Genomic DNA, 72,089 nt, shown 5'->3' with positions numbered 1-72,089 from the left:
TCTAATCAAATGGCTACCCAGACTGTTTGCATTGCACCCCCCCTCGTTTACACCACTGCTACTCCCTGTTGTTATCATCTATGCATAGTCACTTTAATAACTCCACCATCATGTACATATTACCTTAACTAACCAGTGCATTGACTCTGTACCGGTACCCACCTATGTATTATCTCGCTATTGTTATTTTTCTGCTGCTCTTTAATTACTTGTTACTTTTATTTCTTATTCTTACTCGTATATATATTTTTAAACTGCATTGTTGGTTAGGGGCTCGTAAGTGGGCATTAAACTGTAAGGTCTACTACACCTGTTGTATTCGGCTCATGTGACTAATAAAATTGTATTTTATTTGATACCAAGTATTCAATTTTTATTAGGATTTATTAGGATCCCCATTCCTCTTCCCGGGGTCCAAACATGGTTAAAACAGTGTTGTTTTATCTGTTTTTTTTAAATGAGATTTTACTGCTTTTGCTTGAGTTACTTGATGTGGAATAAAGTTCTATGTAGTCAATGGCTCTATTTAATACTGTTTGTTTCCCCGTAGTCTGTTCTGGATTTGGGGTCTGTGAAGAGACCTCTGGTGGCATGTCTTGTGGGGTATGGACAGTTTGGTGCTTTCAATAAGTCATGCATGTTATTTTAAGGGCCAGCAGGTGTACATTTAAGGGCCTCCATGTACATTTAAGGGCTAGCCGTGCTGCTCCATTCTGGGCCTACTGCAATTTGTCTATGTTGTTCTTTGTGACACTTGATCATATAACTGGACAGTAGTCAAGGTGTGATAAACCTAAAGCCTGTAGGACTTGTTAAGTTGATTGTGATGTCAAGAAATCGGAGCAGCGCTTTATCACAGACAGACCTCTTCCTATCTTAGCTACCATCGCATCAATATGTTTGACCATGTCCGTTTACATTCTAGGGTTACACCAAGCAGTTTAGTCTCCACAACTTGCTCAATTGCCACATTATTCATTGTAAGTTTTAGGGTTTAGCAAATGATTTGCCCCAAATATAATTATTTTAGTGTTTTATATAGGACTAGCTTATCACTTGCCATCCATTCTAAAACTGACTGCAGCTCTTTGTTAAGAGTAGAAGTGATTTCATTTGCTGTGGGAGCTGACATATATAATGTTGAGTTGTCAGCATACATAGACACACAGACCTTTCTCAGTGCTAGTGGTAGGTCACTAGTAAAGAATAACAGCATAACACATTTTAGCAGCAGACTATGATCGATAAAGTCTAACAAAGCAGCTCCCACAATCTTCTTATTATCAATTTCTTTCAGCCAGTCATCAGTCATTTGTGTTAGTGCCGTACATATTGAGTGCCCTTCCCTATAAGTGCGCTGAAAGTCATCCACAGCCCTGTACTGTGTATAATATTCCAGACAGTGCTTTCACAGCTCCAGACTGGTTACACTTCCATGGTACAGGCCAGAGAAAAGGAGAAGAGCTGTGAGACATCACACCTTCACACCTCTCTCTCCTCTCTCCAGACTCCTGTCTAAAATTAGGTCATCAGAAACTCATTACCCTCCACAGCCGCCCCATGATACCTACCAGCCCAGTGGAACTATCCCTCAATTTATAGAACTCTTTATGGGAGAGTACCATGACACAAGCAGGGGGAATCTGCACTAGTGACTCATCACTCACATTTTGCATGTCCAATAGATTGATTGATTTTGATAATGATTATTCACATATAGGGATTACCTCTCAATTTTATTGTACACATAATACAGTAGAAGAGAATTAACATGAATGTCAAGTGTCTTTGCATGGTTATGTTATTGTTAATACTGTGTGCTCATATCATGCATTTATTGGGCTCCTGTTTATATCACCACAGGGGGCTTTTGAAACATACTGAATTGTAAATCCTATATTCAGTAGAAAACGGAAATGTTATTGCAATATGAAGTTTTATGGTCATGTATTTATGGAGTAATCAGGTCTGGTTTGTACGGTGGCCTGTAAGGATGAGGTGGTGGTGGTGTGTGAAAATATTCATACAACTCTAATCTGAACTGTTTGTGCTGTCTGGATATCTGAAGGTAGAGAAAGAGAGCAACACAATAGAGATTTGTGTGGATGTGTACTTAATGTTTTATTTGGTGACTCTTCGTCATATGATTATCATTGCTATTGTTAACTGTAATGACGTTGTTCAATTTGTTGTAGATGTTCTTAATGCCATCATTTTCTTGCCGACGTACTTAACTGGTCCCTCACTTTTTATACCAATAAAGGTTTTAGAACAGATTTGAATTGAACTGAATGCAGTTGAATTGAATTGATTAGAATGGACAGAGGGAGAGATAAGGACAGACTGTACCATGCTCATTCCTATTCTGTTCAAAGGAACAATGATGAACAGACAAATCCACGCAGGTGCAGGAAAAACACTAACAGGGAGGAGGAGTGTGAGAGTGAGATAGAGAGAGATGGAGTTATCTGCTGTGCACGTATCAGGAGTCACCTGCATTTCTGTCTTTATGAATATAGAGAAATGAGTCAAATGAAGCCAGTTAAAGAAGTAGGCATGAGACATGTTCAGAAAACTAGAAGAGAAGATAAAGAAAGACAGGGTGGACAGAGTGAGAGAGGAGGGGGAAACAGAGCAGGAACATGGAACAGGAGCAGGAACACACGTTGTGTGTGTGTACGGGCTCACCCACCCGTCCCTCACCCAGGCTATGACACAGACAAACTGGGCGGAATGGGATGATATTTAGTGTGGAGGAGGCACAAGGGAACTTGTTGATGCACTGTATTTGTGCATATGTGATAGTGATAAAAGAGCTGCTTCCTGTGCTTGGCCCTCCTATGTTGAACACAATAAATGGCTCTCTATCCACCGGATGTGTACCAAACTCCCTAAAAGTGGCAGTAATAAAGCCTCTCTTGAAAAAGCCAAACCTTGACCTCTTCCATTCCTCTCAAAATGTTTCGAAAAAGCTGTAGCTCAGCAACTCACTGCCTTCCTGAAGACAAACAATGTATACGGAATGCTTCAGTCTGGTTTTAGACCCCATCATAGCACGGAGACTGCACTTGTGAAGGTGGTAAATTACCTTTTAATGGCATCAGACCGAGGCTCTGCATCTGTCCTCGTGCTCCTAGTCCTTAGTGATACTTTTGATACCATCGATCACCACATTCTTTTGGAGAGATTGGAAACCCAAATTGGTCTACACGGACAAGTTCTGGCCTGGTTTAGATCTTATCTGTCGGAAAGATATCAGATTGTCTCTGTGAATGGTTTGTCCTCTGACAAATCAACTCTAAATTTCAGTGTTCCTCAAGGTTCCGTTTTAGGACCACTATTGTTTTCATTATATATTTTACCTCTTGGGGATGTAATTTGATAACATAGTGTTAACTTTCACTGCTATGCGGATGACACACAGCTGTCATGCCCTCTCTAGAAGCCTGTGTTTCAGACATAAGGAAGTGGATGGCTGCAAACGTTCTACTTTTAAACTCGGACAAAACAGAGATGCTTGTTTTAGGTCCCAAGAAACAAAGAGATCTTCTGTTGAATCTGACAATTAATCTTGATGGTTGTACAGTCATCTCAAATAAAACTGTGAAGGACCACGGCGTTACTGTGGACCCTTATCTCTCTTTTGACGAACATATCAAGACTGTTTCAAGGACAGCTTTTTTCCATCTACGTAACATTGCAAAAATCAGAAACTTTCAGTCCAAAAATGATGCAGAAAAATTACTCCATGCTTTTGTTACTTCTAGGTTAGACTACTGAAATGCTCTACTTTCCGGCTCCCCGGATAAAGCACTAAATAAACTTCAGTCAGTGCTAAATACGGCTGCTAGAATCCTGACTGGAACCCAACATTTTGATCATATTACTCCAGTGCTAGCTTCCCTACACTGGCTTCCTGTTAAGGCAAGGGCTGATTTCAAGGTTTTACTGCTAACCTACAAAGCATTACATGGGCTTGCTCCTACCTATCTTTCCGATTTGGTCCTGCCGTACATACCGACACGTACGCTACGGTCACAAGACACAGGCCTCCTTAATGTCCCTAGAATTTCTAAGCAAACAGCTGGAGGCAGGGCTCTCTCCTATTGAGCTCCAGTTTTATGGAATGGTCTGCCTACCCATGTGAGAGACACAGACTTGGTCTCAACCTTTAAATCTTTACTGAAGACTCATCTCTTCAGTGGGTCATATGATTGAGTGTAGTCTGGCCCAGGAGTATGAAGGTGAACGGAAAGGCTCTGGAGCAACGAACCACCCTTGCTGTCTCTACCTGGCTCTCTCCACTAGGATTCTCTGCCTCTAACCCTATTACAGGGGCTGAGTCACTGGCTTACTGGTGCTCTTTCATGCCGTCCCTAGGAGGGGTGCATCACTTGAGTGGGTTGAGTCACTGACGTGATCTTCCTGTCTGGGTTGGCGCCCCCCCCCCTTGGGTTGTGCCGTGGCGGAGATCTTTGTGGGCTATACTTGGCCTTGTCTCAGGATGGTAAATTGGTGGTTGAAGACATCCCTCTAGTGGTGTGGGGGCTGTGCTTTGGCAAAGTGGGTGGGGTTATATCCTTCCTGTTTGGCCCTGTCCGAGGGTATCATCGGATGGGGGCACAGTGTCTCAGCCTCCAGTATTTCTGCTGCAGTAGTTTATGTGTCGGGGGCTAGGGTCAGTTTGTTATATCTGGAGTACTTCTCCTGTCTTATCCGGTGCCCTGTATGAATTTAAGTATGCTCTCTCTAATTCTCTCTTTCTCTCTTTCTTTCTCTCTCTCGGAGGACCTGAGCCCTAGGACCATGACTCAGGACTACGTGGCATGATGACTCCTTGCTGTCCCCAGTCCACCTGGCCGTGCTACTGCTCCAGTTTCAACTGTTCTTCCTGTGGCTATGGAAACATGACCTGTTCACCGGACGTGCTACCTGTCCCAGACCTGCTGTTTTCAACTCTTTAGAGACAGCAGGAGCGGTAGAGATACTCTTATTAATGACCGGCTATGAAAAGCCAAGTGCTGACTTGCTGCACCCTCGACAACTACTGTAATTACTATTATTTGACCATGCTGGTCATTTATGAACATTTGAACATCTTGGCCATGTTCTATTATAATCTCCACCTGGCATAGCCAGAAGAGGACTGGCCGCCCCTCATAGTCTGGTTCCTCTCTAGGTTTCTTCCTATGTTTTGGCCTTTCTAGGGAGTTTTTCCTACACCTACATTGCTTGCTGTTTGGGGATTTAGGCTGGGTTTCTGTACAGCACTCTGAGATATGAGCAGATGTAAGAAGGGCTATATAAATACATTTTATTTGATTTGGTTTGATCTGATTATGATATTTCATGTGTGATGGTGATGATATTTAATGTCTGATGGTGATGATCATGATATTTTTGTGTCATGGGGGGGAGGTTCTAGCGTATGAATATGTAATGATATTTTTGAGTGTGTGGGGTTTTGGAAAGTGACGATTATACTATTTCTGTCCACTCTACACTCCCACACCCAACTGGTCTCACTCATACTATCATAATTCTCCCTGTCAAGAGTTTGTTTGTGTTACACTTACAGTGTGGAACATGGATGGTGTAACTTAAAGGGCTTGCCTAAAAGAGTGGCAGGTAGCCTAGCGGTTGGCCCAGAAACCGGTAAGGTTGCTGGTTTGAATACTCAAACTGACCTGATGAAACATCTGTCGATGTGCCCTTGAGCAAGGCATTCAACCCTAATTTGGTGCAGGGGCGCTGTACTACTAGGGCTGACCCTGTAAAAAAATGTAATAATACTTTGTGATTTTTTAAATTTTTACTCTGAAATGTTTCTGTGTGGCGTGTGTCATCCCTGAATTAGACACTGTTCCTGGATCCAAAAACATTAAATTCTGCTAATTACACCCTAGACAGCACCATTCATGTATAGCATGAAACAGATGAGTGTGGAGAGGAGGGGAGGGGAGGGGATGGGAGGGGAGGGGAGGGGAGAGGAGAGGAGAGGAGAGAGGAGAGGAGAGGAGAGGAGAGGAGAGGAGAGGAGAGGAGAGGAGAGGAGAGGAGCAGCAGAGCAGAAGAGGAGAGAGGGTGACTCATGAATCTTAATTAGCCACTAACCAGCAGTGTGTTAGTGTTTGTGAGGAGAGGAGAAGCTGTCACTATGTATCAGCACAGAGCGCTCCCTCTGTGGTAAGGTAAACACCACACACACATACACACAAACATACACATACACATTCACCCAGAGCTGAAAGCCCAATTAGCTCCTTGAAAGAGGGAGAGGGAAAGAGAGATAGAGAGAGAGGGGGGAGAAAGAGAGAGAGAGAGAGAGAGAAAGAGAGAGAGAGAGAGAGAGAGAGAGAGAGAGAGAGAGAGAGAGAGAGAGAGAGAGAGAATGATGAGAGAGAGAGTGAATGAGACCCAGCTCCAGTCTTTCTACTTTGTGTTCCCTGGTTGCCTACTGTGTATGTTTGTGTGTACTGTATAACTGAGTATATGTGAGTATATACTTTTGTTGTATCAATAGCTGTGTTTGTGTGTGCTCTATCTCAGTTTCCCATAAAGGGAACCTATATTTTCCACACACATCTATCCAATGTTTGTCCTCCAAATGGCTGTTTGTGTCTCTGTGGTTTATCCAGTGTTAACCATTCCAGTTTCACCTGATGTACTGGACTATTACAGATATTTGGGTTAGTTTGTCTCCAAGGTAACAACCCTGGCTGTTTGTTTTGCTGGCGTTGGCGGTCTGTGGCATTTGGGGATAACGTTAATGCCTCAGGGACTACATGACCTTAACGGGGGGCGGGGGTGTCCCTGTGTGATATGGACTGACCCATCACCATCACCTCACCTTAGCATCAGCCCGACACACACACACACAGACACACACACACCAAGGGAACACACACACCAAGGGAACACACCCACATCCCAATGGAACACACCCACATCCCAATGGAACACACACACATCCCAAGGGAACACACACACACCAAGGGAACACACACACCAAGGGAACACACACACCAAGGGAACACACCCACATCCCAATGGAACACTCGCACACCAAGGGAACACACACACATCCCAAGGGAACACACACACACTAAGGGAACACTCACACACCAAGGGAACACACACATCAAGGGAACACTCACACCCCAAAGGAACACACACACAAAAACACACAAGAAACAAAAGACATGACGCACATAGAGCCACGTCTAACCAAGCTTTGCAGTCCTATCTGGAAAGATTCAACATGCCTCATGCCTTGAAATACAGCACCAGCATCTTTTCTATCCCTTCTACTTTCTCTTCCTCCCATCCCTTCCCCACTCCCTTTCTCCATGCTTTCTTAATTTCCTCACCCACCCCTCATCCTTTCCACCCCCCTCCTCTGTTCCCCTACTCCCTTTCTCTGTCTGTTCTCCTTACCTGTCTTCCCATCACCTATCCCCATCACGGATGAGCTGAGATCTGTCCCCATCTCTTCTCCTCACCACCCTGTCACCCTCCGCTCCTTGCCCCCTCACCCCCTGATTGCCTCCCCACTCGCTGTTACACTTGTAGAAATGACCTGACAGATCCAATCTGAGGTTATTACCCTGCTAGACACATCCAGCTGACTCACCACACACACACACACACACACACACACACACACACACACACACACACACACACACACACACACACACACACACACACACACACACACACACACACACACACACACACACACACAGCCCTAGCATGTTCCCACATACCATGCACCCCATTACAGGACACAAATGAAAATGACAGATGTATTTTCTCCTGCCACTTGTAGAAGTATATGATACATCCCCTATTTTCCACACAAATGCACCGGTACAGGGAGATGAATCACTCCTCAATGTCCTGTAGTATTTGATGAAAATGGTAGTTCCACATTTTCACTGCTACCTGTTATCAGAATTGTCTACCTGTTATCTATAAAAATTAAAACACACACAGAGACAAGAGTCAGACTTTTTGTGTGTGTATGTTAGTGCGTGCCTCAAAATTATTTATATTGTGCTACTGCTTGCTTCTCCATCCTTTTCAACCCTCCTTTATCCTCCTCCTCCCTCTTCCTCCTTCCCCCTTCTCCCCCATGCCAAGGGCATTGCCCTCCTTCCTGGTGTTAGCATTCCCCTCTTATCCCCATAATCTTCAGTGTTTGAGCTGACAAGTGTGTGCTTGTGTGTGTGTGTCTGTGTGTGTGTGTTTGTGTGCAAGCCTTTGTGTCTAACACCCCTCAGAGTGTTTAGTATTCTCTCCGACATGCGTCCTTGCGTCCCTGTTCTGCTCTTTGGGAGGAGAATACCAACGCTTGACAGAGGAGAGGAAAGGAGAGGGGGAAGAGGAGAAGTAGGGAGAAGGGGGGAAGGGGAGGAACATGTAAAAAATATAATTATTTCCACTTTTCCAGAGAGACTGTTATTTTCCCTGGTGTCCAATAGGCCCCCCTTCATCCACAGTGTTTAACTGATAACCAGGTCTCCAGCTTGAACTGTGTGACTCACTAAATAGCTGTTGGGCTGTTTGGTTTGGTAGGACTGTGCCATTTGGGAAATGGACTGGAGCAGGGCTTACTATAATGGGAAGAGTGTGGATATGGGATACGGTTCATAGACTAGATATTGAGTTGGGTTTATAGGGATTTGATATGGGAATTAATTCTCAGAACACCATGGGATATGGATTGGTGAATATTCATAAGTAAAGGGTTTTGCAGAAACAATATGAATTTGTGGTTTGTATTTAGAGTACATTCACCTCAGGCATCTCGTTGTGCCTTTGTGTGTGTGTGTGTGTGTGTGTGTGTGTGTGTGTGTGTGTGTGTGTGTGTGTGTGTGTGTGTGTGTGTGTGTGTGTGTGTGTGTGTGTGTGTGTGTGTGTGTGTGTGTGTGTGTGTGTGTGTGTGTGTGTGTGTGCGTGCGAGCGAGCGTGCGTGCGTGCATGCAGGTAAATGTGTTTGCATGTGAGTGCGAGAGCATGAGTGTGTGTGCTGTATGTGGCTGTACCACGGGCTACTCTAGTGTGAAATCGTGTGGTGGTTCCGTCATTCCGCCACATTTCGCCACACATCACCCATCTCCCATTCCTGACAAGTTTCTTAACTGCTCTAAAATGCAAGCGCCTCGGGGTGGGTGGCGTGGCGTGTGTGTGTGTGAATGCATATGTGCTTGTGTGTATGCGTGGCTGCAACAAGATCTCACGGTCTCATTTCAGCATTCAACGGTTGTGGAAGGGGGGTGACGCATTGCTTCTTGAAATTCAAATATCTTGAAAACGTGACTGCTGACATGCAAAACATTTTGGAATTGTATCTACAGTGGACTAATGAGGAAAATACCAAAATAGGTTTGGGATAGTGTTAAGGCAGAAAAATATTGACCATTAAGTTTAGCCATTTATTCCGACTGGTTAATGTAAGAGTGGAAGGGGAGCATAAACATAACCACATGTAACATATGAATTTGCATTAGTATGTGCATTAAAAGTCCCAATGCAAAGTTGCACCTCAAGTTTCTATTTTTCTAGTTCTTCCATAAAACTGTTCAGAATTTGAAAGAATGCCGAAGTCATGTCGGATTTGTCTTCCCCTGTGTGTGATGTAATATGGAGTACCCGGCAAGCCAGCCAATTCTCTATAATGTAAACTACAACAGAAATAACTTCCAATATAGAGTACCAGTCAAAAGTTAGGAACACCTACTCATTCAAGGGTTTTTCATTATTATTACTATTTTCTACATTGTAGAATAGTGAAGACATCAAAACTATGAAATAACACACATGAAATCATGTAAATTCAGCAAAAAAGAAACGTCCCTTTTTCAGGACCCTGTCTTTCAAAGACAGTTTGTAAATATCCAAATATTTGTTGTAAAGGGTTTAAACACGGTTTCCCATGCTTGTTCAATGAACCATAAACAATTAATGAACATGCACCTGTGGAACGGTCGTTAAGACACTAACAGCTTACAGACAGTAGGCAATTAAGGTTACAGTTATGAAAAGTTAGGACATTAAAGAGGCCTTTTTACTGACTCTGAAAAACACCAAAAGAAAGATGCCCAGGGTCCCTGTTCATCTGTGTGAACGTGCCTTAGGCATGCTGCAAGTAGGCATGAGGACTGCAGATGTGGCCAGGGCAAGAAATTGCAATGTCCATACTGTGAGACACCTAAGACAGCGCTATAGGGAGACAGGACGGACAGCTGATCGTCCTCGCAGTGGCAGACCACGCGTAACAACACCTGCACAGGATCGGTACATCCGAACATCACACCTGCGGGACCGGTACAAGATGGCAACAACAACTGCCTGAGTTACACCAGGAATGGACAATCCCTCCATCAATGCTCTGAATGTCCGCAATTGGCTGAGAGAGGCTGGACTGAGGGCTTTTAGGCCTGTTGTAAGGCAGGTCCTCACCAGACATCACCGGCAACAACGTTGCCTCACTGACGAGTCACGGTTTTGTCTAATGATGGTCGGATTTGCGTTTATGGTTGACGGAATGAGCGTTACACCGAGGCCTGTACTCTGGAGCGGGATTGATTTGGAGGTGGAGGGTCCGTCATGGTCTGGGGCAGTGTGTCACAGCATCGTCAGACTGAGCTTGTTGTCATTGCAGGCAATCTCAACGCTGTGCGTTACAGGGAAGACATCCTCCTCCCTCATATGGTACCCTTCCTGCAGGCTCACCCTGACATGACCCTCCAGCATGACAATGCCTCCAGCCATACTGCTCATTCTGTGCTTGATTTCCTGCAAGACAGGAATATCAGTGTTCTGCCATGGCCAGCGAAGAGCCCGGATCTCAATCCCATTGAGCACATCTGTGACCTGTTGGATCGGAGGGTGAGGGCTAGGGCCATTCCCCCCAGAAATGTCCAGGAACTCGCAGGTGCCTTGGTAGAAGAATGGGTAAACTCACAGCAAGAACTGGCAAATCTGATGCAGTCCATGAGGAGAAGATGTACTGCAGTACTTAATGCAGCTGGTGGCCACACCAGATACTGACTGTTACTTTTGATTTTGACCCCCCTTTGTTCATGGACACATTATTCCATTTCTGTTAGTCACATGTCTGAGGAAACTTGTTCAGTTTATGTCTCAGTTGTTGAATCTTGTTATGCTCATACAAATATTTACACATTTTACGTTTAGTGAAAATAAACACATTTGACAGTGAGAGGACGTTTCAATTTTTGCTGAGTTTAGTAACCACAAAAGTGTGAAACAAATCAAAACATATTTAATGTTTTAGATTCTTCAAAGTAGCCACCCTTTCCCTTGATGACAGCTTTGCACACTCTTGGCATTCTGTCAACCAGCTTCACCTTGATTGCTTTACCAACAGTCTTGAAGGAGTTCCCACATATGCTGAGCACTTGTTAGCTGAGCACTTGTCACATATGCTGAGCACTTGTTTCCTTCACCCTGCGGTCCAACTCATCCCAAATCATCTCAATTGGGCTCAGTTGGGTGATTGTGGAGGCCAGGTCATCTGATGCAGCACTCCCTTACTCTCCTTATTGGTCAAATAGCCCTTATACAGCCTGGAGTTGTGTTGGGTCATTGTCCTGTTGAAAAATAAATGATAGTCCCACTAAGTGCTTTCCAGATGGGATGGCGTATCGCTGCACAGACAGTGTCACCAGCAATGCACCCTACATGATCACACCTCCTCTTCCATGCTTCACTGTGGGAACTATCAGACATCAGTATGTTACCCAGATGCAGACAATTAGAAATAACAAATGTTTATTTATGAAACAGGGGCAGGAACATGACAGGTCAAGGGCAGGCAGAGGTCAGTAATCCAAGGCAGAGTCCGTAAGGTATAGAACGGCAGGCTCACGGTCAGGGCAGGCAGGCGTCAGTAATCCAGGGCAGTGTCAAGAGGTACAGAACGGCAGGCAGGGTCAGGGTCCGGGCAGGCAGAATAGTCAAAACTGGGAGAATTAGAAAACAAGAACTAACAAGAAACAGAAGTATGGGAAAAAACGTTGGGAAGCTTGATGAGAAAAGACAAACTGGCAACAGACCAACTGAGAACACAGGTATAAATGCACTGGGGATAATGGGGAAGATGGGCGACACCGGGAGGAGGGTGGAGACAAGAACAAAGACAGGTGAAACAGATCAGGGTATGACAGGGAACCACACATGCAGAGATCATCCGTTCACCTACTCTGTGTCTCACAAAGACACTGCGGTTGGAACCAAAAATCTCACATTTGGACTCATCAGACCAAAGGACAGATTTCCTAATGTTCATTGCTCGTGTTTCTAGGCCCAAGCAAGTCTCTTCTTATTATTGGTGTGCTTTAGTAGTAGTTTCATTGCAGCAATTTGACCATGAAGGCCTGATTCACGCAGTCTCCTCTGAACTGTTCATGTTGAGATGGGTCTGGTCCTTGAACTCTGTGAAGCATTTATTTGGTCTGCAATTTCTGAGGCTGGTAACTCTAATGACCTTATCCTCTGCAGCAGAGGTAACTGGGTCTTCCTTTCCTGTGGTGGTCCTCATGAGATCCAGTTTCATCATAGCTGTCACGCCCTGACGTTAGAGAGCCATTTTATTTCTCTATTTGGTTAGGTCAGGGTGTGATTTGAGTGGGCATTCTATGTTTTCTATTTATTTGTTTTTGGCAAGTGTGGGGTTCCCAATCAGAGGCAGCTGTCTATCGTTGTCTCTGATTGGGAATCATACTTAGGCAGCCTTTTCCCACCTAATGTTGTGGATAATTATTTATTTTCGGTGTGTGTTTGTGTGCGCCACGGTTGCGTCTCGTTCGGTTTCTGTTTCCCTGTGTTTTTGTGAAGGTTTCACTACGATTAATAAATGTGGAATTACATGCACTCTGCGCCTTGGCTCATTTATGACAGGGAGTTTGAAGACAATGAACCTGACAATAGTGCTTGATGGTTTTGCGACTGCACTTGAAGAAACTTTTAACATTTTTGAAATTTTCCCAATCAGTTGTGTTGTGACAAATTAGGGATGGTAAACAGAAGATGGCCCTATGTGGTAAAATACCCAAGTCCATATTATGGCAAGAATAGCTGAAATAAGGAAAGAGAAACGACAGTCATCATTACTTTAAGAAGGAAAGAAATTCCACAAATGAGCTTTTAACAAGGCACACCTGTTAATTGAAATGCGTTGCAGGTTACAACCTCGTGAAGCTGGTTGAGAGAATGCCAAGAGTGTGCAAAGCTGTCATCAAGGCAAAGGGTGGTTACTTTGAAGAATCTCAAATATAAAACATATTTTCATTTGATTAAGACTTCTTTGGTATTTCATAGTTTTGATGTCTTCACCATTATTCTACAATGTAGAAAATAGTCAAATAAAGAAAAACCCTTGACTGAGTAGGTGTGTCCAAACTTTTGACTGGTACCGTATAGCAAATTAATCCAAATCATTTGCATTTATGACTATTGGTTTCAATTTAATTTTCAGCCAACTTGCAAGCAAATACTTTATGAATGTATAGTTACAAATCATCTTGCAAGGTTGCTAGCCAACTAGTCTGCTAACATTAGCCCTACCAGCACAGCATGAGTCTGTCATTTACTATCAACACCTAGCTTACAGCTACATTAAAGTACATTAAAGTTTTGGAAATACATAAAGCCATCTGATGTGTAATCTACTTGACACATTAAAGTTACTTTCCTTACAGATCACAGTCAGATAATTTCCACTCAATTCATATGCATATGTTTTTATTTAACCTGCCCTTCCCTTATCTACACTGAAATAATATAATTTCAGTAATCTTCTATTATCATTCTTTTTTTTCCAGCTCGCATTGCTCATTAGTACACCCTTATGCTTGAATATACTGTATAGGTATCTATTGTAGGTCCTGGGATACAACAATGAATAATGTGGAACAAATACATACCATCAATGGATATCTTACAACATACAATGAACAACGTGTGAAACAACTGTGAAAACCAACTTGGCAATATTTAAGATTTTAATACATTACCGTTGATATTTTTTGGTAAAGTTGTATCATTAATTTATTTTCACAGATTTTTTTTGTAACCTCACATGGCAATCATAGACTAAAATACTGAATTCTGGTGTGTGGAAAATAGAGTAGGTGGTTACTGAGTGGGTGGGATGTTCTGCCTGTCACTTGTTCTCAATAGGCAGCCAGTCTTAGAAGGGGGTCTTGAAGAGGGAGACCAGGCACTGCTGCTCTCTTTGTTCTGAGTCTTTGCAGTGCTAATGTTTTTAGTTCATCTGTGTATCTCACATAATTATGTGCCCAGTATGATAGAGCAAGAAAACGTTCTTAGCAGATAATGACAACAACAGTAGCTGTAGATGATGTAATGAAAAGTTGGAGGGTGGTTGGTAATGGAGGACATCAGGTGGATCCACATCTGGATGTTGGGAAGAACCCCTAGGTCCTGGAGAACAGGAGCAGAGTTATAAATGTTATTTGGGATCGGTGTCCCATCCACAGGATGATTGAGCTAATGTAGGCTAATGCTATTAGCATAAGGTTATAAGTAACAAGAACATTTCCCAGGACATAGACATATCTGATGTTGCCAGAAAGCATACATTCTTGTTTATCTGACTGCACTGTCCCACTTACAGTAGCTATTACAGTGAAATAATACCATGCTATTGTTTGAGGAGAGTGCACAGTTTTGAACATGAAAAGTTATTAATAAACAAATTAGGAACATTTGGGCAGTCTTGATACAACATTTTGAACAGATATACAATGGTTCACTGGATCAGTCTAAAACTTTGCACATACAGTGGCCAAAATCTAAATTGCACATTGGCTGGAATAATACATTATGGCCTTTCTCCTGCATTCCAAAGATGATGGTACAAAAAAATAGAAATAGAAAATAGAAAATAGAATAATATCCTTGCTTCAGGGCCTGAGCTACAGGCAGTTAGATTTGGGTATGTCGGGTGGATCCTTAAGAGGTAAAAGGAAACAGGGTAGGAGGCAGAGATGTAAACAAGCAAACACGCAGGTTACACTATACTGGGAGAACATTTGATGGATTAGTACAGTGTTATAAATGGGAGATATGTACTTTTTAACACTTTAGGATGGTATAGCCTACCTCAAGCTGGTTCCCCCTCTGACTCAGACCACAGACCACAGGACCTCTTGGGGGTTTGGACAGTCGATTGTCCTAAAGTAATTTGAAGAGGAAAATTGAAGATGTACATATTTACAAGCTCAGCATAACTACCAATTCTTGCTTTCTCAAATGTTAACCAAAGCTCAACATACACTTGAGTGAGGACCCAAAAGCGGTTTAACAAAAACAGAGTCTTTTAATGTAAACACAGGGAAGACATAGATCCTCTTCAGATGTAGATAATGGAAAAATAGACAACCCGCAGAGAGGGCGACAAATGAAACAAAAAGTCCTTCTGATAATTACAAAAGAGCCCCCTTCTTAGCAGCAGAGGAGAATAGCTGGGTTAGCGGCGACAGGCTGCAGGTTTCTCTGGGTAGGCGCGGGTCGTAGAGGAACAGTGGTACCTGATCTCACGTAGCATCACATGAACTGGACACAGTACAAACGATAAGACAGTTAGCTGAGTACAGGATGCACTTGCCAGGCAGATTCCGACTGGACGGGACGGGACAAGGATGAAGCAAACGAGACGATAGTTTGTTTCTGGCATGAGAAACTCAAACGAGAATCTGACAGAGAAAGAAGCAGGAACAGAGAGAGAAATAGAGACCTAATCAGAGGGAAAAGGGAACAGGTGGGAAAAGGGTGAACGAGGTAGTTAGAGGAGATGAGGAACAGCTGGAGGAGGAGAGAAAGAGAAGGTAACCTAATACGACCAGCAGAGGGAGACAGAGTGAAGAGAAAGAACAGGAACAAGACATAATATGACAAGACATGACAGTACCCCCACTCACCGAGCGCCCCCTGGCGCACTCGAGGAGGAAACCTGGCGGCAACGGAGGAAATCGTCGATCAGCGAACGGTCCAGCACGTCCCGAGAGGGAACCCAACTCCTTTCCTCAGGACCGTACCCCTCCCAATCCACTAGGAACTGATGACCACGGCCCCGAGGACGCATGTCCAAAATCTTACGGACCCTGTAGATAGGTGCGCCCTCGACAAGGATGGGGGGACGAGCGGGGCGCGAAGAACGGGCTTAACACAGGAGACATGGAAGACCGGGTGGATGCGACGAAGATATCGCGGGAGAAGAAGTCGCACTGCGACATGATTAATGATCTGAGAAATACGGAACGGACCAATGAACCGCGGGGTCAACTTGCGAGAAGCTGTCTTAAGGGGAAGGTTTTGAGTGGAGAGCCATACTCTCTGACCGCGACAATATCTAGGACTCTTAGTTCTACGCTTATTAGCGGCTCTCACAGTCTGCGCCCTATAACGGCAAAGTGCAGACCTGACCCCCTTCCAGGTGCGCTCACATTTACATTTACATTTAAGTCATTTAGCAGACGCTCTTATCCAGAGCGACTTACAACGTTGGACAAAAGCCTGAGCGGAGGGGACGCAGGACTCGGCGAGCTGAGACGAGAACAGCGGAGGTTGGTACCCGAGGCTACTCTGAAAAGGAGATAGACCGGTCGCAGACGAAGGAAGCGAGTTGTGGGCGTATTCTGCCCAGGGGAGCTGTTCTGACCAAGACGCAGGGTTACAAAAAGAAAGACTGCGTAAGATGCGACCAACAGTCTGATTGGCCCGTTCGGCTTGACCGTTAGACTGAGGGTGGAAGCCGGACGAGAGACTGACGGAAGCCCCAATCAAACGGCAAAACTCCCTCCAAAATTGAGACGTGAACTGCGGGCCCCTGTCCGAAACGACGTCTGACGGAAGGCCATGAATTCTGAAAACATTCTCGATGATGATTTGTGCCATTTCTTTAGCAGAAGGGAGCTTAGCGAGGGGAATAAAATGAGCCGCCTTAGAGAACCTATCGACAACCGTAAGAAAAAAAACCCCGCTCCGGCGGGAGAGGAGGAGGGGACTATGGTACCGGCGTCGAGAGCTACAGACAAATAATCTTCGAGAGCCTTACGTTCGGGAGCCGACAGAGAGTATAGTCTACCCCGGGGGGGAGTGGTTCCCGGAAGGAGATCAATACTACAATCATACGACCGGTGCGGAGGAAGAGAGGTGGCCCTGGACCGACTGAACACCGTGCGCAGATCGTGATACTCCTCCGGCACCCCCGTCAAATCACCAGGCTCCTCCTGTGAAGAAGAGACAGAGGAAACAGGAGGGATAGCAGACATTAAACATTTCACATGACAAGAGACGTTCCAGGAGATGATAGAATTACTAGACCAATTAATAGAAGGATTATGACGAACTAGCCAGGGATGGCCCAAAACAACAGGTGTAAAAGGTGAACGAAAAATTAAAAAAGAAATGGTTTCGCTATGATTACCAGAGACAGTGAGGGTTAAAGGTAGCGTTTCACGCTGAATCCTGGGGAGAGGACTACCATCCAAAGCGAACAAGGCCGTGGGATCCCTTAACTGTCTGAGAGGAATGTCATGTTCCCGAGCCCAGGTCTCGTCCATAAAACAGCCCTCCGCCCCAGAGTCTATCAAGGCACTGCAGGCAGCTGACGAACCGGTCCAGCGGAGATGGACCAAAAAGGTAGTGCAGGATCTTGAAGGAGAGGCCAGAGTTGTAGCGCTCACCAGTAGCCCTCCTCTTACTGATGAGCTCTGGCTTTTACTGGGCATGAAGTGACAAAATGACCAGCGGAACCGCAATAGAGACAGAGGAGGTTGGTGATTCTCCGTTCCTTCTCCTTAGCCGAGATGCGGATACCCCCCAGCTGCATAGGCTCAGAACCCGAGCCGGCGGAGGAAGAGGGTAGTGATGCGGAGAGGGGGGCAACGGAGAACGCAAGCTCCTTTCCACGAGCTCGGTGACGAAGATCAAACCGTCGCTCTATGCGAATAGCGAGTTCAATCAAGGAATCCATGCTGGAAGGAACCTCCCGGGAGAGAATCTCATCCTTAACCTCCGCGCGGAGACCCTCCAGAAAACGAGCGAGCAAAGCCGGCTCGTTCCAGTCACTGGAGGCAGCAAGAGTGCGAAACTCAATAGAGTAATCTGTTATGGATCGATTACCTTGACATAGGGAAGACAGGGCCCTGGAAGCTTCCTCCCCAAAAGCAGAACGGTCAAAAACCCGTATCATCTCCTCCTTAATGTCCTGATACTGGTTAGTACACTCAGCCCTCGCCTCCCAGATTGCCGTGCCCCACTCACGAGCCCGTCCAGTAAGGAGAGATATGACGTAGGCGATACGAGCTGTGCTCCTGGAGTAAGTGTTGGGCTGGAGAGAAAACACAACATCACACTGAGTGAGGAACGAGCAGCATTCAGTGGGCTCCCCAGAGTAACACGGCGGGTTATTGATTCTGGGCTCCGGAGATTCGGAAGCCCTGGAAGTGGCCGGTGGATCGAGGCGGAGATGGTGAATCTGTCTTGTGAGGTCGGAGACTTGGGCGGCCAGGGTCTCAACGGCATGTCGAGCAGCAGACAATTCCTGCTCGTGTCTGCCTAGCATCGCTCCCTGGATCTCGACGGCTGAGTGGAAAGGATCCGGAGTTGCTGGGTCCATCGTGGTCAGATTCTTCTGTTATACACTTCAGTGAGGACCCAAAAGAGGTTTAACAAAAACAGAGTCCTTTAATGTAAACACAGGGAAGACATAGATCCTCTTCAGATGTAGATAATGGAAAAATAGACAACCCGCAGAGAGGGCGACAAATGAAACAAAAAGTCCTTCTGATAATTACAAAAGAGCCCCCTTCTTAGCAGCAGAGGAGAATAGCTGGGTTAGCGGCGACAGGCTGCAGGTCTCTCTGGGTAGGCGCGGGTCACAGAGGAACAGGGGTACCTGATCTCACGTAGCATCAGATGAACTGGACACAGTACAAACGATAAGACAGTTAGCTGAGTACAGGATGCACTTGCCAGGCAGATTCCGACTGGACGGGACAAGGATGAAGCAAACGAGACGATAGTTTGTTTCTGGCATGAGAAACTCAAACGAGAATCTGACAGAGAAAGAAGCAGGAACAGAGAGAGAAATAGAGACCTAATCAGAGGGAAAAAGGGAACAGGTGGGAAAAGGGTGAACGAGGTAGTTAGAGGAGATGAGGAACAGCTGGAGGAGGAGAGAAAGAGAAGGTAACCTAATACGACCAGCAGAGGGAGACAGAGTGAAGAGAAAGAACAGGAACAAGACATAATATGACAAGACATGACACATACTTTGTCTATTGGGCTTCACCGAAGTGTAGGGGAGTCAGTATTTTCAATTGTTGACCGTCCAACTGCTCCAACTGGAGAAGATTGTTTGCTTCCACTGAGGTAACCCTAGGAAGACAAAGAGAAAAATATCAATGTTAGGGAAACTAAAACTAGCTTCAGGTTATTTTTTGTGCAAATGCAATAGTTATTATCTGAGACTTTTTATATTCACATTAACAGATGGCGACCCCAGCTAGGAGCGAAAGAGCAGTGAGGTTTCCCAGGTCTCGCCTTCCTTTCATCCTTCTTTCAAACCAAGTAATTCCCCCTGATGTCGTAGCACTGGTGGGTAGGAGCGTTGGGACAAGAACCAAAAGGTTGCTGCATCAATCCCAGAGCCGATGGATGTAGTTTTCTTTTACAACTTGTGGACTTGTTTATGTGCTGCTGTGAGTTTTGTTGCTAGCGTTACTTTGCTAACTGCCAACTTTACGGTTTTTACTTTTTAATTACTGTTTTATATTTGATTTTTTTCCCCTCGCTCAACTTTTTTCATTCAACTCTTTCACCCCAGACATGTACTGTCAACCGGTGTCGCTCATTCAGCCGGCAGAAATGTTCAACCGCAACGAGTCAGAGTCAGAAGCCGAGCCTTCTCTGGTCTCTTCTCCACCCGTTACGGGGTCTCCCACCATTAGCTCTGACAAATTGAAAACCCTAGTCATTGGCGACTCGATTACCCACAGTATAAAACTTAAAAAGAATCATCCAGCGATCATACACTGTTTACCGGGGGCAGGGCTACAGATGTTATGGCTAATGTGAACATGGTGCTGGCTAAGTCTAAAACTAAGTCTAAACTTATCTACAAATTATATATTTTGGGAGGGCCAGAAAACAGTTTTCAACCAGCGATTGAGTTGTGAGACTGCTGTAGAGCTCAACACTCCCCCTAACTGGGAGGGGGCCAGAGACAAATCCTCAATGCCGACACATCTTTCTAGCTGATTTACACACTGATGGCTATGTTGAGCTTGGTGACCTCTGACTGTTTCAACCTAACATTGTTGGTGCCGACGTGGATAACAATATCCCTATACGCTCTACACTCGCCAGTTTTAGCCTTAGCCAGACCATGTTCAGATTAGCCTTAACATCGGTAGTACAGCCCCCTGGTAAACAGTGTATGATCGCTGGATGATCCATTTGAAGTCTAATACTGCGGGAAATGGAGTCGCCAATGACTAGGGTTTTCAATTTGTCAGAGCTAATGGTGGGAGGCTTCGGTGTCTCAGACCTCATAACGGGAGGAGGAGAGACCAGAGAAGGCTCGGCCTCTGACTCCAACCCGTTGCTTAGTGGGGAGAACCGGTTGAACGTTTCTGTCAGCTGAATGAGCGACACCGGTTGAGCATTCCTACAGCATTTCCTTCCAGAAGCCATGAGAAAATTGTCCGGCTGCAGGGACTGTGCGAGAGGATTTATACTACTGTCTGTACTTATTGGTGGCACAGACATTGTTTCATCCTTTCCTACACTTAAATTACCCTTGCCTAACGATTGCATCTGAAGCCGGGCTTGCAGCACAGTTATCCTCGCCATAAGGCGATCATTCTCCTGTATATTATGATTACAGCGACTGTAATTAGAAGGCATAATGTTAATGTTACTACTTAGCTTCGGCTAGTGGAGGTCCTGACGAACCACATCCAGATAGCATCTGGGGTGAAAAAGTTTAGGGAAAATGTTTAAATATAAACGGTAATTAAAAGGTAAAAACCGTAAAGTTGGCAGGTAGCAAAGTAAGGTTAGCAACAAACCGCACAGCAGAACGTAAACAGGTCTATGGTCAGTCTGTATATCTGGAGTAGTTCTCCTGCCTTATCCGGTTTCAAGTGTGAATTTAAGTACGCTCCCCCTAATTCTCTCTCTCTCTCTCTCTCTCTCTCTCTCTCTCTCTCTCTCTCTCTCTCTCTCTCTCTCTCTCTCTCTCTCTTTGTCAAGTCCTGACCATAGAAAGCCTTTATTTTCTATGGTAGAGTAGGTCAGGGCGTGACTAGGGGTTAGTCTAGTTTATTATTTCTATGTGGGGTTCTAGGTTTGATTTTCTATGTTGGTATTTGTGTAATGATTCCCAATTAGATGCAGCTGGTAATCGTTGTCTCTAACTGGGGATCATATTTAAGTAGCTGTGTTTCTCACTTGTGTTCATGGGATATTGTTTTGAGTTATTGCACGTGGCATCTCTGTAGTCAATGTTCGTTGTTAGTTTATTGTTTATTTTGTTTTCTGTTTTTGCTAAGTTACACTTTATTAATTAAAATTATGTGGAACTCAACATACGCTGGCCCGAAATTCATTCCAACGAGTGACTCTCTTTCTCTCTCTCTCTCTCTCTCTCTCTCTCTCTCTCTCTCTCTCTCTCTCTCTCTCTCTCTCTGAGGACCTGAGCCTTAGGACCATGCCTGATGACTCCTTGCTGTCCCCAGTCCACCTGGTCGTGCTGCTGCTCCAGTTTCAACTGTTCTGCCTGCGGCTATGGAACCCTGCCCTGTTCACCGGACATGCTACCTTGTCTCGGACCTGATGTTTTCGACTTTCTCTCTCTCTACCGCACCTGCTGTCTCTAACTCTGAATTTTAGGCTATGAAAAGCCAACTGACATTTACTCCTGAGTTACTGACCTGTTGCACCCTCAACAACCACTGTGCTTATTATTATTTGACCCTGATGGTCATCTATGAACATTTGAACATCTTGGTCATGTATTGTTATAATCTCCACCCGCCAAAGCCAGAAGAGGACTGGCCACTCCTCATAGCCTGGTTCCTCTCTAGGTTTCTTCCAAGGTTCCGGCCTTTCTAGGGAGTTTTTCCTAGCTACCGTGCTTCTACATCTGCATTGCTGGCTGTTTGGGGTTTAAGGATGGGGTTCTGTGAAGCACTTTGTGACATCGGCTAATGTTAATAGGGCTTTATAACTCAAATGGATTGATTGATTGAGCTGACAAGGTAAAACTCAGTTGTTCTGCCCCTGAGCAAGGCAGTTAACCCACTGTTCCCCGGGCGCCAATGATGTCGATTAAGGCAGCCCCCCGTATCTCTCTGATTCAGAGCGGATGGGTTTAATGGAATGGAATGACCATAATTGCTTACACCTATCCATTTGGTTGATCAGGTTTAACTTATAGCTAGACACCTCTATATGACAGACATATAACTATATCAGTGGAGGCTGCTGAGGGGAGGACCGCTCATAATGATGGCTGGGGTGGAGTTAATGTAATGGTATCAACCACATGGAAACCACGTGTTTGATACCATGCCATATACTCCACCAGACATTATTATGAGCGGTCCTTCCCTCAGCATCCTCCACTGAACTATATGTATAGCTCGTAACATTTAAATTACCAAAACAAAAATCAGAATAGATGAGGTACTACACAATTAGATCAAGCAGGTTTGATTTTCTCTTTTCGTTTTGAGCCCACAGCAAGAAGGCACCAGAGCCTGCGGTGCTAATCGGTTCCCACTAGATAACACAGCCACAAAGTCCATGAAGAGGATCAAATCAAATGTTAGTTGTCACACGCGCCAAATACAACAGGTATACAACCTTACTGTGAAATACTTACTTTCAAGCCTTAACCAGTTCAATATATAGAGTTATTTACTAAAAATATTTACTAAATAAACTAAAGTAAAAAATGTAATAAAAGTAACACAATAAAATAACAATAACAAGGCTACAGTATATTCAGGGGTACCGGTACCGAGTCAATGTTAGTTGAGGTAATATGTACATGTAGGTAGGGGTAACGTGACTATGCATAGATAATTAACAGCGAGTAGCAGCAATGTAAAAACAAAGGGTAGGGGGGTCAATGTAAATAGTCCGGGTGGCCATTTGATTAATTGTTCAGCAGTCTTATGGCTTAAGAGCAGAAGCGGTTAAGGAGCCTTTTGGACCTAAACTTGGTGCTCATTTCACTCTGCTACCGCACAACAAGAGTTAACAGTCTACACTTGGGTGACTGGAGTCTTTGACCATTTTTTCCACTACAGCCCAGTCTATGTTAATGGGGGCCTGTTCGGCCCTCCTTTTCCTGTAGTCCACGATTAGCTGCTTCGACTTGCTCACATTCAGGGAGAGTTTGTTGTCCTGACACCACACTGCCAGGTCTCTGACCTCCTCCCTATAGGCTGTCTCATCGTTGTCAGTGATCAGGCCTGTTGTGCCATCAGAAAACTTAATGATGGTTTTGGCATCGTGCTTGGCCACGCAGTTGTGGGTAAACAAGGAGTACAGGAGGGGACTAATTACGCACCCCTGAGGGGCCCCAGTGTTGAGGGTCATCGTGGCAGATGTGTTGTTGCCTACCCTTACCACCTGGGGCCAGCCTGTCAGGAGGTCCGGATCCAGTTGCAGAGGGAGGTGTTTAGTCCCAGGGTCCATAGCTTAGTGATGAGCTTTGTGGGAACTATGGTGTTGAACGCTTAGCTGTAGTCACTGAACAGCATTCTCACATGGGTGTTCCTTTTGTCCAAGTAGGAAAGGGCAGTGTGGAATGCAGTTGAGATTGCATCATCTGTGGATCTGTTTGGTCAGTATGCAAATTGAAGTGGGTCTAGGGTTTCTGGGATAAAGGTGTTGATGTGAGCCATTATCAACATTTCAAAGCACTTCTTGGCTACGGACGTGAGTGCTACGGGTCTGTAGTCATTTAGGCACGTTGCTGTTGTGTTCTTGGGCACAGGGACTATGGTGATCTGCTTGAAACATGTTGGTATTACAGACTCAATCAGGGACATGTTGAAAATGCCAGTGAAGACACCTGCCAGTTGGTCAGCACATGCCCAGAGCACACATCCTGGTAATCCATCTGGCCCCACAGCCTTGTGCAGGTTGACCTGTTTAAAGTTCTTACTCACGTCGGCTACGGAGAGCGTGATCACACAGTCGTCCGGAACAGCTGATTCTCTCATGCATGCCTCAGTGTTGCTTTCCTCGAAGCGAGCATAGAAGTGATTTAGCTCATCTGGTAGGCTCGTGTCACTGGGCAGCTCGCGGCTGTGCTGCCCTTTGTATTCTGTAATAGTTTGCAAGCCCTGCCACATAAGACGAGCGTCGGAGCCGGTGAAGTAGGATTCAATTTTAGCCCTGTACTGACGCTTTGCCTGTTTGATGGTTCGTCGCAGGGTATAGCAGGATTTCTTGTAAGCTTCCGGGTTAGAGTCCCGCACCTTGAAAGTGGCAACTCTACCCTTTAGCTCAGTGCCAATGTTGCCTGTAATCCATGGCTTCTGGTTGGGGTATGTACATACATTCACTGTGGGGACAACGTCCTCGATGCACTTATTGTTAAAGCCAGTGACTGATGTGGTGTACTCCTCAATGCCACCGGAAGAATCCCGGAACATGTTCCAGTCTGTGATAGCAAATCAGTCCTGTAGTTAAGCATCTGGTTCATCTGACCACTTTTTTATAGACCGAGTCACTGGTGCTTCCTGCTTTAATTTGAGCTTGTAAACAGGAATCAGGAGGATAGAGTTGTGGTCGGATTTACCAAATGGAGGGTGAGGGAGAGCTTTGTAAGCGTCTCTGTGTCACGACTTCAGCCGAAGTTGGTCCCTCTCCTTGTTCGGGGGGCGTTCGGCGGTCGAAGTCACCGACCTTCTAGCCATCGCTGATCCACTTTTCATTTTCCATTGGTTTTGTCTTGTCTTCCATCACACCTGGTTCCAATTCCATCAATTGCATGTTGTGTATTTAACCCTCTGTTCTCCCCCCATGTCCTTGTACGTAATTGTTTCTTGTAGTGCTTTTGCACGGTATGCTGGTATTACCGGGTTTTGTTTGACCCATTTATTTGTATTGTTCTGTTGATGGTGGTTTATGGATATTAAACAACACCGTTGTAGATCAGTTTTCGCTCTCCTGCTCTCCTGCGACTTCTCTGCCGCCAGAACGCACCTCACTACACTGTGTGTGTGAAGTACAGGTGATCTAGAATTTTTACTCTCTGGTTGCACATTTAACATGTTGATAGAAATTTGGTAGAACTGATTTAAGTTTCCCTGCATGAAAGTCTCCGGCCACTAGGAGTGCCGCATCTGGGTGAGTGGTTTCCTGTTTGTTTATTTCCTTATAGAGCTGGCTGAGTGCAGTCTTAGTGTCAGCATCTGTCTGCGGTGGTAAATTAACAGCCACAAAATGTATAGCTAAACTCTCTAGGCAAGTAGTGTGGCCCTCAATTTATCACAATATACTCTACTTCAGGTGAGCATAATCTAGAGACATCCTTAGATTTCGTGCACCAGCTGTTGTTTACAAATATGCACAGACCGCTTCCCCTTGTCTTACAAGAGTGTGCTGTTCTATCTTGCTGGTGCAACGTATATCTCGCTAGCTGAATATCCATGTCGTCATTCAGCCACGATTCCATGAAACATAGGATATTACAGTTTTTGATGTCCTGTTGGTAGGATATTCGTGATCGTACCTCGTCTAATTTATTGTCCAATGATTGTACGTAGGAGAGTAGTATTGTCGGTAACGGTAGCTTTCCCACTCACCTTTTCCAGGTCCTGACCAGGCATCCGGCTCTTTGTCCTCTGTACCTGCTTCGCTTCATCTTGCAAATAATGGGGATGTTGGCCCTGTCAGGTGTTTGGAGAATGTCCTGTGCGTCTTGCTTGTTGAAGAAAAATCTTAATCTAATCCGAGGTGATTGATCGCTGTCCTGATATCCAGAAGCTAGTTTTTTGCCGTAAGATACGGTTGCAGAAACATTATGTACAAAATAAGTTTCAAATAACGTGAAAAACCCCACATAATAGCAGAATTTGTTGGGCGCCCGTAAAACTGCTCCCATTTCTTCCGGCGCCATTTTGATGGGGATTTGGGCCTGACTATACTCTTCAATGCCGTTGGATCAATCCCGGAACATATTCCAGTCTGTAGCATAGCATCCACGTCATCTGACCACTTCTGTATTGAGTGAGTCACTGATACTTCCTGTTTTAGTGTTTGCTTGTAAGCAGGAATCATGAGGATAGAATTATTGTCTGATTTGCCAAATGGTGGGTGAGGGAGAGCTTTGTATGTGTCTCAGTGTGTGGAGTAAATGTGGTCTAGAGTTTTTTTTCCTCTGTTTTCACGTGACATGCTGGTAGAAATGAGGTAAAACGGATTTAAGCTTGCCTGCAATAGGAGCTCCGCTTTTGGATGATCATTTTTCTTGTTTGCTTATGACCTTATATTGCTCGTTGAGTGCAGTCTTATAGTGCCAGCATCAGTTTGTGGTGGTAAATAGATAGCCACGAATAATATAGATGAAAACTCTCTTGGTAAATAGTGTGGTCTACATCTTATCATGGGGTACTCTACCTCAGGTGAGCAATACCTCGAGACTTATTTAAGATTAGACATTGATCAGCAGCTGTTATTTACAAATAGACACACACCCCCATACCTCGTCTTACCAGACGTAACTGTACTTTCCTGCCGATGCATGGAAAACTCAGCCAGCTCTATATTATCTGTGTTGTCGTTCAGCCATGACTCGGTTAAACATAAATATTACAGTTTTTAATGTCCCGTAGTTAGGATAATCTCGAGCGGAGATCATCCAGTTTGTTTTCCAGTAATAGAACATTGGCCAATAGAATGGATAGTAGACGCAGGTTACCCACTCGCTGACAAATTCTCACAAGGCACCCCGATCTCTACCCCATGTATTTCCGTATTTTCTTCACAAGAATGATGGGGATTTGGGCCTGGTCTCGGGGAAGCAGTATATTCTTTGCGTCGAACTCATTAAAGAAAAAATCTTCGTCCAGTCCGAGGGTGAGAAATCGCTGTTCTGATATCCAGAAGCTCTTTTCGGTTATTAGAAATGGTAGCAGAAACATTATGTACAAGATCAGTTACAAACAATGTGAGAAAACAAACAAAATAGCTCAGTTGGTTAGGATCCCGTAAAACAGCAGCCATCCAGTCCGCCGCCGTTATCCAGCTTGAGCTAGCTACCGATCTAGCATACAAACTTGGGAGCACAGAGTAGATTCTCCATATGATGTTGAGAAATAGTGCATTGTGGGTAGTTTAATCAAAGATATTCGGAAATAAGTTAATGCATATGTAATTACCCAAAAACATAACTATGTTTGTAGTTATAGTTAACCAGATCATTACTTCAACTAAGTTACTAAGTCTGTGTTGTTATTTTGGTGAGTAAAAACACATGCTTCCTAACCTTTAAGGTAATGGTTAAAAAAGAAAATGTAAAACAAGTGCCTAGCACTGGGATTGGACCCGCCATCCTCGGAGCCACAGCCATAGCAAGCCACGAGCTTACTATATTGTAATAGGCGCTCGCAATGCCCCTAGTGGACGGTATTGAAGGCATCTCTCGTCATCCTGGAAACCTGGACAAACATCTAATACTGCAGTGGATCTGATGTGACCTGGCTGGTATTTGTGCGTGTTTGTGTGTGTGTGGTATTCAAAGTGGGACTCTAATAAAGCTAGCCGCTGCCATGGCAACCAGGGTGGAGGCTAACTCATTCTCCGTGTCTGGGGGTCGAACATTGCTCGGCCATGACACAGACACACAGTCCTTAGGTGTGACGAATGGCTCCGATGGACATGGCCGCTGGAGTCGACCCTTCAGTCCCAGAGGGGCCAGACAAAGCCCTGTGATATACACACACACACACACACTCATACACACACATATACACTCACACACACATAGACTATAAAAAAGTCTGTGGCTCCCAAGGAAATTTGTGGGGAAACTCACTGACTGTTCCCCTATTGTAGAAAGGAGACAGTCTCACTTACACTGTATCACTATGAGGACACCCTACTGGGGACAGAATGGTGACAGTGTGACAGAAACACAGGACCATTTTCTTTTTGATAGGCTTATTGCATTTATAATCTCTGAGTACACAACACTTTGGAGGAAAGACACACACACATGCTCCTACTCACACAAATCACCCCACAACATTTGTTCCTAGAACCCCCTCACTCTTGTCAATCATAGCAGTGGAAAAGGGCACTGGCTTCTCAGCAGCCACTCACCATGATCTGTAAACAATATTACCCATGATTCTCCAGAGGTGTGGGGGAGGGATGGTGACGGCCATGCTCTACCTGACATTTAAGAAAGGCAGTTTCCATAAACAGACACGCACACAATTTGTTTTTCATAACCACAGAGATGATGACAAACAATAGAGAATCGTTATTATTATCAAGAACACTGACAGATTCTTTGTGATTCAGAGGAAATGTAATGATATCAGTGTCAGTGTGTATAGAAAGCAATGGAGTTAAACCTGGAATCAATAGGAATTGAATCAGAAAGTGTTAGTGAGGTAAATGTGAGACAACACCAAACCTATTGGTCTTGGGATCTCTTGAGATAAATGAGATTATAAATATGAATATTTAGGGGAAAATAATGATTTTCTAGTGATCCCTTGAGTCCAGCTTAGTAGAGAGTGACTGGCAACACACACACACACACACACACACACACACACACACACACACACACACACACACACACACACACACACACACACACACACACACACACACACACACACACACACACACACACACACACACACACACACACACACACACACACACACACACACACACACACACACACAGAGGGAGAACAATGCAAACCAGCCAAGATGGACAGTCTATTCATTGAGGACTCCTGCTGATATACCCCCTCTGATATACCCCCTCCTCATACTCCCCCATCCTTCTTTTACTCTCTCTCTCTCTCTCTCTCTCTCTCTCTCTCTCTCTCTCTCTCTCTCTCTCTCTCTCTCTCTCCTCTCTCTTTTTATTTTCCTCTCCCTACTTCAGTACCTCCCTTTCCCTCCCTCACTCACTCATTTTCTTTCTCTCTTTTCCTCTCCACTCCTTCCCTCACTCACTTCTTTTCTCCCTAGCCCTATGACCTCTCCCTAACTCCCTCCCTCTCTCTTCCCTGTATTAGGATTCTACTCCTTGCTCAGCCCAGTCTTTGTGAGTGGGTTAGCCAAGCATGTCACAGTGAGAACCAGTGAATGGTAATGAACTGTGTGTGTGTGTGTTTGTGTGTGGTGGTGAGGGTGTGTGTCTCAGAGAAGGAGGGAGTATTCCGTGAGTATGAGGGCAGAGCCAGCAGAGAGAGGGTGAAGAGCAGATAGAGGAACGAGAGCGGAGAGAGGGAGAGCAGACAGAGAGGGAACAAGGCAGTCGGCTGATTCACCACCCCTCCATCCATCCCTTTTTCTCTTTCTCCTCCTCTGCTTCAGTGATGGGGTAGTGGAGGTGTGTGTGGGAAAGGAAACCCTTCCTCCACACCCAAACAGACCACTGCTCCTAATCCCTTCCACCGGCCTCCATCCCTCTCCCTTCTCCCATATTCATTACTACCTCCAGCTCTGTCTCATTCCTTCTCACCCCATCCCATCATCCCATCTATCTCTCTATCGCTCTGTCTTTCTCTCCAGCCCCCACGCCCTTCTAACCCACACGCTCTGTGTCACCACCGTGGTGAAGAAAATGATCGGCGAACAAGCTGGAAAAGGTAGAGGAGAGGACAGAGAGAGGAGAAGGAGAGGAAGAGTGAACTCTGTCCATTCAAAACAATCCAGACTTTCCCGTTTCCCTGATGGATTATCGCCGGCCCCGCGGACAGGAGGAGTGGAGGAGAAACGAAAACGACCAATAGAGGAAGAGAGCAGACAAGAATTGAGCTCTGGACAGCCAGGTCGCCTAAAGGGTATGGTTAAAAAAACTTCAATCATTTTTCTAACAACTTCAGCTCCTTTATGTCCCTTTGGTGTTTTTATTTCAGTTTAATTTCTCTCCCTCTCTTTCCTGCTCTCTTTTCCCTCCTTCCCTCTCTCCCACCTCAGTCTTGTCTGCAGGCTGTGCTTGGGACTCGGGCTAATTGTGGAGTATTCTCAGGACTCCAGCGGAGGAGAGAGAGATGCTTTCTCTTTCTTTTCATTCTAATTAATTGCCCTCTATGCAAACACTCAAAGAGCCTTTCTCTTTGAGGGAAATAATTTCATATTCTGTTCATATCAGTATTTTCCATTTGTTTTTTCCACACATACTGTACCTGTAGGCTGCCACTCAAAAAGAAAAAGAAAAAGAAAAAAAACATACAAAAACTCTCTGACATCCCTAGGGGGTTTGGGAGTGGGTGTACAGGGACATGAGAGAATGAACGTGAGAGTGAGAGATAAAACATAATAGTGTGGAGTCTACTACAAATAAGTATTTCCCAGAGTGGTGTTAGGGAGGAAAGAAAGGAAAATACTATTTTCACCTCAGGTCTAACCAGTGCTGTGGATAGACAGAGTAAGACATCGGTCCCTGCTCATCGGTCCCTGCTCATACAACACCGAGACTGAGAAGAATGCACAAGACTGAGGAGAGAACGGATGGACAAACACACAGACAAGTCAGCCCTCCGACCCCAATCGCATTCTGGTCCATCTCTGTTAGGGTACAGCGCCCTACACACACATACACTTACTCACATACACACTCACTCATACACACACTTATGCACACACTCATACACAGACACAAAATAACCTTGGCTTCGTCTGGGACCCTTTTCTTTTCCGAATGATTTATTTTTCTAGCACCCATTTTTCCCTCTCTCTGCCCCCTTCTCTCCCTTTCTCTCTCCCATCTCTCCTCCATCTCTCCATATAGACTCTGAGAACACCATATCTCCACTACACACACCTCTACACTTCCTGATTCTTACATTGATTGGTCTTTCAGTTCCTCCCTTCTACATATCTCTACTTCTCTTCCTCTCCCTTTACCTCTTTTTCTCACCGTTCTTCTTTCTCTCCTTTTCTCTCTCTGTCTCTCACCCTCTCTCACTCTCCTTTGCTTTCCTGCCCCCCTCGGCACACCTCACTCCCTCTCTCTTCTCCTACCGCTCCCTCACTTGCTCGGTCTCATTGTCTTCACAAACAGCAGTGTTAGTGTGTGTGTGTCCGGGGGAACCAATCCATTCTGCAGTGGAGCCACGGAGCACAGGGGAGCCTGAGGTGAGTACGCACCGATCCTTACCCATATCATATACACCTCTGTGTTTGGTGTCACCTGAGGGCAGTGTGTGTGTGTTTTGTGTGTGTTTTTGTGTCTGTGTCTGTGTGTTTTGTGTGTCTGCGTGTTTTGTGTGTCTGCGTTTATTTGTGTTTCTGTGTGAGTTTTATCTGTTTCTGTGTATATTCTCATTAATGGTGTGTCAAAGGCGATAATTGTGGCACTTCACTTTAGTCCCCATGGAATGTTATGTGGAATACGAGGTGTGTGTGTGTGTGTGTGTGTGTGTGTGTGTGTGTGTGTGTGTGTGTGTGTGTGTGTGTGTGTGTGTGTGTGTGTGTGTGTGTGTGTGTGTGTGTGTGTGTGGCACCACAAGGTGAGACTGACTGGGACTATACTCGCTCTGCTTATGAATTACTGACCATGGCTTTAGCTTCACTCCCTGTTAATTCACATTAAGCATGTAGACACACACACACGCACACACCACATTCCATGGCAGATTTAAGTATTTCCCAGGGGTGAACAAGAATAGACCTAAATCTAAATCAGGACTGAGAAGAGAGCTGGTGCTCAAACTCAGCCAGGTCACCCGTGATACAAGTAACTATTCAATGTCCATCCATGCCTGAAGACGTTGGGAGATGAGGTTGAAACCGGCCACTAGGGGCAACACTGAGCGCTGTCACCTTCAATAGGTTTGGGTTTTGCTGAGGCGTTGTGGACGGGGATGATGGATGGGCGTAAGCATCTGCATCTGGTACCAAAGGTTGCAAGTTTGAATACAGCGATAGAAGGTTGTTTTGAGATTTTTGTTTTAAGCCTATCCTAAACCTTAACCCTTACCATAACCATTCAGAGTAAATGCATGTCCTAAACCTTAACCCTTACCATAACCATTCAGAGTTAATGCCTATCCTAAACCTTAACCCTTACCCTAACCATTCAGAGTAAATGCATGTCCTAAACCTTAACCCTTACCATAACCATTCAGAGTTAATGCCTATCCTAAACCTTAACCCTTACCCTAACCATTCAGAGTTAATGCCTATCCTAAACCTTAACCCTTATCCTAACCATTCAGAGTTAATGCCTATCCTAAACCTTAACCCTTACCATAATCATTCAGAGTTCATGCCTATCCTAAACCTTAACCCTTACCCGAACCATTCAGAGTTAATGCCTATCCTAAACCTTAACCCTTACCCGAACCATTCAGAGTTAATGCCTATCCTAAACCTTAACCCTTACCATAACCATTCAGAGTTAATTTCTATCCTAAACCTTAACCCTTACCCTAACCATTCAGAGTTAATGCCTATCCTAAACCTTAACCCTTATCCTAACCATTCAGAGTTAATGCCTATCCTAAACCTTAACCCTTACCCTAACCATTCAGAGTTAATGCCTATCCTAAACCTTAACCCTTACCATAACCATTCAGAGTTAATGCCTATCCTAAACCTTAACCCTTACCATAACCATTCAGAGTTAATGCCTATCCTAAACCGTAACCCTTACCCGAACCATTCAGAGTTCATGCCTATCCTAAACCTTAACCCTTACCCTAACCATTCAGAGTTAATGCCTATCCTAAACCTTAACCCTTATCCTAACCATTCAGAGTTAATGCCTATCCTAAACCTTAACCCTTACCCGAACCATTCAGAGTTCATGCCTATCCTAAACCTTAACCCTTACCATAACCATTCAGAGTTAATGCCTATCCTAAACCTTAACCCTTACCATAACCATTCAGAGTTAATGCCTATCCTAAACCTTAACCCTTACCATAACCATTCAGAGTTCATGCCTATCCTAAACCTTAACCCTTACCATAACCATTCAGAGTTAATGCCTATCCTAAACCTTAACCCTTACCCTAACCATTCAGAGTTAATGCCTATCCTAAACCTTAACCCTTACCATAACCATTCAGAGTTCATGCCTATCCTAAACCTTAACCCTTACCCTAACCATTCAGAGTTAATGCCTATCCTAAACCTTAACCCTTACCATAACCATTCAGAGTTCATGCCTATCCTAAACCTTAACCCTTACCATAACCATTCAGAGTTAATGCCTATCCTAAACCTTAACCCTTACCCTAACCATTCAGAGTTAATGCCTATCCTAAACCTTAACCCTTACCATAACCATTCAGAGTTCATGCCTATCCTAAACCTTAACCCTTACCCTAACCATTCAGAGTTAATGCCTATCCTAAACCTTAACCCTTACCATAACCATTCAGAGTTCATGCCTCACTTTAAACTTTACCTTTAATACTTTGAAATTTGACGTTTGCAACAACTTCGAAATGTAATGTTTGAGAAACATGTATGAACGTCTAATTCTGACATGAGACTGTGAGAGCTAGTTTCCCAAACTACTCTCATAGCACTTGTAGCCCTGGAACACACACACACACAGAGACACACAGACACACACATACGCATGAACACAAACTAACCCACACAAACGCACACGTGACACACAGACACGCACATTTCAGCTTAGCTGCTGCACAATTTCATTTTTGATTGTTTATTTTGTTCTTTGTTCATTCTGATAGAACGTGTTTCAACAAATTTCAAGTTCCTGATTCAAATGTCCTGGTGTTTTCGGGAGCTTATTGAGAGTCTGCTACTATAGTCCAGCTAAAATCCCAATGAGATCTGAGATGAGTCAACCACAGATGTAGTTGTAAAGTCATTGTGAGCTGGCAGATTCGACATCACACAAATCATGTAGTGTGTGTGTGTGTGTGGGGGGGGGGGGGGTAAAGGTATAGGAAGAGGGGGAGAGATTAGGAGAAGCAGTGAAAGCCAGATCCAGTTACAATTCATTGGGATTAACGGCAAAGACATTATAGTGTAGTGAAGAAGAAGGAATGAGGAAAAGGAAGAACAGGAGGAATGAGAGTGAAGTGGTAAAACAGGAAGAGGATGAAAGAGAAAATATCTAGTGAAGAGAGAAAAAAGGATAAGAACAGAGGAGGAGGGAGAGTGAAGCCTCAACTGTAAAGGCCAGTGAGTGTTCTTCAAAGCGTGTGAGTGAAGTCAAGCCAAAACTCATTCATTCACACGCCTTCCCCTTCTCTCTCTCTTTTACTGCAGCCAAGGAGCAAGCAGAGAGGGAGAGAAAGAGGGACATAGGAAAATCCATACATTCACACACTCTCTCTCTCTAGCACTGAATCAGGTAGAGGGAGGGAGGAAAGGGGGAGGTGGAGAGAGAGGGAGAGTTGTAGGAAGAAAGTAAGGGATAGAGGAAGAGAGGAAAAACATCTCTGGCATTGCATAGCTCTGCCCACCATCTGATCAGTAATACTTTTGCATCATCGTATACACACAGACACTGTCACATCCACATGCACACACACAGTAATAATTTCAGTTCTGCCAATTCTGAGTCAATAAAACATGAATCAGTTGATCGTCTTCCCTCCTCCTTCTCCTCATTCTCCTCCTCCTCCTCCTCCTCCCTTCCTCTATCTATTCCTAGGTGAGAGAATGTGTGATATGCAGCAAAGGCAGGGTTGGGACGGATAAAGCTCACTCTCACACACACACACACACACACACACACACACACACTCACACACACACACACACACACACACACACACACACACACACACACACACACACACACACACACACACACACACACACACACACGCGCGCGCGCGCGCACACACACACACACTCACAGGACGCCTTCTGTGATCCCACAGAACAAGGAGTTGTTTTGTAGTTTGGGAGAAAATCTTCTTTTTAGAGCTCCTAGAGTTTCAGGATAGAGTCGAGGGGAAAGAGGAGGGATAGAGAAAGGGGAAGAGGGAGTAGAGGGGAGAGAGTAGGGATAGAGAGTGAAGTGGGCAGGCACGGATTTACAAACGGGCACGTGGGGCCCCTGACCTCTAACTCCTAACCAAAATCTGGCTCTGGGAGAGGGGAGAGAGGAGGGAGAGAGAAAAGGACGGGAGGAAGAATGACCTAAAATATCATTACCTAAAACAGAAAGTGGTTAAGAGAGACGGACTGAGAAAGAGGAGGGATGATGCTGGCAGTGAGAGAGGGAAATGGGGTGTGAAAAACAGATAGGAAAAGTAGAGTGAGAGAGACAGAGGGACTGAGAGAGGAACAGTGCATAGTAAAACTTTAATCAAAGATTGTTATTGTGATGTGAACAGGTCGAATTGCATATAGATTTTGTGACCAACCGGTTCCAATCGGTCTTATGTAGCAAAATTTGAAATTGTGTTTTTTACATTGCCGAAAAGTAGAGACTCAGAGCTACAAAATGGTATGTCATACACTACAGTCGGGGAACAATGTGAAAGTAATTTTGCTTTAAAAGTTGATAAACTTGGAAACTCACTTTTGAGAAAATGGCCTTTGAATGTTTTGGTACTACTATTGGAGAGCCCTTCTTTGTCTACACCCACTCAGCATCATTCACACCCTCTTAAGCTTTAGCCCCACCCATCTCTTTACGGGTTGATCAGAGTGTTCTGTACTAACAGCAGTAGTCAAGCACCCAAGATAACTTTATGGCTACTTCCAGACATCCAAGTGAGAGAGAACAGCTCACTGAACATTACTCGCCCTAGCAGAGCTGGTTAGGTTGTTATGTTTTCCAGAGTGCACACTGGACACTCTGGTCAATTAGTTTTTTAATATATATATTTTTTTTAAATTTAACCTTTATTTAACTAGGTAAGTCAAATTCTTATTTACAATGACTGCATTAACTGCATTGTTCAGGGGCAGAAAGACAGATTTTTACCTTATCAGCTTGGGGATTTGATCCAGCAACCTTTCGGTTACTGGCCCAACGCTCTAACCAATAGGCTACCTGCTACCTGAATAGGGTTGATCCGAATGTTTTGACCTCACAATGGCAATCAATCACCCAAACTAACTGGCTAACATTAGCTAGCTTGCTAGCTACTTCCAGATACAAATGAGAGAACACCTCACTCTGACCATTTTACTCCCCTAGAAGAGCTGGTTAGGCTGTTTTCATGTTATCCAGAGCGTTGGTGACTGTAACTGTGCTGCTGGCAACAATTCAATTACGCTTTTTTGCCAACATTTATTGACACCAGCGATATTCAACGGATGTTGAGCGTTCATAAATTCATCAGTTATTCTGCGCTCTCGCACACTAAGATAAGAGTCTTTGTTAAGACATGTAGCTAGCTAGCTGGGTAAAAAATGAACCATTATCCCTACTCATGATGTTACTACCCAGCATGAATCTGCAGGTAGCTAACCAACCAGGTCGAATGTTAGCTACCTAACATTAGGCTATAACTAGTCAAGCAAATGCGTCAGAGATATGAATAATGAACTAGGATCCTAATTTAACAATTTTATCTGTATTTACCAATTGCTTGCCGTTTGTGTTATTAAGGCACATGAAAGTTAATATGTTCCAGAAGGCATTTAGATTTGTTTTTAAATGCCTAATGCCTCTCCTGTGAAGTAGTGACGTGCGACATACGCCTAGCTTCTTGAAACGGTTTATAAATGCCACTAGTGGCATTGGGACACCTGTCACCTGTTACCTGTTTAATATGTAAGTAGTGAATGTGATTGTGTGTGCATTGAGACTTCATTGCAACTGGAGCATAGAGAGTTTCAGCACCTAGATATTCATATGCTGCAGAATGGCCTTCACACACACACACACACACACACACACACACACACACACACACACGCACACACACACACACACACACACACACACACACACACACACACACACACACACACACACACACACACACACACACACACACACACACACACACACACACACACACACACACACACACACACACACACACACCCATTGGGATGAAAATTGAGGAAGCTTCCAGTTCCACTGCATGTGCAACAAGATGAATGAGCTGTCATCAGCTAATCAGGTCAGCCGGTGGGAGGGCTACGGAATACCAAAAAGCAGCGTGAGCCAGTGTAGGTCAATGCTGTGTGTGTGTGTGTGTGTGTGTGTGTGTGTGTGTGTGTGTGTGTGTGTGTGTGTGTGTGTGTGTGTGTGTGTGTGTGTGTGTGTGTGTGTGTGTGTGTGTGTGTGTGTGTGTGTGTGCGTGTGTGTGTGTGTGCGTGCATCCATGCATGTTTGTGTGTGTGTGTTCGCATCTGTACGTGTGTGCATTCATGTGTGTATGAAAGTAGGTGTGTGATTGCGTGGAAAGGGTTGCTGTGAGAGATTGAGAGGGAGGATGCCCTGATTAGCAGTGAGCTTTTTAAAGTTCTCTCCTCCACCTCAAGCGTGTTCCCTCCCTCCCTCCTTCAACAAGCTCTCACAGTCTCATTGCGGAATTAGACATTCATCCACGTTCTGCAAACATCACATTTTGAAGTGTTTTTGTTGCTCCAAACGTCACATTTCGAAATGGTTAAGTTAAGGCACACTTATGAATAGTTAAGGTGAGGGTTAATGTTCAGGATAGGGTTACCCCCCCCCCGGGATTAAATAGACAACCTTCTCATCCAGAGTCATGGGATTCCGTCCATCCACCAACCCCGTTCACAATGTCCTAGCAAAACCCAAGCCTACTTGATGGTAATAGTTCTCACTGTTGCCCCTAGTTGCTGGTTTTGAAGGCATTTCCCGACGTCCTCAGGACATGGATAGTCCAATTTCAACATCAATCTTGAACAACCTGGCTGCCCTCCTTAGCTGGCTATTTCATCATCCCTCTCTATCTCTCTGTCTTTCTCAAAATTTCTCCATCCTTCTCTCCAAAGTCCTCATTTGGGGTACAGAGCAGGTGTGTGTGTGTGTGTGTGTGTGTGTGTGTGTGTGTGTGTGTGTGTGTGTGTGTGTGTGTGTGTGTGTGTGTGTGTGTGTGTGTGTGTGTGTGTGTGTGTGTGTGTGTGTGTGTGTGTGTGTGTGTGTGTGTGTGTGTGTGTGTGTGTGTGTGTGTGTGTGTGTAAGGGGTCGGGGCTACACGTCGACATCCTTTGATCACTAATCCTTTCTCTAGCCAGTCTTTTTATCCCTCTTTCTTCTGGTTCTGTCCATCTCCTGTCCTCTCTTCTCTCGTTCTGCATGGCCCATTGCCACGTCTACATTGTGAGCAGCTTACAGAGAGCTATCTGGGGCAGGCTGCCCTCTCTCCTTCTCTCCCTCCCTCGGTCTAGCTCTGCTGCTCTCTTATTCTCTCTTTTCGTGCCTGCTTAAAGAGATCTATGCTGAGCTGACATCAATTCCTCATTCAATAGTCATTTTATTTTCCCTGACTCCTCTCTCCCCTCCTCCCTCTCTCCCCTCGCTTTCTGAGATCACTGTGACCTTTATCTCTTTCTTTCTTTCTCTCTCTTCCCAGACGGAGGTAATCCCTCCAGCCCATATACTTAGCTCTGACACTCGTTCTCTCTCTTTCTGCTCTTTTTACACATTCTTCTCTTTCCTTCTTGCCCTTTCCTCTGCGGCTGGTGTCTGTGAGTTGAGCTGGGTGACGGACAAAAGGTTGGGTTGACTCATAGTGCCCCAGTCATTACTGGTACCAGCCTATATTCAGCACGTTATTGAGTAGCCTATCAGCTATCAATTATAAGGGACAGGATCAAGGTGAAACAGAGCTTACAGCTGCAGTAGGGCCACTTGTAATACTCTTTGATAGTGTGTGCTTAATCCTCTGTAATTGAGGGTAGAACAGCTCTTGTTCTCTGTGTTTCTATCCTCTACTCATAGGAAGGAAGAGTTGAGCCAGTCTATGGTGTATATAGGGGACAGTAAATGGACTCCGAGTGCAGGAAGGAGGTGTGTGTGTGCACGTGTGCGTGCATGTGTGTCCAGTAGAGAGAGAGAGCCCCTGTGTGGTTGTGTGAATGGGGTCTTTGTTAGCAGAGCTGAGAGACAGTGAGCCGTGAGAGAGACTCGGACACACAGTATTACCTGACAACCCCCCTCTCTCCCCTATCACCCAAGCAACCCTGTGACCCGAATCTACACATACACTCTCATACAAACATACATTTACACACACACACCTGAAACACCTCATCCTGAGCTATAACACATTTCCCCCCTCTCTATGCCTAACTCTCTACCGCCTCTCTACGTTGCTCCCTCTTTAGCTATTCCTCTCTTTCCCTCTACATCCCCCCCCCTCTCTTTTTTCTGTCTTTGTGTTTGAACAACTGAAACTGTTTTCCTGTTCCTGGCCCTCTGCTTTATCTGACCAGGTGGAGGGGAAGAGGGGGCTGTTGGCTTACCTGGGGCTAATACACAGGGAGCACTGTGTGTGAGAAGAGAGGGGGCGGGAGAAGAGGGAAAGAGAGAGAGCAAAAACAGGTGCATACAGAAAGAAGGGGTTTAGGACAGTAGATATCAGAAACGGCAACTCTTTTATGTTTTCCTGAGTAGTCTTAATAAAAGGCACATAGGTTTTTACAGGAATGGGAATGCAAACTCTCAGACAGTCACAAGACTTCCTTTATCATTTCCTGTGGAAAGACATGGAGAAGAGGGTGAATACAGTATGAGATACGGAGTGGTAGAGGAGAAGGCGGAGAGGTAGAGTATCTGGTGTGGTCTGTTATATGGATGGGTATTGTCTGTTTTATTGACTGATGCATATGGAATTTATGATTTTTGAGTGTGAATCTGATTGTAGATTTAGTGTGCAGAAGACATCATACCTCCCCCTCTATCCTTTCTTTTCACTCTCCCGACTTCCCGTATATCTCTCTCTCCTTCTCCCTCCTATCTTCCCTTGTCTCACTGTTCTCGCTTCTATCGCAAACGTAGACCGGCAGTCAGTGGCGTACCACAGGTTTGTTGTTTTAAAGCACATTTTTGCTGTTTTAAAGCTAATTCCCTGCAATTCTGCACGTATTTTATTGCAATGGGGCACAGATTAATATGTGAAGTTTTGTAGTTAATCTCATGCTATTTTACACATTTTCCATGAGGCAGAGAGAAAACGTTTCCTTGGTAATCTTGTGCTATTCTACACATTTTGCAATGAGGCTGAGAGAATTTAGCATTTTTTTATATAATTTCCTGCAATTCTACACACCATTCCGGGGCTGCGGGGATGTGTGGTACACCAGCGCCATCAGTGACTCATAGACCGTCAGTGACTCACAAAGTGATTTCCCCTAGTTTTCTGTCTTTTAAATTATGTTGTAGATTTGAGGCTAACTGTTCTGTTCAGAGTATTACGTGTCCTAACTCATATCATTATTAGATGAATGGCCAAACATTAATTTGAACTTAGAATTGATTAAGGTATAGCCCATACCCTATGAAACAGCCGATATGACATAAACAATGTTGCATGGTTGGATGTGAATGGCTTAGGCCGGAGAACACAGGGACAGTATTGTCTATATGTAAGGAGGGGCTTCAACAAGGGAAAGGTCCAATGTGTGTGTGTGTGTGTGTGTGTGCATGTTTGTGTGTGTGTGGAGGGTACAGGAGACTGCAGTAATCTCTGACTTCTCTGAAGTGATGAAGCTGGTTGGAATCCATCTGGAAGACAGGACGTCACATTTGATCCCAACGTGCCACCGGAGTTATTTAGGGACCCGCAGGGATGACTCATAACACCCCTTGCTCCCCCCACCCCCTTGTCTGCCCCTCACTTCAATTTCCTTTCTCCCTTTCTTATCCCTTCTCACTTCTCCCCCTTTCTTCACCTGCCTCCTCTTTCTCCGGGGGCAAAGATCGTTAGGTGACTTATCTAGAGGTCTTTACATCACTCATAGCCCTGTTAACACTGCAGCCAGGGCACTCCTCACTTCTCTCCCCCTTTCACAAGAAAGTAATCAATGTTTTAACCAAGGGAGGGATGAAGGGAAGGGGGGAGGAGACATTGGACCTGTCTGGAGAGCCTCCTTTTCTTTTTTAGTTTGATTTGTTGTATTTAGAAGGGGCATTGACGCAGGCTGTACCAATGTAATCAATCCATTTTAGAATGTCACAACGGGTTCTGGAAATAAATCTGCACAAACATGCACACACAGACACTCACACACATTTCTCAGTCTTATCACTGCTGTCATGCGTGTGGACTCAGACAGCCAGTTTGCCTAACAAAGGCAGCAGAGTCTGGATTATATCTGTGTCCGTGTGTATAAATAATGTATAATAAGCTAATACGCTTTCCGTATTCTGTTAAACTTGCCTGGCTGTTGACCATAGGGATCAGTTTAAGGATTCTGTCACTCAAAGTCAATGCCTCTGCTTATCAGCACACATACACATGCACGTGAATGCACACACACACACAGATACATGTGACCCGTTTCAGAAAACTAGGCATATGTCGCGGGTTTAAACATACCGTTTGAACATACTTTTTTGGCAGAAATGCCTTCTCGAAAATGTGAACTTTAATGTGCCTTAATAGCATACTTGTATGCCATCTATAAAAATAAATCTAATTGTTAAATTACGAGCCTAGTTGGTTTAGCCACAGAAAAAGTCTGCAACCTTCCCGCTAGCCATGATTGCTAAGAAAATGAGTGGGCTGGACATACTGAGAGATTAGTTTTGATTGGTCTGCCATATAGCACGCTTCTGTCCATTTTAGCTAGTCAGTATGTCTAGGTAATCCTGTCTAACACTGCTTTTTAAAAAACTTTTGCGCATTAAAACCGCATAAACCAAATGTCAAGTTAAAGTGTACTGTTAGCAAGCTGACTGGCTCAAAAAGCTAATGTTACGTGTATGCTCTCCACTTTCTGGAGGACCGAGTTTTGAAATCAGTGGAATTTGAGTATGATAGCTAAGGAGATGGAGAAAACACCTGTCTCCAGATTACATCTTCAAACTAAGGGTAACCATGGCATCCTCACAGGAGGCAAGTCCATCCACGATGTAAGATAGTCTAGCTAGCTACATTTACAGATATTACACGTTTCTAATTTTGACAGAAAGTGATTTCATTTCGAGTTAAAGTGTGCTGTTAGTTAGATAACATTAGCTGGCTGTCTCGCTAGCTAACATTACATGTATGGTCTTATTCTTCGTATCTCTGATGCATTTGCTTGACTAGTTATAGCCTAATGTTATGTAGCTAACATTCGACCTGGTTGGTTAGCTACCTGCAGATTCATGCTGGGTAGTAACATCATGAGTAGGGATAATGGTTCATTTTTTACCCAGCTAGCTAGCTACATGTCTTAACAAAGACTCTTATCTTAGTGTGCGAGAGCGCAGAATAACTGATGAATTTATGAACGCTCAACATCCGTTGAATATCGCTGGTGTCAATAAATGTTGGCAAAAAAGCGTAATTGAATTGTTGCCAGCAGCACAGTTACAGTCACCAACGCTCTGGATAACATGAAAACAGCCTAACCAGCTCTTCTAGGGGAGTAAAATGGTCAGAGTGAGGTGTTCTCTCATTTGTATCTGGAAGTAGCTAGCAAGCTAGCTAATGTTAGCCAGTTAGTTTGGGTGATTGATTGCCATTGTGAGGTCAAAACATTCGGATCAACCCTATTCAGGTAGCAGGTAGCCTATTGGTTAGAGCGTTGGGCCAGTAACCGAAAGGTTGCTGGATCGAATCCCCAAGCTGATAAGGTAAAAATCTGTCTTTCTGCCCCTGAACAATGCAGTTAATGCACAGTTCCCCAATAGGCAGTCATTGTAAATAAGAATTTGTAAATAAGAAGTTGACTTACCTAGTTAAATAAAGGTTAAATTAAAAAAATATATATATATAAAAAAACTCATTGACCAGAGTGTCCAGTGTGCACTCTGACCATGAAATGCTCTGAATGTATGAACCACAGCTGCAGTCACCAACGCTCTGGAAAACATAACAACCTAACCAGCTCTGCTAGGGCGAGTAATGTTCAGTGAGCTGTTCTCTCTCACTTGGATGTCTGGAAGTAGCCATAAAGTAATCTTGGGTGCTTGACTACTGCTGTTAGTACAGAACACTCTGATCAACCCGTAAAGAGATGGGTGGGGCTAAAGCTTAAGAGGGTGTGAATGATGCTGAGTGGGTGTAGACAAAGAAGGGCTCTCCTATAGTAGTACCAAAACATTCAAAGGCCATTTTCTCAAAAGTGAGTTTCCAAGTTTATCAACTTTTAAAGCTAAATTTCTTTCCCATTATTCCTCAACTGTAGTGTATGACATACCATTTTGTAGCTTTGAGTCTCTACTTTTAGGCAATGTAAAAAACACTATTTCAAATTTTTCTACATAAGACCGATTGGAACCGGTTGGTCACAAAAGTGTATATGCAATTTGACCTGTTCACATCACAATAACAATCTTTGATTAAAGTTTTACTATGCACTGTTCCTCTCTCAGTCCCTCTGTCTCTCTCACTCTACTTTTCCCATCTGTTTTTCACACCCCATTTCCCTCTCTCACTGCAGCATCATCCCTCCTCTTTCTCAGTCCGTCTCTCTTAACCACTTTCAGTTTTAGGTAATGATATTTTAGGTCATTCTTCCTCCCGTCCTTTTCTCTCTCCGCTCTACCAGAGCCGGATTTGGGTTAGGAGGTAGAGGTCAGGGGCCCCACGTGCCCGTTCGTAAATCCGTCCCTGCCCACTTCACTCTCTATCCCTACTCTCTCCCCTCTACTCCCTCTTTCCCTTTCTCTATCCCTCCTCTTTCCCCTCGACTCTATCCTGAAACTCTAGGAGCTCTAAAAAGTAGATTTCCTCCCAAACTACAAAACAACTGGTTGTTCTGTGGGATCACAGAAGGCGTCCTGTGTGTGTGTGTGTGTGTGTGTGTGTGTGTGTGTGTGTGTGTGTGTGTGTGTGTGTGTGTGTGTGTGTGTGTGTGTGTGTGTGTGTGTGTGTGTGTGTGTGTGTGTGTGTGTGTGTGTGTGTGTGTGTGTGTGTGTGTGTGTGTGTGTGTGTGTGTGTGTGTGTGTGTGTGTGTGTGTGTGTGCGCGCGTGCATGTATGCCTGCATGCGTATGTGTGTGGTATTACCTCTGCTACGCCTCTGATCATTGACTCATCCATATTCAACCTGTTAATAATGTACAGGGTTTTCTCATCTTCTGCCTAGCCTGTAACATAGCTCCAATAATTACCTCCCTCTAAACAAGATAGAAGGAGAAGACGATGACTCAAATAGTGAGAAGATGAAAGGACAGAGTGCAGGAGAGGACAGATGGATACATCGGCAAGTTTATAAGAGAAGAAGGGTGGGAGGAGAGGAGAGAGTGAGCATGAGAGATGGAGTGTAGAAGAGATAGGCATAATGTATTTGCAGGATTAAATCATTATGTCAGATCTTGGATAGAGTTGAAGATTAAAGAGTGGCCATAGCAGAGGGCTTCACAAATGATCGTATAGTCAGAATAAAGCTGGAGCATTAGTTACAGCAGTAAAGATACTGATTGAGATGAAGAGTTGAAGGGCATTGGGACATTGGTTGAGTTGACGATAGGGCAGAATAAAAGAAAGTGGTGGATGTGATAGCATCTTGCTGTACCAGCTCTCACAGTCTCACATCAGAATTAGACCTTCATCTATGTCATCAAATGCTACGTTTCAAAGGTGTTGCAAAAGTCCAATTTCAAGGTGTTTAAGGTTCAGTTGAGGCATTAACTCCGAAATCTTAAAGTGAGGCATTAACTCTGAATGGTTATGGTAAGGGTTAAGGTTTAGGATAGGCTTAAAACTAAAATCTCAAAAACAACTTTCTATCTAGATTAAAACTGGCAACCTTTGGAATCAGAGGCAGATTATTGTGCCCATCCCCCATCCCTGTCCACAATGCCCTAGCAAAACCGAAACCTACTTGAAGGTAGCTGCACTCACTTTTGCCCCTAGTGGCCGGTTTCTACGTCATCTTCCGACATCCTCAGACATGGGTGGATGTCGAATACTGACTCATATCACGGGTGACCTGGCTGGCGATAGAGTGTTGTTCCAGTATTACTGTAACTCCTTGCTGTGGTGTCGGAGTTGTCAGACAAGCTGAACGTTTTAAAGTCAGAGAGAGTGAGAACGCTACACACAACATTTATATAGACAGAAACGCTAAGGTTAAGAGGATAGGATGCTCACAGAACACACACACAGTCCAAATGGGGGTTGGGGAGGTGGGTGTCTCGTTAACTACCTCGCTGCTGTTTTCTATGGCTTTCTATTCCTATGTGATTTTTTTTCTACTGTCACATAGGGTCCAAAGTCATTGGGTACAGAGTGGAACCTCTGCTATGTCACACACACACACATTCACACTGCAGGGACTAAAGCCATCGGCTACGAAGTGGAACATCTGCTAACGAAGGGGGAGAAGGGGAGAGGAGGAGAGGAATGGGGTGAGGTTGTCAGGGCATGAGGAAGGATAAGTTGCAACTAAACTGCGAAAGTCAACACACGTGCACACAGTGTGCCTGTAGGCAAACCTGGCTCTGGGTCAGAGATAACTGCTCTAGTATGAGATGAACACTTCCTTAGGACACATACACACAAAACACACATCCACCCCACACACACGCTAGTTGACGCTTGTTCGTGCTGACTCTGGTATCTAATGAAGCTCTCAGTTTAACCACCTGGCTCTTAATCTCAAAGCAGCATGTGATTGGCTAACGACAGGGAGGAAGAACTGTTAACGTGGTACTTTCTCTATCCCGACAAAAAACCATACTGTAACTGTGACTGTCAATCCATGTGTGAGAGTAAGAGAATTCTGACAGTTAAAATGTTCACCAAGATGTGCGAACGCATTCCCCATGACATATCCATGGGCTACACGAACTACAATGAGGCTGTCAAATAATAGACAGACTGAAATGTCAATCAAGAAACCAGTGTTTAGTGCTGCATATCACTTGTTTTTTCAGTGCTCGTTCTTTATGTCTCAGTCAGATGGAAAGTAATCTGTCATAATTCATTATTTCTGGCTTAACTCCCGATAATCATTTTTCCTGTAATGCTGTAGGGAGAATAGCTGGTATTCGGAGTGGGATAAAAAATAGGCTTTCCTCCTGCTTGAGTCCCAGAGATCGATAAACTGTCTATTTATTCTTTACCGCATTGTGTGTGTGTGTGTGTGTGTGTGTGTGTGTGTGTGTGTGTGTGTGTGTGTGTGTGTGTGTGTGTGTGTGTGTGTGTGTGTGTGTGTGTGTGTGTGTGTGTGTGTGTGTGTGCGGACGTTGGCAGAATTATAGGCTAACCTATGGATTGCCACTCAGTAACTTTCAGAGTTTCCCACACAACAGATCAGGAATCTATTATGTTCTAAACTTTTCACGGCTCAACATCCCCTTGAAAAGTTTATTTGAGCTTTAATGTTTAAAAATCTCTGGAGTGTTTTTGCCTTCTGGAATAGAAGTTTGCCTACAGGATAAGACGTTTGCCTACTGGATAAGTGCAGCAATATTTACTGAAAATCTGAAAATCTGATTCTAGACTGAACAAAAATATAAACACAATATGTAAAGTGTTGGTCCTATGCTCCATGAGTTGAAATTAAAGATCCCAGAAATGTTCCATACACACAAAAAGCTCATTTCTCTCAAATTTAGTTTACATCCCTGTTAGTGAGCATTTTTCCTTTTCCAAGCTAATCCAGTCTGCCTGACAGGTGTGGCATATCTGATTAAACACCATGATCACTACACAGGTGCACCTTGTGCTGGGGACAATAAAAGGCCACTCTAAAATGTGCAGTTTTGTCACACAACATAATGCCACAGATTTGAGGGAGCCAGAGAATGTTATGTTATGTTATGTTAATTTCTGTACCATAAGCCACTTCCAATGCCGTTTTTAGAGAATTTGGCAGTACGTGCAACAACTGCAGACAATGTGTAACCAGGCTAGAACAGGACCTCCACATCCGGCTTTTCACCTGTGGGATTGCCTGAAACCAGTCACCCGGACATCTGATGAAACTGTGGCAGACAGCGTGTATGGTGTTGTGTGGGCGAGCGGTTTTCTGATGTCAACGTTGTGAACTGAGTGCCCCATGGTGGCGGTAAGGTTATAGTATGGTATGGGCAGGAATAAGCCATGGAAAACAAACACAATTGCATTTTCTCGATGGCAATTTGAATGCACAGATATACCGTGATTGTTGTCGTGCCATTCATCTGCCGCCATCACATGTTTCAGCATGATAATGCACAGTCCCATGTCACAAGGATCTGTACACAATTCCTGGAATCTGAAAATGAACCCGTTCTTCCATGGCCTGCATACTCACCAGACATGTCACCCATTGAGCATGTTTGGGATGCTCTGGATCAATGTGTATGACAGCGTGTTCCAGTTCCCGCCAATATACAGCAACTTTGCACAGCCATTGAAGGAGAGTGGGACAACATTCCACAGGCCACTATCAACAGCCTGATCAACTCTTTGCGAAGAAGATTAATTACACTGCATGAGCAAATGGTCACACCAGATACTGACTATTTTTCTGTTTCACGCCCCTAGCTTTTTTTTAAGGTATCTGTGACCAGCAGATGTATATTTGTATTCCCAATCATGTGAAATCCATAGATTGGGGCCTGATTTATTTATTTAAATTGACTGATTTCCGTGTATTAATCATTGAAATTGTTGCATGTTGCATTTGTATTTGTGTTCAGTCTACTTTAACACCACCTCTCTGGGCCTCTGTCTCTCTCTCTCTCTCTGCAGGTACTACATGTGTCTCAATCAAACCATGCCCCAGTTCACCTTTGCCTGTTTCTGTGGTCTGCACGGCTTCTGCCGGAGACGGACAAAGAATAAAAATAAGAAAAGGGAGGAACAAGTGGAGATGGAGGAGAAACAGAGGGATCAGGAGACACAGGTGTGAAGGAAGTCTGGAGGGACTTCACCCTCCTCTTCATCTTCTCAGAGACTGTTTTGGTCATAGTTGAAAATCGGTTGAAACCCCTTCCCGTGTACCTCAGTCCTTGGGAATGAAGGCAGGATATTTTCACCAAACATACTCAGTACCACTGATTTTTACTCAATTTAACTTAAAACTTGTGGTCTGCAATTTCTGTAATTTTCATCATATGTACACTTCAACTATGACAGACAAAATGAGAAAAGAATCCAGAAAATCACATTGTAGGATTTTTTAATTAATTTATTTGCAAATTATGGTGGAAAATAAGTATTTGGTCACCTACAAACAAGCAAGATTTCTGGCTCTCACAGACCTGTAACTTCTTCTCTAAGAGGCTCCTCTGTCCTCCACTCGTTACCTATATTAATGGCACCTGTTTGAACTTGTTATCAGTATAAAAGACACCTGTCCTCAAACAGTCACACTCCAAACTCCACGATGGCCAAGACCAAAGAGCTGTCAAAGGACACCAGAAACAAAATTGTAGACCTGCACCAGGCTGGGAAGACTGAATCTGCAATAGGTAAGCAGCTTGGTTTGAAGAAATCAACTGTGGGAGCAATTATTAGGAAATGGAAGACATACAAGACCACTGATAATCTCCCTCGATCTGGGGCTCCACGCAAGATCTCACCCCGTGGGGTCAAAATGATCATAAGAACGGTGAGCAAAAATCCCAGAACCACACGGGGGGACCTAGTGAATGACCTGCAGAGCTGGGACCAAAGTAACAAAGCCTACCATCAGTAACACACTACGCCGCCAGGGACTCAAATCCTGCAGTGCCAGACGTGTCCCCCTGCTTAAGCCAGTACATTTCCAGGCCCGTCTGAAGTTTGCTAGAGAGCATTTGGATGATCCAGAAGAAGATTCGGAGAATGTCATATGGTAGATGAAACCAAAATATAACTTTTTGGTAAAAACTCAACTCGTCGTATTTGGAGGACAAAGAATGCTGAGTTGCATCCAAAGAACACCATACCTACTGTGAAGCATGATGGTGGAAACATCATGCTTTGGGGCTGTTTTTCTGCAAAGGGACCAGGACGACTGATCCGTGTAAAGGAAAGAATGAATGGGGCCATGTATCGTGAGATTTTGAGTGAAAACCTCCTTCCATCAGCAAGGGCATTGAAGATTAAACATGGCTGGGTCTTTCAGCATTACAATCATCCCAAACACACCGCCCGGGCAATGAAGGAGTGGCTTCGTAAGAAGCATTTCAAGGTCCTGGAGTGGCCTAGCCAGTTTCCAGATCTCAACCCCATAGAAAATCTTTGGAGGGGGTTGAAAGTCCGTGTTGCCCAGCAACAGCCCCAAAACATCACTGCTCTAGAGGAGATATGCATGGAGGAATGGGCCAAAATACCAGCAACAGTGTGTGAAAACCTTGTGAAGACTTACAGAAAACGTTTGACCTCTGTTATTGCCAACAAAGGGTATATAACAAAGTATTGAGAAACTTTTGTTATTGACCAAATACTTATTTTCCACCACAATTTGCAAATAAATTCATTAAAAGTTTTACAATGTGATTTTCTGGATTTTTCTTTCGAATTTTGTCTGTCATAGTTGAAGTGTACTTATGATGAAAATTACAGGCCTCACTCATCTTTTTAAGTGTGACAATTGGTGGCTGATTGGTGGCAATTGGACAATTGGTGGCTGACTAAATACTTTTTTGCCCCACTGTATATATTTTTTACATTAGATAAAAGTCTCAGAGGTAGAAAATTGTATATCATACACTGCAGTTGAGGAACAATGGGAAAGTAATGATATTTGAAAGTCGATAAACTTGTAACTCCACAATGAACCATAATTCCCAACCCATACAGTAATAGCAATACAAACTGATTGTCATAGCTAGCCACCATGCATGAATCTGCAGGTAGGTAAAGCTAATCAACTATGTTCAATGTTAGCTAGCTAGCTAACATTGGCTTATAACTAGCAATGCAAATGGATTTCTGATATACTAATAATATTCCTACACAGATCATACACTTAACGTTAGCTAGTGAGCCAACAAGCTAACGTTCGCTAGCCTCCTAACAGTTCGCTTTAACTTGCAATGAATACAACTTTCTAGCTAAATTAGAAACTTAGAATATCGCTTCATGGCAGACTGCTACCCCTTTAACTCTGTTTTGTTTGTAGTTACAGCTTGTTTGGCCTGCGTTGTGTCAAGTCACTCCAGTTCACACTGTAGGTAGTAGTAGTCCATCTAAACTTTTTTCCACTGATCTTTGTCTATAGCGCCTGCTATAATTCAGGGCAGCAATATTGTTGAGAGCAGTCCAACATATCTTTCAAAAAAGCCGCGGTAGCCAGGATTCACATACGAAGCAGCTCATGTTATAAACAGAAGCATGCTACATGGCTGACCAATCCGATCTCATCTCTCAGCATGTCCTGCCTATCCATTATCTAAGCCAATCCGGTCTTTTTCCATGGCGAAACCAACTAGGATCCTAATTTAACAATTTTATCTGTATTTACAAATTGCATGCCGTTTGTGTTATTAAGACACATGAAAGTGATTATGTTCCAGAAGGCATTTAGATTTGTTTTTAAATGCCTAATGCCTCTCCTGTGAAGTAGTGACGTGCGACATACGCCTAGCTTCTTGAAACGGTTTATAAATGCCACTAGTGGCGTTGGGACACCTGTCACCTGTTACCTGTTTAATATGGAAGTAGTGAATGTGATTGTGTGTGCATTGAAACTTCATTGCAACTGGAGCACAGAGAGTTTCAGCACCTAGATATTCATATGCTGCAGAATGGCCTTCACACACACACACACACACACACACACACACACACACACACACACACACACACACACACACACACACACACACACACACACACACACACACACACACACACACACACACACACACACACACACTCACACACTCACACACACACACACCTTCTCATTAGCCTGTGTAATTATGCATGGCACATCTAGTTGGCCAGTGGAGATGTAATTAACCTTTTCCTGCAGGAAACAGCAGTCTGGACGTCTGACACACACACACACACACGTCTGGTGTCACGGAAATAGAGCGTCAAAGACGACGTCTGGCATTCAATGATAATCCCCTCACGCATATTTACATCCAAGGTTTAAACTATTAATGTCAGATTACCTCTCCTCTCCCTTTATCTTCCACCCTTTCTCTCTCTCCCTCTTCTTGTCCCCAGCTCCTTCTCTGACTTTCTTTCTCCTTCACTCTCCATGTCTCTGTGTCTGTCTGTGTCTGGCTACACAAACCTCTTTCTCTCTTCCCTTCTGACTGTCTCTGTCTCCTATTTCTCCTTTCTCAACCTCCTTGCCCACATCCCTCTCTCTCCTGCTCCCTCTCCCTCTGTTCATCTCTTTATCTCTCAGTAAAACACGTTCTCTGGGCAGTGAGCATGGCCTTGCCTGGCTGGCACCTCCATAGATTGACACCAGCACTCGCTCAGGGAGCCCTCTCGCCAAGTCCACAAAAGCTGCTTTACAACAGATGAAGGGATAGTGTGATTGTGTGTGTGTGTGTGTGTGTGTGTGTGTGCGTGTGTGTGTGTGTGTGTGTGTGTGTGTGTGTGTGTGTGTGTGTGTGTGTGTGTGTGTGTGTGTGTGTGTGTGTGTGTGTGCGTGCGTGCGTGCGTGCGTGCGTGCGTGCGTGCGTGCGTGTGCGTGTGTGTGTGCGCGTGTGTGCTTGCGTGCGTGCGTGCGTGAGTGCACCCACATGCGCGTGAGTGTGTGTGCATGTGTGTGTGGTGGTCATGTGTGTGCATGTATGTGTATACGTGTGAGTTTATAAGAAAAGATAAAGCGATAGGGTTGAGTATTTTCCTATTCTACCATTGAGAACAGTGAAATAGGATAAAGCTAAGCCATTTCACAGAGGTGAGCAGCTATTATGAGCCACCATGTTACAGAAAGGCTTTTTAACAAGAAAGGGAGAGAGAAAATGATAGGGAGAGGGGCAGAGAGAGAACAGTTCATGAGAGAGGGATGGAAATGGAAGAGGGAGCTAATACTCGACACTCATGCTAATTGGCTACAGTTGCTAACTCTGTGAGGCGAGAGGAGGTTTAAAGAAGCACAGACTGATCCCGGCATTACACTTGTTTAAAGAAACGATTCGCTTGAATAATGCAGAGGAGCTGAAATGAATAACAGGGTGTTATTAGCAGTGGGAGGGCTGTTTTTCACCTGAGTGACTATGTGTAGTCTTCTCAGCCAGGTCACCCGTGATACAAGTCAGTATTCGACGTCCATCCATTTCTGAGGACGTTGGGAGATGACATAGAAACGGGCACTAGGGGCAACAGTGAGCGCTGTTATCTTCAAGTAGGTTTCGGTTTTGTAAGGACATTGTGGATGGGTGTAAGCATCTGCCTCTGATTCCAAATTCAAATCCAGTAACAAAAAGTAGTTGATATTTTTGTAGTTGATATCTCCAGCCTTAACCCTTACCTTAACCATTTGAAGTTAACGTCTAACCTTAAGAATGTAGAGTTAATGCCTGAACTTAATCCTAACATTAAAAATGCTGAGTTAATGCCTAAACTTAACCTTAAACAATTTGACATTTGATGTTTGGAACAACTTCAAAATGTGATGTTTGAGAAACATTAATGAACGTCTAATTCTGACATGAGACTGTGAGAGCTGATACAGTCTTCTATGGATCATATCCATACCATGCATATGGAGCCTTAATCAAAGACAAATAGCTGAAAATAGATGGGATTGACTATATAGCGACTCCCAGGCTTGGAAATGTACTGATTTTAGGGGCTAAGCCATTTTTCCTTCAAGAGGTGCCCAATCTGCCAGGGCAACAAGGTCATCTGCTAGGGCACCAATGCCATTAACCAAAATGGGCAATTGAATAGTGTAGGTGATAGCCTATGCATATTGGCTACAGCCTGTCAAGTCTAGACAGATGCTGACATGAGGGAGTCGCAGGTAAATGTATGACTTTTACTTACATATATCGGCTAAACGCCAGTCATGTTTGACAAATATAACGTAGGATCCTTATTAATATGAAAAGGATTGATTCTGTCGACATACTTGAGGCACTGTTCATTCAGATAGAAGAGAATGGCCAGTTCCTGATGCACACTGCATCACCCACCTTGCAATCTGAGTGGAGGCAGTCAACATTTTGAAACTGTTGAACCATAAACATAATTGTTTAAAACCTGGAAGTGTTTTGTCATTCTATGAGGCATGTCTTACCATGTCCCAACCATATGAATGTTAAGGGGATTATTTTATGAACATTTCCCCATATGTCATTGAAACTAGTAACATTCACCTGGAACTTGGAACATTCACCTTTATAGCCCACTGCCATGTGCGCATTGCTGTGCTTATAATGTGACGAAATAGCCTAATAGTTTATCCTGCTTTGGAGTTGCGGTGGTTGTAAGAAGGATCCGATCATGTGAAAGGCATTGGCTAATAAGAATTAAGATATCTGAGCGAGCCATATGTGAGAGGTGCATCGGAGCTGTGCTTCGGAGTACGGCGATTGGCAGCTGGGAGAAGGGAATTGTAATTAGCCTATTATATTCAGCCCAAGGGCACAATGGGAACTGTCCACAAGGCATGGATTTTTTTAGGGGGCATTACGGCCACACAAGTGGGCATGGCCGTCAATGCCCCCGGGAAAATCGAGGCCTGGCGACTCCTATGAAAGCAGGAGCAAAGGAAAAAGGGAGAGGGAGAGAAAAGGAGTGCTGTCAGATTAGATTTGGGTCAGAAAGGGAGGGAAGAGCCAGTGGGGCAGAGGGTGTTACATATGGACGATATTCATCTCTTTTCCTTGCTCACTCTCTCTTTGTCTCACTACCACTTTCTATCCCTCTGTCCCTCCCCCCATCTCTCTCGCTCTTGCTCTCTCTACTCAATACCTCACTATCTCACACCTGCAATATAGGGGGAGGGAAGGGGAAAAGAAGATGAAAACATCACCTTCTCCTCTCCTCATCCCCCTCTCTTTCCTAATGAAGACTAAAGTGATCTTTCTACTCTAATGCTCTAATTCGGCAATAAGAGATGGGAACTGATAGAGATTGATAGAGATGGATTGAGATATAGTGATAAAGAAAGGAGAGACAGACAGGGAGTGAGGATTAAGATATAGAGAGGCATAGAGAGGCAGGATTTGAGGTAGAAAGAAGAGCAGGAAAGGAAGTGAGAGAAAGTGAGGAGCTTTTATGTGACTGAGAGACAGATAGGGTGATGGGAGATGAGACGGGATGAGTAAAGTTAGAGAGATATTTTGAGAGCAGGAGTGAAAGAGCAATAGGTTAAGAGAGAGAGAGAGAGAGAGATGGTGTAATTGTGATGGTAATAGGGTTTGTCAGGAGCACCTGTCAGGGTCGAGCTGAAGCGGCTCCGGAGCGAGGGGGGCGATGGAGGAGAGGTATGAAATAGGGGATTGGAGTCAGGATCCCTCTGAGGAGAGTCCTATATCCATGGCAGGATTACCTGATTGCCAATTTGTGTCCGTCTCCAGACATCACACATATAAAACACACACTCGCATTCACTGCAGGGGAAGGATGGAGTTGATTGGACAGGCTCTTGGTGCCTAACGAGGTGTCTATGGCAATCACAGACCAGCTGCTTTGTGATTGGAAGAGAAGGCTTGTATTCACATAATTTCTAGATGAAAAGAGAGTGCTACACTGATTATCTTCTAAAACCCAGCTTAGAAAATCAAAGTGACCTTCATGGGAGAGATCTCAGATATTTATGAGTACAGAGTATGTTGGCTTAGGCAGATTTATGTTTTAAACATACAGGTGTTAGTTAACCTGAGAATTGTATTAAATGCCCACCCAGATGCCTGGAGCGAGGCAGAGAGAAGAGACAGTGAGAGGGAAGGGCTGGGTATGGATCCTCAGAGAAAGACTGGTCCTCGGATCAGAAAATATTGACAGGCTATAACCCAAACACCCAGTTATGTCTGACACTGTCTGACACCCATCATTAACAAACACACAAACACAAACACACACACACACACACACACACACACACACACACACACACACACACACACACACACACACACACACACACACACACACACACACACACACACACACACACACACACACACACACACACACACACACACACACACACAGAGTTTGTGTGTGTCGTGGAGGGGTGAGTAGTGTGTATGTGTAGGGTAGTGGGCTGTATGCTTGGGATGCGGAGCACGTCAGAGGTCTGTGGAGTTTTATTTGCAGAAAAGCCTCATTAAAGAGGTGTAGGCTCATCTTAACACAGCTATCTCCAACCAGACCAGACCACACACACAGAGAGAGAGAGAGGGAGAGAGAGTGAGGGAGATGCTGAGGGAGACACTGAGGAACACTTAAAGCACACACACAGACACACATATGAAATACGATATAAAGCATCTTTCTCAGGTTGCTGTGGTATCACACAACGTTTAAGTGTGAGTGAATGGGTTTGTTCTCATCAGGATTTTACCTATCTCTCCCTCCAGACTCTCTCATCTTCTGGGTTTCTCTGCTCTTGTCCTCTATGATCTTTCCTTTGTCCTTAAACTATGTTCTCCTATTCATGTATATTTGCTTGTGTCAACTCCGCAGAGATTGCCTATGGTGTATATGTGTGCCTTTTAAATCTGTGCTTATGAATAAATAATAGATTCCTACGCACTCTGATTATTAAAGAAGCCATATTGCCAGGAACCCATGATGAAATTATATTGTAATTCATGCCTCTCCGATGAATAAACAGATATTTTTCCTTCTTGCAATTTCTTTCCTGTTTCTGTTCCAGTCAATTAAATCTAAAGCTCGGTTGTTTTGCGCTGAGACTCCCTGATGTTTGCATTTGTATGGTTTTTCACAACTGCTCTGAGATTCTTTTATAAAATTGTTCTGTTTCTAAATATACAGCCCTCCTTCTCCTCTATTCTAAAGCAGATGATTGCACTCACACTGCTTCACCAAGGCAAGAGTTCATACAACAACAACAAGGGAGAGAGGGAGAGGGAGAGGGCAAGGGAGAGAAAGAAAGAAAGAAAGAAAGAAAGAAAGAAAGAAAGAAAGAAAGAAAGAAAGAAAGAAAGAAAGAAAGAAAGAAAGAAAGAAAGAAAGAAAGAAAGAAAGAGAGCTTGAGGATGGGAGAGGAAAGGAGAGGATATATAAGGGATGGAAATATGGGAATATGAAGAGATGAGGAAGAGATTGGAGACACAAAGGAGAATGGAAGAGAGGCAGGTATAGAAAGAGAAGGAAACATAAGCAGAACCAATCAAGTGAACACAATCGAGAGCCCTTACGCTAAATTACTCTCCATCCTATAAAACTAAATGCTAAGTTGCTGTTATTTGGTAAATTTCACAATTTGATGGATGCCTCAACACTTCACATTAAGACCTCTTACCTCTATGTGACCCTGTGATAATCACATAAGCAGCATGGTGATGACACAGATAACACTGTACCCTCAACTTACTTCACACCCTCGATTCACGCAAAAGGCACAGACCTTGAAAACTGATACATAATCACCCACCCACACCCACGTCAGTCCTACCCTCATCCAGACATACAGTCCCTTCAGAAAGTATTCAGACCCCTTGACTTTTTTCACATTTTGTTACGTTAGACCCTTATTCTAAAATGGATTAAATAAAAATTTCCTCAGCAATCTACACACAATACCCCATAATGACAAAGCAAAAAAAAAAAACATGTATAATTTGTAAAAAAAAAAAGTATAATTTCCTTTCATTATAGTGTATTGTATGTAGATTGATGGGGGGTGGCTTTGACCTAACAAAATGTGGAAAAAGTCCAGCAGTCTGAATCCAGATCATGTCCAATCAATTGAATTTACCACAGGTGGACTCCAATCAAGTTGTAGAAACATCTCAAGGATGATCAACAGAAACAGGATGCACCTGATTGGACATGATTTGGAAAGGCACACAACAGTCTGTATAAGATCCCATAGTTGACAGTGCATGTCAGACCAAAAACCAAGCTATGATGTTGAAGGAATTGTGCGTAGCACTCCAAGACAGGATTGTGTCGAGGCACAGATCTGGGGAATGATACCAAAACATTTCTGCAGCATTTGAAGGTCCCCAAGAACACAGTGGCCTCCATCATTCTTAAATGGAAGGCTCTTCCTAGAGCTGGTCGCACGGTCAAACTGATCAATCAGGGGAGAAGGGCCTTGGTCAGGGAGGTGACTAAGAACCCGATGGTCACTCTGACAGAGCTCTAGAGTGCCTTTGTGGAGATGGGAGTACCTTCCAGAAGGACAATTAGGCCTTTATGATAGAGTGGCCAGATATAAGCCATTCCTCAGTAAAAGGCACATGACAGCCCACTTGGAGTTTGCCAAAAGGCACCTAAAGACTCTCAGACCCTGAGAAACAAGATTCTCTGGTCTGATGAAACCAAGATTGAGCTATTTGGTTTGAATGCCAAGCGTCACGTCTGGAGGAAACATGGCACCATCCCTATGGTGAAGCTTGGTGGTGGCATCATGCTGTGAGAAGATTTTTAGCGGCAGGGACTGGGAGACTAGTCAGGATCGAGACAAAAATGAACGGAGCATAGCACAGAGAGATCCTTGAAGAAAACCTGCTCCAGAGTGCTCAGGACCTCAGACTAGAGCAAATGTTCACCTTTCAACAGGACAACGACCCTAAGCACACAGCCAAGACAAAGCAGGAATGGCTTCAGGACAGGTCTTGGAATGTCCTTGAGTGGCCTAGTCAGAGCCCGGATCAAGCATCTCTGGAGAGACCTGAAAATAGCTGTGCAGCAATGCTCCCATCCAACCTGACAGAGCTTGAGAGGATCTGCAGAGAAGAATGAGAGAAACTCCCCAAATACAGGTGTGCCAAGCTTCTTCCGTCATACCCAAGAAGACTTGGGGCTATAATTGCTGCCAAAGGTGCTTTAACAAAGTACTGAGTAAAGGGTCTGAATACTTATGTAAATGTGATATTTCAGATGTTTTTTTATGAACAGTAAATTGCAAAAATTAGCAAAAAACTGTTTTTGCTTTGTCATTGTAGTGTATTGTGTGTAGACTGGTGAGGGTAAAACAACTATTTAATCAATTTTAGAATAAGGCTGATACCTACCTTTTAAATGTGTATCTTGCCCAATCTCTAATCAACATTTACACACACACACACACACACACACACACACACACACACACACACACACACACACACACACACACACACACACACACACACACACACACACACACACACACACACACACACACACACAGGATCAAAGTGACCGGCTAATACCGGTCACTTTGGTCCAGTCACATTAGCATAGCAAAAGAACACTGGCCCTCAATATGGACCTGGTAACCCTGGCAACCAGAACTGGTCAGTCCAGCCACTGAACCAAGCAAAATAACAGGACTCCTACTAGGGTGTACTAGGGTGTATCTCAACAGTCTATAGTGGTCTCCTCTCCTCTAATGGTTACCTTTCCTTTATCTCCACTAATTGAGGTTAAATCTAGTTGAAAACTCTTCTGCAAGACTGTCAAGTATTGAGTACCTGCCATAACTTTGTTCCACACACATGCACGCACGCACACACACACACACACACACACACACACACACACACACACACACACACACACACACACACACACACACACACACACACACACACACACACACACAAACAGAGTTTGTGTGTGTCGTGGAGGGGTGAGTAGTTAATTGTGTTCTACCTGACACCCTTACACAGTGAGTTAATTGTGTTCTACCTGACACCCTCACACAGTGAGTTAATTGTGTTCTACCTGACACCCTCACACAGTGAGTTAATTGTGTTCTACCTGACACCCTCACACAGTGAGTTAGTGTTCTACCTGACACCCTCACACAGTGAGTTAGTGTTCTACCTGACACCCTCACACAGTGAGTTAATTGTGTTCTACCTGACACCCTCACACAGTGAGTTAATTGTGTTCTACCTGACACCCTCACACAGTGAGTTAATTGTGTTCTACCTGACACCCTCACACAGTGAGTTAATTGTGTTCTACCTGACACCCTCACACAGTGAGTTAATTGTGTTCTACCTGACACCCTCACACAGTGAGTTAATTGTGTTCTACCTGACACCCTCACACAGTGAGTTAGTGTTCTACCTGACACCCTCACACAGTGAGTTAATTGTGTTCTACCTGACACCCTCACACAGTGAGTTAATTGTGTTCTACCTGACACCCTCACACAGTGAGTTAATTGTGTTCTACCTGACACCCTCACACAGTGAGTTAGTGTTCTACCTGACACCCTCACACAGTGAGTTAATTGTGTTCTACCTGACACCCTCACACAGTGAGTTAATTGAGTGGGCAGACTCTCTGCCCCGCTGTTGACCTCGTCTGAGTGTTACCACACACCATGCTGTATGAGCCTATAATAATAACTAGAAGAGAAAGAACAAACACATCACGAAACCGTGTGTGTGCGTGTGCCGTGTGTGGGTTAATTCAGTGGAGTGACATGTTGCAGCACAACAAAAGATACAGGCTGCTAAAAATATATGTTATTAACAGATTGTAGAAACCCTCAGCACAATGACAATATGCAGGAAATATCCCAGGTGGACCCAATCTGGAACAAAGAATCACTACTGGTATCTCTTCCCCAATTCATCTCATCTCTACATTGTTTAGTATATTGTAGTTTAATCATCATTTATGGGGTGCTTAATATATTGATCCTGTTAAACACTTGTAAAAGTGTTTTATGGAAATGTGTTTCTTACATATCCCAATTCACCCTGAGACACCCGCAGGGAGTGGGGTCACGGCCAGGGTCACCATTGTCCAGCACCCCTGGAGCAATAGAGGATTAAGTGCCTTGCTTAAGGGCACAGCGACAGATTTCTTACCTTGTCGGCTCTGGGATTCAAACCTCAGATTCAACCTTTTGGTTACTGGCACAATGCTCTAACCTCGAGGCTACCTGCCACCTGTTTTACACTGGTAACTCTGAACTGTGTTGGCGTCCTTTTAGACAAGAAACTCCTTTTGACTAGTTATTTGGAACTCATCATCAGAGGTGTGATGGGGAAGTTTTAAGATAAGGAACTTTTTTTAAAGCTCTTTGTGGTCATTTTTCCCTCTCTTTCCTCTGTGTGTTGTTTCCTGCCAAGCTGCATTGAGACGGAGCCTTAGAAAGACAGAGCTCTTTAATGAGCGTATCGATCAGCTGTTCTCACACCCCTATTTCCAAAGAGAGAAAAGCTTTAGAAAGCTTTACACTCACAACGTGGGCTTTTTCCAAAGGACCACAGGGAACTCTGCTTTGTGCCTGTAAAATTCAATTTACCTTTTCACAGATGGGCAGAACTGCAGCCGGTGTTTAATATATACACACAGAAACAAATGCACACACACACACAGACACACACACACACACAGTACAAGTCAAAAGTTTGGACACACCTACTCATTCAAGGGTTTTTCTTTCTTGACTATTTTCTACATTGTAGAATTATAGTGAAGACATCAAAACTATGAAAGAACACATATGGAATCATGTATTAACCAAAAAAGTGTTAAACAAATCAAAATATATTTTTGATTTTAGATTCTTCAAAGTAGCTTTTTCCTTGATGACAGCTTTGCACACTCTTGGCATTCTCTCAACCAGCTTCATGAGGTTGTAACCTGCAATGCATTTAAATTATCAGGTTATACAGAAGATAGCCCTATTTGGTAAAAGACCAAGTCGATATTATGGCAAGAACAGCTCAAATAAGCAAAGAGAAACGACAGTCCATCATGACTTTAAGACATGATGGTCAGTCAATCTGGAAAATTTCAAGAACTTTGAAAGTTTCTTCAAGTGCAGCCACAAAAACCATCAAGGGCTATGATGAAACTGACAGTACCCCGTAATGTCAAAGTGTAATAATGTTTTTCTACATTTTTACATATTAATTTAAAATGAAAAGCTGAAATGTCTTGACTAAATAAGTATTCAACTCCTTTCTTATATAAATCTTGTTGGGGCCGTGGTTCCGAGGTGGGAACATAAATCAGCGGAAATTTCAAGAGCGCCACGTATAGTTTTTGATAAAACTCAAACTTTCATTAAAATGCACATACAATGTACTGAATTAAAGCTACACTCGTTGTGAATCTATCCACCAAGTCAGATTTGTAAAATGCTTTTCGGCGAAAGCATGAGAAGCTATTATCTGATAGCATGTATCCCCCAAAATACTTCAACGTCACCTAACGACAGATTTTGCGATAGCCGGGGGCTACTCAAAACGCAGAAATAAAATATAAAACATTCATTACCTTTGACGAGCTTCTTTCTTGGCACTCCTAGATGTCCCATAAACATCATTTTGGGTCTTTTTTCGATTAAATCGGTCCATATATAGCCTAGATATCGATCTATGAACACTGTGTGAACAATGGAAAAAAATAGCGTTTTCTAACGTAACGTCATTTTTTCAAATTAAAAAAGTCGATGATAAACTTTCACAAAACACTTCGAAATACTTTTGTAATGCAACTTTAGGTATTAGTACACGTTAATAAGCGATAAAATTGATCACGAGGCGATGTCAATTCAGATTCCAAGAACACAGGATGAGATGTTACTATCCTTTGTGCAAGCACTTCCAAGAGTTAATGAACAGTGAGCGTGGTGAAATTTGGGGAGCGCATCGTCAGTAGTGTACCTTTGGTTCCTAGGGTGTTTCGGCCTTTCACACTATACACCCTCCCCAAAGGCGGCCAGCGACAGGGTGATCAATCCTACGCTTGCGTCCCATTCCCAATTAGTCATAGGAGTTGCCTTGTTGTTGATAGCCAACATCCCATGGGACTATGCATGGCAGGGGCGTCCTCCTCCCTGAGTCAAGCATTGTTGACCGCATACCTCCTGGCCCTCTCACTTCGGGGCCCAGCTGGGGTCTTTCCTCTTCATCCAGAGCCACTGACTGCTGCCTTCTGCCGCCTCTGATACAGCTTTGATTGCCGAACGCTGGCTCTGGCCCTTAATTCCCAGGTCTCTAAGCAGTCTGGTTGTAGATGTTGCCACAAAACCTCTGCAGCCCACCTCCACTGGTCGGACTTCTGTGTTCCAGCCATGATGCCGTGCTTCGGCAGCTAGATCAGCATAGCGCAGATGTTTTCGCTCATAAGCCTCATCTACTGAGTTTTCCCAGGGTACTGTGAGCTCAATGATGAAGACCTTATTGAGTGAACGGGACCAGAGCACCATGTCAGGTCTTAGGGTGGTGGTTGCGATCTCCGGAGGAAACACAAGTTGCCGGCCAATGTCAGCTAGCATTTTCCAGTCGCGGGCCAAGCACAGCTGGTCTCGCTCTAATGGTGTAGAGCCGCTCTTCGGTGGTTTAGCCCCTTCGCGGACAAAGTTTGTCCGTAAGGAGTGTGATGCTGCTGTGGGTGGTAGGGAGTTGGTGGCAGCTCGCTTGTCCTCCAGGGCGGACGCAAGGTTTTTAAGGACTTGGTTGTGACGCCAAGTGTAGCATCCTTGGGTGAGGCTTGTTTTACACCCTGTGAGAATGTGCCTGAGGTTGGCTGGCATGGAACAGAGGGCACAGTCCGGATCTTCACCATACCATTGGTGAAGATTAACTGGTGTTGGAAGGACGTCATATGTTGCTCTGATGGAAAAGCTCAACCGCCTCGCTTCCATGGCCCACAGATCCTTCCAGCTGATCTTCCTCTTCTCCACACTGTCCCATCGAGTCCACTGTCCCTGTTTGGCAAGAGAGACTGCCTTGGCCCACCTTGCAGCCTCCTCCTGATGGCGTACTTCCTGCACTACCATCTTCCGCCGCTCTGGTGCAGTGGCCTTACTCCAAGCAGCACGGCTAGTTAGCCCAAGGCCTCCTCTCCCTTGCTGAACATGACCCACAATGTCAGCATGTCTGAGGGCTGCTGTTGCCTCCTGGACTGCTTTTCCTGGCCTCCATTTGCGCCCAGTTGCCAAGGTCGGCGCGTTGTTGCTCACCACTGGGTCTTGAGATTCATTCAGTGTCATCTGGAGCCTGGTTTTTGCACACTTGAATTCCTCTGTTAGACTGGTGAGGGGCAGCTTGAGGACACCATCTCCATAGAGGCCTATGGTGGTAAGGCATCGTGGAACTCCGAGCCACTTCTTTAAGTAGCCTGTGACTCCTCTTTCCATCTTCTCCACTGTTGAGATTGGAACCTCATACAGTGCTAAGGGCCACAACACCCGGGGTAGGAGACCAAACTGCAGACACCAGGCCTTTAACTTTCCAGGTAGCTGGGTGTTGTCGATGGACTGTAGGCTACTACTGATGTCTTTGTGCAGCTGTTGCACCTGGTCTTTATCCTTCAGGCTTGCATCATACCACCTTCCAAGGCTTTTTACCGGCTGCTCAGACACTGTTGGGATTTGGTCATCTCCGATGAAGAATTTCAGGTCAGAGAGTACTCCCTTCACAATCGAGATGCTGCGTGACTTGGATGGTTTAATCTTCATACGGGCCCAGCTGATGTTCTCCTCGAGTTTTCTGAGCAGTCTCCCGGTGCATGGGACAGTGGTGGTCAATGTTGTAATGTCGTCCATGTAGGCTCTGAGTGGAGGGAGGCGGAAACCAGAGTCGACTCGCTGTCCACCAACAACCCATTTTGAGGATCTGATGATAACCTCCATTGCCATTGTGAATGCCAACGGAGAAATGGTACATCCCGCCATTATACCTACATTCAGGCACTGCCATGAGGTGGTGAACTCTGAGGTGGTGAAGCAGAACTGCAGATCCTGGAAGTACGACTTCACCAGGTTTGTGATGGTGTCCGGTATGTGGAAAAATCTGAAGGCAGACCACAGGAGTTCATGGGGCACAGAGCCAAATGCATTGGCGAGGTCGAGGAAGACTACATGGAGGTCCCTTTTCTCCACCTTGGCCATTTGGATCTGGTGCCAGATCATGCTGGAATGTTCCAAGCAGCCAGAGAACCCTGATATTCCTGCCTTCTGTACAGATGTATCGACGTATGCATTCCTTTGCAGGTACTCGGCCATCCTCTGGGCAATGACCCTAAAGAAGATTTTACCCTCGACATTCAGTAAGGAGATTGGGCGGAATTGGCTGATGTTCACTGCATCCTTCTCCTTAGGGATCAGGACCCCGCCTGCCCTACGCCACACTTTGGGTATTATCTTCTTCTGCCAAGCTGTTCTCATAAGCCCCCAGAGGAACCTCAGGACGTCTGGTGCGTTCTTATACACTTTGTACGGGACTCCATTTGGCCCCGGGGCTGATGCTGTTCTTGCCCGTCGAACTGTGTTTTCCACCTCTTTCCATGTCGGAGGGCTGGTCGCAATATGATGTTCTGGGGGTTCAATAGGTGGGATATCTGATGGGATGGCCAGATGTTCATGTCGCTTTGAGTCAAAGTTTGTTGTTCTCAGGTGCTCCTCTAGGTCTTTCTTTGTTGTTTTTAGAGCTCCACTTTTTTCCTTTGTGAAGAGACTTTTAAGGAACTTGAAGGGATCTTTATAGAATCGAGTTCTAGTTTGTTCTTTCTTCCTTCTGCATTTCCGTAGGTTCTCTGCTCTACGGAGGGATGCCAACCGGGTTTTGATGTCAGCCTGAAGTGCCTCTATGCCCTCCTTTTCCACTTCCGAGGCCTTCTTCCACTGTTTCTTAAGCTGCCGCCTTTCTTGAACGAGGCGCTTGATTTCTTGTTGCCTCCTGGAAACTGGTGGGGTTGGAACCTTTCTCCCGCCTTTTGCCTCTTCCACTCCAAATCTTTCTGTCCCGTACTCATAGATGATGTCCCCCATCCTCTCCAACTTCTTCTCCACTGTGCCTCGAAGTTTCTCGAGGGTCAAGGTAAGGTCAGTATTCACTGTTTCCCACAACTTCTTGTCACTGGCGCCAGGCCACTTCACATACGGTCTGTGCCCTGGTAGTCTCCTCTCGACTGCAGGTCTGGGAGGCTGGGTGAGTTCCACTCCTGTTGTTGGTTCCACCTCAGTTGCTACTTCGGTGCTTGAGTTTACGTCCTCCATGACAGTGGTACTGATGCACTGCAAACTATGGTTTGCGTCCAGTTGCTGTGCTTCATTCGACTGATTTGATCGCTTTCGCAGAAAGTAATCAATGCGAGTTCTCTGTCTCTCTTTACCCAAACACCCCTTCTTCCCCTGGTGGATCCTCAACCCATGGTGTGATGTAACTTTCCTCCAACCACAGACACATACCTGCATCTGTTTGTGGCCCACTGTTGCAGCAGAACTTGTGACAGTTGCTGTGGTGTTCTCTTGTGCTGTGCTCTCATTAGTCGTAGTCGTTTCCAGTCCAGTCGTTACCATGTTGTCAGCCGATGAGTCATCTTCCGCCCCCGCTCTCGCAGACTCTAGGGGTATTCTCGTATGTTGACTTTCTGTAGCTAAAGCGGGTGTTTCCAACATACTGCGAAGCATGGGAAACTACAGAAATGGGAAGCTACCCCATGACTGTCCCAGTGGGGTCTATTCCCTCCTGTCAGCCGTCTCTCCGTGCCGCCACAAGGACTTTCCCCTGTTGTCAGCTGATCTTTCTCAGCAGTCACTGGACAAGTCCAGATATTCAGATTCCAAGAACACAGGATGAGATGTTACTATCCTTTGTGCAAGCACTTCCAAGAGTTAATTCTATAGGTGTCAGTCTGGAAATGCTGTCCGGATAAATCTCAACCAAAATATCCGGTCGGAGACCAGAAGAAATGCGCTGCCTTGCGTCTGTTTGACCAAGAAACAAATAGTAGGCAAATGACAAGACTCTAGACAACGTATGGAAGCTGTAGGTATTGCAACCTCGACCTCATTTAATCCGGTTCACCTTTAACAATCCTTGGAAGTGGCGCATGGATATTTTTTTCCATTTTCAGTGATCAGATTTTCCTGCACTTTTCGATGAAACGCACGTTCTGTTATAGTCACAGCCGTGATTTAACCAGTTTTAGAAACGTCTGAGTGTTTTCTATCCACACATACTAATTATATGCATATACTATATTCCTGGCATGAATAGCAGGGCGCTGAAATGTTGCACGATTTTTAACAAAAAGCTGCGAATTTTCGCAGCTTCCCTAAGAGGTTTTAAGGCAAGCCTAAATAAGTTCAGGAGTAAAATGTGCTTAAAAAGTCACATAATAAGTTGGTATGGGTATGCTTGTAATCGTTACGGACTGGGGAGTTTTTCAGGATAAAAAGTACATTGAATAGAACTAAGCACAGGCAAAATCCTAGAGGAAACCGGTTTCAGTCTGCTTTCCAACAGACACTGAGATGAATACACCTTTCAACAGGATAATAACCTTAAACTCAAGGCCAAATCTTAACCGGAGTTGCTTACCAAGACAGTGATTGTTCCTTTTGACTTAAATCTACTTGAACATCTATGGCAAGACCTGAAAATGGTTGTCTAGCAGTGATCAACAACCAATTTGACAGAGCTTGAAGAATTTTGAAAAGAATAATAGACAAATATTATACAATACAGGTGTGGAAAGCTCTTAGAGACTTACCCAGAAAGACACACAGTTGTAAATGCTGCCAAAGGTGCTTCTACAAAGTATTAACGCAGCGGTGTGAATACTGATGTAAATTATCTATTTCTATATTTAATTTTCAATACATTTGTAAAACTTTTAAAAAGACATGTTTCACTTTGTCATGATGGGGGATTGTGTGTAGATGGGTGAGAATTCTTTTTTTTAAATCCATTTTGAATTCAGGCTGTAACAAAACAAAATGTGGAAAAAGTCAAGGGGTATGAATACTTTCTGAATCCACACAAAAGGAAAATGGAAATTGCTAGCGCCAATGAATGTGTGTCTGTATATTTATACAGTATGTAATGTATATGTGTGTGTGCGTGTGTGTGCGAGCAGGCTCAGGGAGGTGTAACCCAGCCCTGTGTGAATCTCTGTGTTCTCTCTGACTGAGATAGGGCTCAGTCTCGCTCCAGTTCTCTCTCTCTGCATCACATTACCTCTCCACCCCCACCCAGAAAACAGCACAGAGAGAGGATAAGGGAGAAGGAGACAGAGGGAGGAAACAAAGAACAAACGAGAGGGCTGCTGAAACTGGGTTGGGCTGCAATGCCCTGTGTATAGGCTTACAGCATCTGATGTGAACACAGAGGTGGAAGAGGGAGATGGGAGAGAGAGAAGGATGAAGAGAGATGGGAGGGAGAGATTGATGAAGAAAGAGAGGAGGGAGAGAAGGCTAGAGAGAGGGGAGGGAGAGAGACGAGAGGGGAAAGGGGGAGAGAAGAAGCAAGAGAGAGGGGATAAGAGAGGAGAGAGAGGGAGAGAAGAGAGAGTGGAGATGGAAAATGAGAGTGAATTTGTTGAAACAAAAAAAGGAGAAATGAGATAGAGAAAGATATGATAGATATATAAGAAAGCGAGAGAAAGGGAATCAATGTCCATGAATATGATTACTTTGTCAGGTTGTGTTAGTGAGTAAAGCTCTCCAGCGTCGCTCTGCATCTGTGTGTGTCACCCAGATGCTTCATTTCTGCAGATTTTTAATGAGGAAGAAATTGCCTCGCTCGTTGCCTGCGCCTCTGTAATTTCTGACGCGCTGAAAGAGAAAGAAAACACTTGTGTAGCATCCAGAGTAATATTGCCTCTCTGGCGTGATGCGAATGTGAAATGTTTACAGATTATTTCTAAATATACAGACACTATGCTCCTGTAGGAATAGCCAAGTGCTGATCATTGATTTACATTGAATTTAGCTTACGCTATTTCTAATTTCTAATGCTGATTTATCTTATTGTTTTCTCTCCACTTTTACATCAGGATAGACATAGACTACAAACAGATCAGAGAGGAATCGAGAGGGGACTTCTATAACTCTCTGGGACAACAGAGTGGAAAGTCTCTGTAAACACTTGAAACAGAGTTTGAGCTCACCTGATCAGGCTATTGATCTACTGCTGAGGGATATGCACACACACATCTCTCTGTATATTTGGCAGTCTGTCAAAGCTGAGATTTAGCTCTGATCTGAATCAGGGTCTGAATAGAGAAGAAGAATGAGAAAAGGCAGTGCTGCGGATAGCAAAGCCCAGATTGGTGAACGGGCCTCCATGACTCCATACCAGACCTGTTACTAATGGAGCAGTGACCTCTCCTGGTTGAGCTATGTACTGCATCTCTATCTGCTTACTGTGAAAACATAATTGTTTAATTTTTTATTTTATTTAACCTTTATTTAACTAGGCAAGTCAGTTAAGAACAAATTCTTATTTACAATGACGGCCTACCAAAAGGCAAAAGGCCTCCTGCGGGGACGGGGGATGGGATTAAAAATACAAAATAAAATACAAAATATAGGCCAAAACACGCATCACAACAAGAGAGACACCACAACCCTACATAAAGAGAGATTTAATTCAATCAAAGAAAACACAGCTATCAAACAGACACAGGTGAAGTTGTATTGATGAAATATATAGCCAGACCATGCTGTACAGCTACAGTTGAAGTCGGAAGTTTACATACACTTAGGTTGGAGTCATTAAAACTTGTTTTTCAACCACTCCACAAATTTCTTATGAACAAACTATAGTTTTGGCAAGTCGTTTAGGATATACACTTTGTGCATGACACAAGTAATTTTTCCAACAATTGTTTACAGATTATTTCACTGTATCACAATTCCAGTGGGTCAGAAGTTTACATACACTAAGTTGACTGAGCCTTTAAACAGCTTGGAAAACTCCAGAAAATTATGCCATGGCTTTAGAAGCTTCTGATAGGTTAATTTACATAATTTAAGTCAAATGGAGGTGTACCTGTGGATGTATTTCAAGGCCTACCTTCAAACTCAGTGCTTCTTTGCATGACATCATGGGAAATCAAAAGAAATGAGCCAAGACCTCAGAAAAAAAATTGTAGACCTCCAAAAGTCTGCTACATCCTTGGGAGCAATTTCCAAATGCCTGAAGGTACCACGTTCATCTGTACAAACAATAGTACGCAAGTATAAACACCATGGGACCACGCAGCGGTCATACCGCTCAGGAAGGAGACGTGTTCTGTCTCCTAGAGATGAACATACTTTGGTGCGAAAAATGTGAATCAATCCCAGAACAACAATAAAGGACGTTGTGAAGATGCTGGAGGAAACAGGTACAAAAGTATCTATATCCACAGTAAAACGAGTCCTATATCGACAATCTGAAAGGCCGCTCAACAAGAAGCTACTGCTCCAAAGCCGCCATAAAAAAGCCAGACTACGGTTTACAAATGCACATAGGACAAAGATCGTACATTTTGGAGAAATGTCCTCTGGTCTGATGAAACAAAAATTGAACTGTTTGGCCATAATGACCATCATTATGTTTGGAGGAAAAAGGGGGATGCTTGCAAGACGAAGAACACCATCCCAACCATGAAGCACGGGGGTGGCAGCATCATGTTGTGGGGGTGATTTGTTGCAGGAGGGACTGGTGCGCTTTACAAAATAGATGACATCATGAGGTGGGAAAATTATGTGGATATATTGAAGCAACATCTCAAGACATCAGTCAGGATGTTAAAGCTTGGTCGCAAATGGCTCTTCCAAATGGACAATGACCCCAAGCAAACATCCAAAGCATACTTCCAATTTCAAGGTATTGGAGTGGCCATCACAAAGCCCCTGGGCAGAACTGAAAAAGCGTGTGTGAGCAAGGAGGTCTACAAACCTGACTCAGTTACACCAACTCTGTCAGGAGGAATGGGCCAAAATTCACCCAACTTATTGTGGGAAGCTTGTGGAAGGCTACCTGAAACGTTTGATCCAAGTTAAACAATTTAAAGACAATGCTACCAAATACTAATTGAGTATATGTAAACTTCTGACCCACTGGGAATGTGATGAAGAAATAAAAGCTGAAATAAATCATTCTCTCTACTATTATTCTGACATTTCACATTCTTAAACTAAATTGGTGATCCTAACTGACCTAAGACAGGGAAATTTTACTAGGATTAAATGTCAGGAATTGTGGAAAACTGCGTTTAAATGTATTTGGCTAAGGTGTATGTAAACTTCCGACTTCAACGGTATAGTGATAAGAATACTTGTCCACTGATTCTGTCTAGGCTGTGAGTAACAGTAATCACTGTGCAGCTCTCAGATGTCTTTCTAGATGCAGCCTATTGAGTTGTGAGCCTCTGAGTGGCTCGTATCAAAGCCTCTCAGTTTCCCATCCTTACTTAGTTTTACACAGCTATCTCTTCGCAAAGATCCATTCTCTCTCAAACTACTGGGGAATGGCATCAGAGTGAATGGCGGATGTTTTATGTTTTTTTTATGCATCGACAGGACAGAACAGCAGAATCCGGTGGGTGTCTCTTTAATAACAACAGCTGGTGTGGAATCTGTAATATTAAGGACGATTCGAGGTTCTACTCACCTGAGTTAGAATACCTCATGATCATTTGTAGACCATACTATTGACCATAATATTTTCGTGGATGTCTATTTACCACCACAAACCGATGCTGGCACTAAGACTGCACTCAACAAGCTGTATAGGGCCATAAGCAAACAAGAAATTGCTCATCCAGAGGCCGCGCTCCTGGTGGCTGGTTCTTTTAATGAAGGAAAGCTCAAATCGTTTTACCTCATTTCTACCCGCATGTCACCTGTGCTACTAGAACAGGGGTGTCAAACTCATTCCACGGATGGCCGAGTGTCTGCAGGTTTTTGATTTTTCCTTTCAATTAAGACCGAGACCAGGATTTCCCAAACTCGTTCCTGGGGGCCCACTCTAGGTGCACATTTTGGTTTTTGCACTTGCACTCAAAACTGATTTAAATAACCAAGTTTGGGAAACCCTGACCTAAACAACCAGGTGAGGGGTTCCTTACTAATTAGTGACCTAAATGCATCAATCAAGTACAAGGGTAGAGTGAAAACCTGCAGACTCTCAGCCCTCCACAGAAAGAGATGGAGATGTGAACTAGAGGATAAGATTTCTAGATCATCTTTACTCCACATACAGAGATAAATACAAAGCTCCCCCTCGCCCTCCATTTGGCAAATCGTACCATAACTCTATCCTCCTGATTCCTGCTTACAAGCAAAACATTTAAACAGGAAGTACCAGTGATGCGCTCAATACGGAAGGGGTCCGATGAATTGGATGCTAACCTACAGGACTGTTTCGCTAGCACAGACTGGAATATGTTTCGATTCATCCAATGGCATTGAGGTGTTTGCAACATCAGTCACCAGCTTCATTAATACGTATGTTGGCGACATTGTCCCAATAGTGACCATACATACACATACAATGCCTTGCAAAAGTTTTCACCCCCTAGGAGTTTTTCTTATTTTGTTGCATTACAACCTGTAATTTAAATGTATTTTTATTTGGATTTCATGCAATGGACATACACAAATAGTCCAAATTGGTGAAGTGAAATTTAAAAAATAACTAAAATAATTTTAAAAAACGGAAAAGTGTTGTGTGCATATGTATTCACCCCCTTTGCTATGAAGCCACTAAATAAGATCTGGTGCAACCAATTACCTTCAAAAGTTACATAATTTGTGAAATAAAGTCCACCTGTGTGTAGTCTAAGTGTCACATGATCTGTCACATGATCTCAGTATATAAACAGTCGTGGCCAAAAGTTTTGAGAATGACACAAATATAACTTTTCACAAAGTTTGCTGCTTCGGTGTCTTTAGATATTTTTGTCAGATGTTCTATGGAATACTGTATAATTACAAGCATTTCATTAGTGTCAAA

At 44.2% G+C, this 72,089-nt stretch overlaps 1 long non-coding RNA gene across 1 annotated transcript; it reads left to right on the top strand.

Annotated features, from left to right (window-relative positions):
- The first annotated feature begins 29,525 nt into the window (after window positions 1–29,525).
- LOC118399770 (uncharacterized) lies at window positions 29,526–56,060 on the top strand. The gene is made up of 3 exons (XR_004828900.2): window positions 29,526–30,118; window positions 30,255–31,415; window positions 48,046–56,060. It is a non-coding gene; the product is annotated as an uncharacterized LOC118399770 (long non-coding RNA).
- The last annotated feature ends 16,029 nt before the right edge of the window (window positions 56,061–72,089 follow it).

The sequence above is a fragment of the Oncorhynchus keta genome, chromosome 21 (genome assembly GCF_023373465.1).
Source record: "Oncorhynchus keta strain PuntledgeMale-10-30-2019 chromosome 21, Oket_V2, whole genome shotgun sequence".
NCBI lineage: Eukaryota > Metazoa > Chordata > Actinopteri > Salmoniformes > Salmonidae > Oncorhynchus > Oncorhynchus keta.
The sequence above is the reverse complement of the archived record's forward strand: the minus strand, read 5'-3'. Positions and strand labels throughout refer to the sequence as shown.